General features: G+C 40.0%; 2 protein-coding genes across 2 annotated transcripts; both read left to right on the top strand.

Moving 5' to 3' along the window:
- The first annotated feature begins 8,632 nt into the window (after positions 1–8,632).
- Positions 8,633–31,511, top strand: LOC124279239 (ankyrin repeat domain-containing protein 50-like). The gene is made up of 7 exons (XM_046715051.1): positions 8,633–8,771; positions 20,436–20,617; positions 20,725–21,446; positions 21,549–22,050; positions 29,352–29,436; positions 30,270–30,745; positions 31,410–31,511. The coding sequence occupies exons 1-7, from the start codon at positions 8,633–8,635 to the stop codon at positions 31,509–31,511; spliced, it is 2,208 nt and encodes a 735-aa protein (XP_046571007.1).
- Positions 31,512–52,899: 21,388 nt separating this feature from the next.
- Positions 52,900–56,639, top strand: LOC124279238 (ankyrin repeat domain-containing protein 17-like). The gene is made up of 5 exons (XM_046715050.1): positions 52,900–53,049; positions 53,138–53,263; positions 53,411–53,465; positions 53,950–54,069; positions 55,492–56,639. Exons 1-5 carry the CDS (start codon positions 52,900–52,902, stop codon positions 56,637–56,639), a joined length of 1,599 nt encoding a protein of 532 aa, XP_046571006.1.
- Positions 56,640–64,518: the final 7,879 nt, after the last annotated feature.

Raw genomic sequence — 64,518 nt, 5'->3', positions numbered from 1 at the left:
TTGTTGTACTTCGTTCAGTTGCATGTACTTTATATGTAGGTTAGATCTAAATTCATCGCACACTCGTCCACACGCATGCACGTCCACACATGTACATGCATATATAAGTATTTTAGAGAGTTATGTATCTGCTTTCCAGAAGCAGGCCACACACACAACAGTAGCAGGAAAAATGCTATATCATTCGAGATCGATTCGTGAGTGTGGCAAATGTTAAATATCAATACAACAAACATCGCACAGTTAATAATAATTCGTTAATCTTAATGCAAAATCAGAGAAATGTGTTTCTTTGCTATTTTTTGGCTATCTTATGGTGCATTTGTGGGTGGGAAATCGTCGAAATCGTCCGAACAAGAGATAGGAACTGAACGTCTGATAAGAAGCTGCATATTTAATTCTTGTCTTTACGACGTTTTAGTGTTTCGGACGGGATGGAAGGGATAAATCGAGTGGTATTTAGTCAATCAGGAGAGAACACAGACGGATTTAAAGATACTTAAGTTTATTTATCTGCAACATTTTATTACACCTATTCACCACGGGAACACGTTTCCAGTTGACCCTTCAGCATAGCTGTTAGAAACAACGCGACGCGGTGGATCTGACCTATCTTGTCAGTCGATGATCGATGTCAATAACTATCTGCTTGACGCGGGTGATAGATAACAAAGTATCCGGATCTGATACCGTACCTGACAATTGCAAATCATCGGTATTTGTCTGTTTGATCTTTCAACTGGACAAATTAAAAACTGTTTTATTAATGGTCCGAGCTAAGATGAGCTGGAATATTGGCTAGATAAATAAACGATTGGATGACATAATCAGATCAAGATATATATCCTACTTGCTCATGTTTAGGTCGAGCTGGCTCCTGTCAGTTGATGACTTGCACCCGAAACATGAGGCGTCTATTGACTCGAACTGGCAAAACTGAATGTGAAAGGTAGCTTTCGCACCATGCTTTCTTTGAGAGCAAGGTATCCTGATTTATGAATCGTACGCCTGCATTCACACCTTTCCATTCCTGGAATTTTGATCCAGCTACACTATGATATAACTATAACTATACAATAATAAGATGCAGAGAGGTGGTAATGTAATTCATTTTTAATTCAAACTTTTCTTGGATATTATTGGTTTTAGCATTATGATGGTTTTATCTCTTACTTTCAAGAGAGCGGGGTCGACACCAAGCGTATACTGAATTGAACGCGCTATATAGGTGCACCATGTAGTTTGGAGATGTAGCACATCAAATTCGTTTGTCCTGATGGCCAGGCAGAGGAAGACGAAAATGACACCGTTGATGCAGAAGCTAAGGGGGACATGAAAAGTGTTTGACCTTCTTGTCAGGGAAGGTGCAAAACTATCCTTATTTAATAGTAAAGCATTCTTCATTTAGCTTGTATTGGAGGTACTGGAAATAGTCAAGTATGTCCTCACGAGTCATTTAAAGGGAATCAGCAGTAGAGATAATGATGGGTTGACACCAGGAATAGAAAACAGCTCTTTGCAAAGAAAAGACGTGTTGTTTACTTGTGGAAACAGGAGCAAGATCTGTTACTAGTCAGTGAAGTTCGAAAACCATCCTTCATGTGGCCTGTGAAGGGGCAATGTTGACCTGATCAAAATTACTCTCTTACCCAACAAAACATTGTGGACATTGAAAGTCGAGGAGACATGGACGGTTGGACACCACTGATCACGAAAAGCAGCTAGTGAAGGGGCATAATGTTTGTAATTTTAACACGTTCTTTGCTTGGGGGCAAAGAGCAAATCTATCACAAGTGAGTAATAATTAAGAAACAATGCTTCATGTGTCTTGTAAAAGGAGAAAATGTTTTGATAATCAAGTATCCTGAGCGCCAAATTGTCGGCGATCGACAGTCGAGATGTCGACAGTTTGGACCTCAATGTCACAGCAACCAAGGGACATGAGACCGTGATTTGACGTTCTTGTGGAGTCAAGGAGCAGATTTTACACAAGTAAGAAGGAACAGAGAAACCATCCTTCATTTGGCTCTGGAGCTGATAATGTTGAGACAATTAGAGCACTCCTTTGCATGTCAGCGTGAATATCGACAGTCGCGATGTGGACGGGTGGGCGGGTGGACACCAGTAATGCATGCGGTCCATGCTGGACACTATGGATGTATTTAACTTTCTTGGTAGAAAAGGGCAGATCTATGAAGAGTGGACATTTGAATGAAACATCCTTCGTGGCTGTGCAGGGAGAAAATGTTAAGGATAATCAAGGGACAAAATACAACGTGACATTGTGGATATTGACAGTCGAGATAAAGGACTGGTTTGACCCCAGTAATGTATACAGGAATGGACGGAAGTAAGATCCTTCATTTGGCCTGTGAGGAGACGTTGAGATAGTACAGGATCTCCTCACTGGCATTATGGATATCAACAGTCGGGATGAGAATGTACGCCTGCAATGACTGCAGCATGTCAGGACAAGGGGCTGTCTTCTTCTTACTTGTTTACGATCATGGCTGATCTACTTAACTATAAATGATGTTGGTAACATCTTAGATATAGCTTGTAAAGGAGGAAATGTACGCCCATGGTAGTATGTTTCCACGATACATGGCTGAGGAGGCCGAACAGGAGGACGATCCATGTTGAATTCAGTCTGCTTAAATCTAGCAAAGAAATGTTTTTTAGAAAAGGTATGCTGTTTTGCGATTAAATCAGGGCTGGCATTCGGTGCTGAGTAACGTTCAGGCGAAATAGAATTATTAATGAATAATGTCATTGAATAGGGCGCATCGGCTGGGCTCCAACTTCAGCGTTCCCCACAATGTAATAGCACGTACACTTAACTGGAATTTCTGGTTGGATTTCAAATTCATAACACATAGGCTTTAACTTCAATATTGGGTTGGTGATCATCTGATATATTTAAAGTATTGATCGGTACCGCATTTTAGTATGAGCTTATTTAAAACTTCTCAGAGATAGGGTGTATTTATCCATCACTTATTCCCACAACGGTTTGCGAAGGAAATTTCTGGTTTCGTAATTGAAGGTGTGAACAATGGTTTTACTGAAGAGTGCAGAAATGAGATTTGTATATACATAAATTTCATAAAGGCATCTCTCAGGAATTCTTGTATTTCCCAAAGCAAGTTAAATGCTTACAAGTTTAACACAATCAGTACATTACAAGTGTAATAATATGTCTTTATAACCCCTTTTATTAGATGTACCGAACTTCCTTTTGAAAAGTACGAACACGATGCAACTGTCGAGATCATCTTGACGATAACTTCATCTCCTATGTCATCTACTCTGGCTATGTCACAATATGATATTTCAATATGATGTTCCTTTGTGTGTGTAATAAATGAATGATTAAGCTTGCGACTCCTGGCATGTTCAAGGGCCGGAATTTATCTCCAAGAAAAAGCAATTTGTAGTGATAACATATACGATGTGACTCCGCTGACTTGTAATTGGCTTAATTTGCCAAGTTACAGGTTATCCCCGTTTCCAAACGTGCCTGCTTAACACGCATCGTCGGCCGTCCAACTATAGCAGCGTGGGGGCCAGTGCAGCGAATGCTGAAACTTATTTATTCATTTAAAACGAGTATCAAACTGGATTATTCTTAGTAATGCTAATATAGGTAGATTCATGTCTTTACGGAACTGGGTGAAACCGTCCTTAGTATCATAACTCTCCCTCATGACTAACTTGATATAACACCCAGATGAAGACCATATGTGACCCAGGGTTATCCGTCATATTTTAAAAGTTAAAACATCAGAAGATCTTTTACACCCTCTTAACCTTTTAATGCATCAGTTTGCTTAAACTTTTTTAGGCCTGATATTCTGGTAGGTTTCAACACTTCCCTACGTCAAACGGGTTGTTCGTTAAATATTGTGTGTCAATGTATCTCACAACGACTGTTCATAATGCTAGATCCACAAGGGGGTATACATATTTTAAGTTCAACCTTAAAAGTATCAGTTCTGATCTATTTATTGTTTTTTAAATAAGAAACTGACTTGATTGATAGAATTTCGATGTGTTTTTAGGATTTTTATAGATACAGGGAGATTGATTTTCCTTGATTTTCCTTGATCTAGATTGGATAGCCAGTAATCCGTGAATTTTACTTTACTCTTTGTTCACAAGGTTATACAAATGTATTTATCATGAGTTGCAGACTAGTTTAGTCACGATATGGTACAGAGTAATTGCCGATGTGACTTAAAATCTTTACTCACTCACTCTTATTTGGTATACATTAATTCTTCATATAGTGGATGCTGAATCCTTTTGTTGAAATGGATGGCACTCGTTGTGGATTCATAAGGACACTCCTGGTGATGTGAATTGACTCTGCTTTATCTAGATCTTTATCTATGATGTTGTCAGTATGTAAAATGTGTTTCGGCCAAAAGATTTAAATGTCAATTTTGTCACGAGCGAAGTATCAAATTTCTACATGAAGGTTATACGTGGAGATTTTCATGAAACCTATTCTTTTTGAGCTAATGGTAAATAGCAGCGCCAGTGTTTTTCATCAGAACTAAAATAGATGCAATGTTTACTTTACAACTTTAGACACAGGCTTTAGTGACTTTTTGATTTTGAAGCGTCTTTTCAAATAAGGCTCCAAGAAGTTGTAAAAGAGATGTTTTTGTGAATTCAAGAGGTGTTTGATGAAATTAATTTACTAAAACAAATATTGTCAAATAGCCTGCCATCATTTTTAATTCTGCACTTACAGCATTTATATGTGCCACATATGCTGCAAATGTTCTAATAAGGCATGTTTGCAAATACTGACTGACTGGACTCCGAAGCTTTTGACATTAGACTGGTTTAGATCGATCATAATCTGTGGTGTCATAATACCCATAGGCAGTATGTTTGACAAATCATAGTGTCAGATCCAATATTAATGTCATTAGCATGAAGAAGGAGCAATGAATATATAAAGTATGTGTAGCTTCCTGCATTGTTTGGTGTGCTTATACTTTCTTCCTGGTTAGTGATCGGTAAAATCAGGAGTTAGTCACCTAATGGAATAATGTCACCTCCCCAAACACACTGGCAGCTAGTTATCTATATTGACTCACCTAAGCATTATATTGTAAGTACGCAGACAGTTTATAGGACAATATATACCTTCATATATGAATGTCGTGACCATTACCATGCAGAGGCGTAACATACAGCCCACAATGTCACATATACTCAATACCAATAATGGTTTGTGTCCCCCTCCCATAATACACATCCCACACACCCACCCCTCTCAATAAAAGGTGAAGGGGTGACCGATATTAACGGTATATTACGTTGTGTTTGTTGGAGTTGGTTGTGGTTTAACGCCATACACTAAACAGTATTCGGCTAAATGGTGTCTGTATAAAAGTGAAATAGTGAGGATGAACAATCAAAGTGAGAACTATCGATCTACGCAATCAATATACAAATTAGTAGATTTTGTTGACATGTGTCAACCAAAGACAACTGCCTGAACACCCGATCCCATTAGTCGCCTGTAAGACCTTGGGTTTGAGTGAGATCATTTCTAACCCGGATCTTCACCAGTGTATTATAGTAAGGCTTCATCTTTTTGTGTGTGTATGTTTTGAAGAGGTGAAAATTATTATGTATTTCAGAAGTAAATAATTTTGGATTGACGTTCTGCAGCTAAGAGACGATCAGGAATTTGAGATTCCATGCCCAGTACTATACCATTTGATGCAAAGTGAACAGAGCGTTGGACGTACCATATATGTTTAGTATCAATGTTCAGAGTTGAACGCCACGCTTACAAAAAAGCAGGCCAGGCAAAATAGCCATTACAAGTGCATGATGATTTGTTGAAGATCCAAAGAGAACGACTGTTACATCTGTTATTAATATTTTGCTTATCCTCTGATTAAGACAATGAATCATTTATCTTCGTGCAAAATCAGGTATTTTGTATATCTTTACTATATTTGCTATGTAGGCTTGTTTGTGCTCCAAGTACCCGCAGAGATCAAGCTGACTCTCTGATACGAAGAAGTTTACTCTTTGAGTGGGCACTTATCAGTGCCAGTTGGAAATCCTGAGACTTACTTAATTGCATTTTCGTTTCCTTTTGGATTGCCCACTGCAGGTATATATAAATAGACGGTGTGGCGAAGAAGTGGAATGGTTCATTGTAATAACATTAATACGTCAGATGTTAAAGCACATTATATCTATGGCGCTTACGTCTTTGGTACGAAAACAATGACGTTTTCGGTGGGTTGTTTGAACGAGATCGTTTAAAACTATATAGAGAATAGTATTTGATACATATATGCATAGAGAAAAGGTTAGGCACCCAAAGTGCTTTTTAGGATATTCAGGGGCTGTGATGATAAATCAGTAATCATGATATAGTGGACCTGTGCAAAATGGGACACATATCAAAAGGAACAAATGTTGTTAAAGCACCAGAATTAACGAATTCACGGCTTTATTGCAATGAAATGCCGAGCCCAATTGAGTTAATTTATGAAAATGAATACTGCATGAAACTATGACGTTGATAAGGTTTTATCGCTAACATTAGATGATGGCGTTTGTCGCGAGGGTAATATAGGGTGTTCACAAGAGTTTGGAGTCAGTAATGCTTAACGCCCATTTACGGATGACGACACAACCGCTTCGATTTCATACCCACCACAAGACGTTTATGGAACAACCATGAGTACTTCCGTGCCATTTCCTTCTGTAATGCTTGTTTGATCTCCTCAAGTTCTGTACAAGGGTCTCTCCTTACTGCACGCGATGAACTATGAAATTCGAAATATTTGTAAATGGTTCGATGCAGGACTATCTGTTTGATTGGTTTAGAAGTTGGTGACCTAATAAGAAAGTAAGAATATTTATGGATAACAGCTTTGCTTTATTATATACCTCTTGCTTGACAACGGTGTTATAGAATCCCTTTTAGAAACGTCGCATCATATATAATAAAAGTTGTTTGTCATACATCAACCATAGAGACTCATGGCTGGCGGTTTCGATTACTCCACAGCAGTGTTTTGGATAAAGAGTTGTTCTTTAGGATGAACAGGTGAAGTCCTGGCGTTACATCATCCATGTACTCTCTGAGTCTAGAGTGTGATTGTCAACATGAGGAACGACAATAGGATCCAACCTCCCCGGATCAAAGTTCACTTGGGGAATTGCCCACCATTAGCATTAAGCAGATCCTTAACATGTCACAATCATGTGAGAAACATCCCAAACTATGACTGAACTTCCTCAGAAAGACGAGGAAGGATATTCTGGAGTAGAATCCTGTGTGCCTTGTTCATTAATGATAAAACCATTTGGAGAACAGCGCATTAAAGTGATATAAGTACATGATCATACTGCATTTGGGACAAAATCATGGTTGTTGGAGGATTGCGCGTGCATGTTTGGATTTATTGTTGGCGTTAAAGGTTTTCATTTGTTGTTGTGTTGTTTCATGAGTTGTGGCCACACATTGACAGAACAATAATAGATATATTTATACTAATGGACCTGTCAACGTTTGTCACTACCTAAATGTTCACCCGGAATTTTTAACATGGGAGGGTCATGAGTTGTCTCTACTGTATATATGGCATGCATATTATCTATGTCTAAATAGCACAGTGACTTTTAGAAAATAAAAAGAACTTGGCACTTAAGATCTATTACAGTTTTTCAAAATATGATTCGAACCCCACATAAATATTTATCTGATGTATTTTGTTTACGGTTGGTACGAGAATTTTTTCAAGAAATGCAGCATTTCCCTAAGCCGATATCTGATTAATTTCAAGTCATTAGGGAATAACGTAGATTCTTCAATATATTTAAAAAATCGGCCTCACATCTCACCTATATACAAATACTACCAAGGCACATTAACCTTGACCAGGTAAAGAGTTAAAGTCCGTATGGGACATATAGGAAAGCAGGCCATTCCTTTTTACACACACAATTACTTTCTAGGATATTGAAATCCGTTGAATTTCTCTAAGCTGATGTTACATGTGTTCCCTTCAGACAAGGTGGGAGTCAGACTCAAAATTGTATACTAGATTGAACACTCCCATCTTTAGAGGCCTGCATCATGGTAGATTGGGTGGCGAGGAGTCAGAGACATTTTGTCTGATGAAACTTAGGAAAATTTCAACTCAATAGGGAAGGACAACACTTATAGAAGCCTGTGGTGCATGCACAGCAAAGGAGGGACATAGAGAAGTGTTTTGACCTGCCCCATCCAGGGAAGGTGCCAACCTGTATCTTTATTGGATGATGACTGATAAGGTGTTATCATTTATTGTAAACTGAGCGGGAGGAAATGTAGAAGTGAGCAAGCGGTCCTCCGCGCACAGATAATTAAGGGACATCGACAATCAGGATATATACGGCGAGAAGCACTAGTAATGCATGCAGCTAATAATGGTCATGGGATTGTGTTTGACATGCATCCTTGGGTACAGGCATGGAGCAGATCTGTACAAATTATGTTATAACGAAGAACTATCCTTCACATTTGTCTTTGTGAAGGGGAGAAAATGTTGAGATAATCCAGTATCATTACCCAGCACATAATGGACTTCGACGGTAGTCGAGGATGGGGCGAGGCGGGCGCGGTATTACAGAAGCAGCCATAGATGAATGTGATGATGTGTTTGACACGACTTGTGAAATGGGAGCTGATCTGTCGCTACTGGATGAAGATAATAACCCGGCATCCTTCATTTTGGCCTGTGGTTGGAAGCGAAGGTGTGGAAGCTGTAAATTACCTCCTCACACGCAACATTATGGATAATCCAACAGGTCAGGATGGAAAATTCACATCAATGATTGCAGCACGTATTAGGGGACATTTGAGGCTATCTTCTAACTCTTACTTGTTTGATCATAGAGGCTGATCTAACAACGCATGAATGATGCTTTAGGCAGCATCCTAGATATGGCGTGTAATGGGGAAAATGTACATGCTTCGTTGGAGTATGTTTCCACACGACACATTGTTGAAGTCCGGACAGGGAGGACGATCCAATGTTGAATGCAGATCCACGTCATATGGCAGAAAACGTTTTAAGAAACATATCTTTCGTCATTTTCTGATAAATCGTTACCAGATTTTCCGCAGTGATAATGAACTCCATTGAGACAGGAACGTGCCCGTTATGGAGCATGGGCGCGGTATCTCCGCTATGGCGAAATTTGACGCTCTCGATTCTTGTTTTATATAAACTGGATTTCTGGGACAGGATTTTGCGAAGTCACAATACATGACGCTTAGCTTCAGGATTAGATTGTATTGATGCACCGTTTCATCATATGTGAATATTCTGATTTTGAAAATATTTCTTTAGTCGTCTTGTACTGATGGAATCATTACTAGATTTTCTTATTGACAATATTCAATGAAATAGGGAATTTAACGTTTGTAGACGACTTAGTCAGGCCTATCCGAGAGAACATTTCCTGACACAGAAAAAACGCTGGAAACGTTCATATTAATTGAAATACATGGCAGCATAAACATAATGCCTTGCTACTGACTCAGTAAAAGCAGTGGCACGAAATCGGTAACACTTGATCTACAAACGAAGAGCCTGCAACTTCGAGTTGTATTGTCCCGACATTTATCATCATGATACTTGTGTGCACGCTTGTAGAGTTTACTTGGGAGATAAATGTACTGTGTTTGGAGAATTAGATGAATGTTAGACCGAATTGATAGTCTCTTAATTTCATTGAAGCCTAACGCGTAGCTCTAGTTGAAGAGAAACAAAATTATACAAAAATATGTTCAAACCTCAAAGAATGTTCCTAAAGTAGCTTTAGCACTAGAAACGATGTTACTCAAACAGGGCACCCCAAGTTTTAGAAACTGTTGAATTGACGGGGGTAATGCGTTTGTGGTGATTTTAGCTTCAGGAACTGAAACCTGCCCATATTTAATACTGTAGTTAAAGGTATTTGTATATGTCACAAATGTTAAAAGAGATTTAAAAAATGTCATCATTGCAAAAATACGATTGAAAGGAAAACGAAGGTTTGTCTTTTGAGGATGGATTAGACTGACCCTGTAACACATGCATGTAATATTTGGGATTATACTCTCAGTGAAGATCAGATTCTATTAGTTTGATTCAACCAACACCTAATAATAATAATAATATGTGTATTTATACCGAGCTGGATTCCATACAAAAATGTATGCTCAGAGGCGCTTTACATATATAGATGATTGGAGTGCTACAAGACATTAAGAACATTTGTACATAAAATAGTTGAATCTTTTTGAGGATATGTTAGTCAGTGTAGTATTTTCTAAAGAGAAGTATTTTTTAAAGGCACACATTTGAAGGAATCACGGGATGCTGTTTGTCTGAGTTCGTGTGGCGAAGCTGGTTCCATAGTGTTGGAGCTCCATAACTAAAGGAGCGTTAACCGAGAATCTTTTAGTTAATCGTCCTTGGGATGACCAATAGATGTTGATCAGCTGGATCGTAAGGCTCTCGATGGAACATGTTTGGTCACCAACTCATTGAGGGTAGTGTAGGGATCAGTTTCATGATAGAACTGGTAGCCTAAACTCAGGATTTTATACTCCACTCTGGCTCTTATGGGCAGCCAGTGTAAGGCTCCTTGTAAAACTGGGGGATATATGTTCTCCTAATGGACACTTTTTGACAATGCGAGGCTGCTGAGTTTTGTACTCTTTGTAATTTTGAGATGAGTCAGGCACCTACTCCGGCAGCACACAACGTCAGCGTTCTAACCGCTCAGCCATTAGAGCTTCCTTTTAGGTGATTTACTCTGAGAAGAGTCTATGTTTGAAGCCCGGTATTCAACTTAATAAAACTACCAGAATATGTACTCTACCGACAGAGTGTAATTGGAAATATGCCATATCACATATAATTATAACCACTTTCTGGATGGCATTGTGTATTCATAGATTAATCAGGATCCGTGATGCCTTAGTGTCCATCAGGACTATATTTGGGAGCATCAGGTGTGGGTCAATATGAATGTCAAGCGTGTAATGAAAGAAGGAAAAACGAGCGCAAATATCGTTTGGCTTCTACAGTCGTTGATTGCACCCTATCAAGTTATGGCATATATTACTATTAAACATAAGAACGGATGAAGTGCATCAATGATTGTCAGAAGAATTGCTTGTTCTCGTTCCTGTCATGTTACATTCAAGTACTGGCTTCTTCAGGAAACAGAACTTTTTACTACCTAACACAATTATAAGATTGTTTTCTAATTTTCTTTAACAGCTTTAACAGTTGTGTTCATCCGTCTCATCATCATTTGCCATTCTTATAGATAGATATCTGACGATGTAAATGCAGTTTGAAACCCTGCTTCTATTTGTTTTACGGAAATGGTCTTTAGACCATAAACATGTAGTTCAGATATAGGTCCAGCACCGTACACGCATCGTGTATATGGAGTATGATGTGTTTGAGTTCTATATCTGCTCTTACATAAAACAGGTCAAACTACAGTAGCTGAAGGATTATTATTCTGAAAAATCAAGGAGTGACTGTTGTTTATCAACATCTAACATCACAAACATTTGACAATAATTCGTTTATCTTAATGCAAAATCAGTGATTGTTTTGCTTTCCTTTATGTTGAAATAGTTGAAATCTTCACAAGAGTAGAAAGATAAGGGATTAAAAGCACTGTATCCCTTTCATTGCTACTTAACGGAGCAACATATAACTCTAAAACACTCTAATAGCTATTTAATTTCCTTTCGAATTGTTATGCTACTCTCATTAGACAAAATGTGAAAACACAAAGATTATAGTCGCGAAAGGGTTGCATATTTAATTCTAGTCAGCGACATTTCTTTTAATTCCAAATACATCGACTTGAGATTTTCAGTTGTAAGCTTTTGTAGCACTGTGAACAGCAAGATGACAAGGTGGCATTCAGTCATTGATGAGATCATGTTCTTAACTTTAATAACGTGCCTCACATTTGATGTGGCTATTTGTCAACTGTCAAATACGCCAACCTATAGATCGTTAGTTTTCAAGAACATAGGCATCAAGTTATGCCAACTCAAATGTGTTGAGAATGGCTTCTGTCGATCTATTGAATACGGTATTTCGACACTCACTTGTCACCTATCAGAAATGGATCATGATACGATTACAGATGAGGCACAGCACTTAGTTGGATCTAAGGACTTGGCAGATGTAAGTTTGTGCAGTTGTTTGTCATCAATGTTGTATATCCTCGTGTGGTATTTTGGCTATGATGATCTCTACGTGTTAACAAGATATGAACATTGTGTGTACAAACATTTCTAGCCAAAATTTCCTATTCCTTTGCATGAAGTGTGGGTCATTAGATAATGCATACCATCCATCTAGTAGAAATAAACGCAGCTGACATTATCGGATGTGGATGCTAATGTTGTATACACAGATGTAATCACATCCATGTAACAAAAAATGAAGAGATTTTCAGTCTTTTAAAAGTCCAAAATATGAATGCATTGTATATGGTTCTGTCATTCGAAATCGCCACCACAGACATAGATACAAGAACAGAAAGAACTCCAGATGACTTGGTTGCTTTGATTGTTTGTGGGTCGCCATTCCATGGCAGGGGTGTTTACTGTGTGGCGTCAGGCTGTGAATCATTCGTGACCAACTCGGGGAAGGCGAATACCAACTCATTTCCCCTTCTGGAAGGATTTGATATTATTGGCGTATGAACATCAGAACTACTTCAAACAAGAACGACAACTCTATTTCTGTTATATTCCAACAATACTAAACATTACTGGAAGCACTCGAAGGTAACTGCTTTTAAAATATTTGAACCTTTTTAAATAATCACAGTGATGATGACTGTTGAAACCATATTCTAACGTAATTATTTCCACCTGTTCATTTTACAATTCCAAGTGTATATTTCTAAATACGGTTTTAACAATCGCAAATGGGATTTCTTTCATAAATAGGCAGTTAAAATAGCATTTTATTTCAGCTGTTATATTTCCCAAAATAATACACAAAATACGTTTGAAATAACCTCAAACTGACGAAATCGTCGAGTCCAAACATGATTTAATTTACAGGATGTCTACTAGTTGCCTAAACTTGCATGTTTAACATTGTTGCCATACAACTGGTGAAATTGAAATGAATACGCCGAGTAAAAGCACCCCAGTGACTTGAAATGTAAACATCAAATTAGACAACACAATTCTGTTAGCTATGCTCTATATAAGGTCAACATAACGACGTATGTTTTTTTAACGATCATTTAAGCAATCACAAAATGCCATAACCGATTTAAATTACTTTGGATCATGTTTATGAAATTACCTCAATCCTTAAGCACATTCTGACTGGTTTGTCGTATTTACATGCATCGAGGAGGGAGCAAGTCTTCTTGGAGGCTACGGAAAGAGCAAGTGGTGACGAATGGCTGTAAATACTATTTTAGTTCAAGTGTGCGAATGGCGGCTGCTGTCGGTAGGGCAGGACATGCTTTAACCTTTGATGAACGTCTGGTGTGATCGATGCTTTTCAGTGGTCCATTTATTCAGTTTCAACAATTGTTTTGCCCATTACGCCAATAATAACTTGCTTCTGAAAATAGTCAAGACTTGCTATTCTTTATTCTTTTGTTCTGACGTTTTTACATGACTTTAGAAGATTTATTTACCACTACTTCGTGGACCGTGGTATTGCACTGGGACAAGGTTAAACAAGTTGAAAGAAGTCACACTACCTGATAAACCTTTGCTAATGGAAGGATCTACACCAGAAAGAGCCCATTGAATCTATCATATCTTTTGATAGTGATTTGAAATGCGTTCCACAACCAAATCAGAAAAAAAAAGACTTTGCATGTTTTTTCAGGATATTGCTGCCTTATATATAACATTACGGACAAAGTTTGTTAATAAATAAGCAACTATATTTCAAATTCAACATTGTTCAGTTATAGGAACGTGTTGCCGAAAGTGGACTTGATAGATCATGGTGTAAAATTCCATTACTTGCTGCTGCCAAACTCTATCATACCACTATACGTACCAACCTTTTGGTCGAATAATCACAGATGACTGTCACATACTAGAGTAAACACAAAACCAGATTTAAAAGTTAATATAATTTATTAACTAAATTTACCCTATTTACAATAGTTAATATAGGCTTGCATCACAACTTCATTCCCGCATTACCAAACACCCTCACACTCTTTCCCCTACACACCCAAACAAGCACATCATACCTCACCATTCATATATACTCACATACACTCACATCAATACTCAAAATATCACAACACCACAATTGTCTTTTTAAAGAAACACACAACAATTCATATCATTATGTCATGAACATGGAAGATGGAATCAGTAAACAATTCATTAAAAGCACAAATCAGTTGCATGCTGTATAAATCACTGACGATGTTATTGTCACCACATGTGGGGTTTCCAGACAGTTCAGGTCTTTGGTGGTAGGTTAAGGTCCTTCCCTGCATGTAAGTCTCTACACACTTTGGCGGCATGTCCATATGATTCCTGTTGATCAGTTGGTCCAGCCTACTGACGGGGCACGTCACTCTCCCCAGATACACAGATGTTACTTCACATCCAAGGGCGGCATGTCAGGGTCGATCCCTAACGATCGGCGGGACAGCCTTACGGGGTGTAACACCTACCCCGGACACTGGATACAAAAAGCACACCATGTACTTACTAGGTGACTTTACATGTACACTATCTATATTTCTATATATATACATATATATAGATCACATACAAAGGATATGTTTACAGGGCTGTTTTACAGTCACTTAATACATAACACTACCACTATACATTACACGTGACCTGCTGAATGAATATCATCATTACGCCAGTATACTAACTTAGAGACATTCTCAAAATGTCACATACTGATCACAATTCACTCATATTACTAACCACAGCAATAATATTACCTATATTTCACCTAAGTTATAGTTACATGCTTTAAGGTGAAATACCAATAATTTTACTATATATATATACACAATTCATAGTCATATTCTGACTGAAACATAACATAACATTATCATACTCACACCAGTTGAATCAAGCTACTTGATTACCCCCAAGCTTACTACCCAGATACATACAATGGCTCTCATACTGCACACCCCAACACTCGCTCAACGCTTACATCACTGCTCCAGCTAGCCTCTTTTCACTCCCAATTTCTCACACCTCAGACATAGAATAAAACATATTACACTAATTGTGATCTTGACAATGACTTCTTACTTGTTGACAATTTATCGTGAACAGCCTGCAACCAACTGTTGAAGAATATTCCAAAGAGTCCAAGTTAATGGACTATTAAGTTGAATGCCTTTTCAAATTCAGTAAGTGGAGGCTCCTTTTGTAGAATTCAAACATCGTTAACTGATAATAATTTGAATAATTGCATTTTATCAAAGCCTTATGCCATCCAAAGTCTGGCTATCCTACATGAAACTAAAGTGATATGCCACAATCAGTTCTTCTATCACATAGCTCACTATGTCGTGTCAAATAACGCCACGTACAAGGCCAAGATGTCAGCTGAGGAATGAGGAGCTTTGAGCATACTTGTGATGCTCAGTCTATGTGTTTCGTCTGACACCATACACCACGACAAGCTTTTGGTACTCTTGTGCTGTTCAGCGTGAGTATGGCTAATGAAACCTTCGTCCATAAGATGCTTTGAGTTCTCTTGTTCTTCTCAGTCTGAGTATTTCATCTCACGCCATCGACCACGATAAGCTTTGTGTATTCGTGTGTTGCTAAGTTTGTTTTGAGATTAATCGAGGGAAGCTTCTCCTGATCTTCAAGCTGCAAGTAGGAACTGAAAGAAGTAACTGCACGTCGTTCACCCTTTTCTACTGGCCGATCACAACCATAGACGCAGTGGATCCAACTTACGTTGTCTCTCACATCCAGACCACTGTCTCCTTCCCATGGTTTCTCCACATAACAAGTATTCCTTTGTAAATGGCATACACATTGCTGACAATTAATTACTAATCTTTCTATCTGTCTGATCATTTAACCGGACAAAAACCTGTACAAAGAACATCAACTGATGGATGACGGAGCAGATGCTGAAATTTGATTGACAAGAAAAGGTTAATGCTTTTTTGGAATGGTCACCGGATGAAAACAGAGACTGGTGGTGAAATGAATTTCGGGAGTGCCATCATTAAGTTATCATAGTCTCTCAAGAGGGAGTGTATTTAGGTAGTGTATTGATGACCTCTGCAACTTTCATCTCGTTCCATTTGCACTATCCGCAATTTTATCATATTAGCCACAACCTACACACGTATTTGGACTCTTTTTCTCAAAGAATACACACACTTAGTTGATGTTTTTCTAAAAGGCTTTAAAGTCTTACCGAAGAAGATCCAGAGACTGCAAACATTTCAGAACACTTTGTCCCATATATATATCTTTTAAACGCTTGAACATAAACACGAAACCCCCAGTTCTGAAAGCCTTATAACGACTGCCTGTCACAGCCAATGTAGAAATCTGTTTGACTTTCATTGCCTGATTAGAATTCATCCCCACTACTTTAATGAGCTCATCAACCCATACATTCAACCCAAAGCCTTTGAAACGTAAATAACATTCACTTCTGTAGCAGCTACATTTAGGAATTCTTTCCTGCTAACATCATTACACCAATGTCTCCCTTCCCGATATCTTATTTTTGTTTTCCATTAATAAATGATATATTTTGATACCTTCACATTGTGAATATGTCGTCCAAGTGTTTCCGATCTAGTAGCTGTTTTGATGTTACATTTTGCAGACGATGCCATTGTAGTGTCAGGTAATTATTGTTAGACGACAAACAACGCTGAGAGAAGTATGATTATTTGATGGTTAGTTAAATTTGGTTTGCACACGAAATGAACTTGAAATCCTGTGCCAAAGATGCATCAATGCGTGCAACGAAAGTTTTTATAAGTGTCAATATCCATGCAGTTGGAACACTGTTACCTACTATAGTCTTTGGGCTCTGTGATACTCAGATACAATCATTGGCTATATGACTGTGGGCAGTGGGGATATCCACATTAGGAGATGGTTCACTTATTAGCATGTAAAATATTCCTGTATGTATTGTTAATGGTGATGTTAATTATCAGATTAGATGTTTAAGATATTGGTTTGAAATCCTTCATATGCATCACCAACGTCGTCCTAACTTAGCCTACATCATGCTTTTACATTTAGGTAGCAAACGAAACAAACCACAATACTTCACAAGGATGAACAACGTCTCATCAAATTAGCCTTCACAATAGTTTTACATTTAGATGACATGGGAAAGAACAAAAGGCCATTGTATAATATAAACGGTCTTTTTTCACATGGTATGCTCATGACAGTAAGTTGGATGGAAATGTAGAGATGTTTTCTGACAATAATTTAGAAATCGACATATACATATGTACTACTAAGAATGGCATTCTACTTCAAAAGATAGTTCACGGTGTAAATATACTATTCCAAAAAGAAACGCATAACCCAGAAATATACTCAGCACGAATTCAAAATTAGATAGGCACTGTAATCAAATCATTACAGAAATGGACATAATAAGCGGATCAAGAACATTTTTTTTGTGTACAATATCTTGACACATCAATGCATAAGTCAGCACAATTTCAAGACATCACGTGAACGTTTGCAATCCATTCAGACTCTTGACTTCTGTATCTAGTGTGACCACCACGAGCGGCAATAACTGCAGCACAGCTTCTATGCATGGAGTGCACCAATCGATTGATGAAGGCCATTGGCACGTGGAACCACACTCTGAGAAAGGCCTGTTCCACCCCATACCATGATGCTTGCACATCCCCATGAGTCTCTTTCCATAACACATTGGTCTGAGTAACGCTGGCCACGTCGTAGCCATATTCTTGTTCTGCCATCTGCAGCTGATACGCAGTCGCGGCATCCTGCTGACGTTGTAATGTGAATGTTTCAACCAGATTTGGGGTCGCATTTTATAGTGCTGGTCCTTGTGAACAGCACGTGCAGCATGAGTTGCATGGAAAACATGGAGAACACCGTACCATCTATGGGATCAGATTGCATTTGTGTGAAAATTTCCTGTGTTCCATTCTGAGTTTGGGAAGAAATGTCTTTGCTCAGGTAAAGTTGGAGATGTGGTAAAAAATATACAATCAAAACATTACAGTTATCCGTTTCTGCGAAGGAAAATTCCAAACTGACGTTTCTTTTGCTGCTTAGTATATGTTGCGAAAATGTTGTATTTTTAAACATGTATAACTCGTCCACAAATAGAGTTTAGTACATGAATTTTTCCATCAGGTTAGAAGAAGGTAATGACTATACAAACAAGTGGAAATGTAATACCCGGATGTACCGATATGGGCTGCACTGGTCACTCGAGGTGTGCTTGTACGGGGCGGTCATTTGTTATACCTGCTTGGTTGTAACGAGCTGCAGGCAGTGATATCGTGCTCAGACTAACATTCAGACGGCTGGCAACAAATGATTCATAATCTCCAGCGTGCATTCGTTCAATTGTGTAAATTCATGTTATCAACACTTTCATTACATACATGTAGTTTGACGATTGTGTGAACACAATAGGTAATTAATAGATTTTCGAAAAAACAAAATGCCTATGCTTTTCTTTTTGGGATAGTATATTACAAAACGTTCAAGACCCTACTCCAACCAGAAATTTAATTATCAGTACTCAAGACGGAAACCTTATGGAACCTTATAGTTCAATATCAGGTTGGTCTATTTGTTTTTAAATGAAGACGAAGGCTGTCCGTTGAAAAATCGAAATATATTTGCCAATTATGCAATATGAAAACAAAACGAAAGTGTAAGTCACTTTGTTTTTGTCTGTCAGTTTACAGTAACCTACAGAAAAAAGAAATATTTCAAACCATGTGTCCTGCCTGCTCCTGTTTTAGGTCCGATCTGGCTCCTGTCAGTTGAAGACTTGTCCAAACATGAGGTGTCTGGAGACTCGAACTGGCCAAACTGAATGTGTGAAAGGTAAATGTGCTCATGTAAAAGTTGAATCACTATCGACATTAATCCTCTTCCATTTACATACCTTTAATAAGCCACTCAATGATTATTTAGTCTATGCTGCTGCGTTGTTCAGTTGAACACTTGACTTTCCTTTGCATGTGTTTGTGACAGATAAGTTCACATGGTATCGCAACAGTCCACTATTTAATAGTGGTTCATAAATAATGGACACAAATTTGTTGGAATAGCACATTGCAACAGGGCAAGTAGTCATCCTACAGATGGCATCCTTAACTTGTCTGCTGGGATAAACCTCATGTGTACAACGAGCTCGGTATCGGATCAGGTGGTCCGTGTCTCAATTGCAGTTAAGGGAAGAGGAAATTTGTAGTCCGTTACACAATGTTATAGAAAAGGTTTACCTGCATTAACATTATAATGCAACTACAAGTGAGTTTGAGATCGAAAAACTAAAGCATACCATCGTTTTTATCTTTTATGTGCTGAAGGACAGTCATGAGAGTCGATGTTAGAGTCTGTGTTGGACATACTTTTTTACAGCATGGCATGGCTGAAGGATCGCCTTGGGATGTCTGTACAATCTCTTTTGCATGACTTGGCTAACAATACAATTCACGTGGTACTCGGAATATCTGTACTCGATCTTTTTTTCAGCTATCTATGTCTGTACACTTTTTATTATTTTCTGTTTTAAGAAGTCTCTAGTTCTGGTGTTTTTATTGTTTCGTTGGTTCATTCATTCCTCGTTTGTAAGTTTGATTTGAAAAATAAATACATTATGTTTATGTAAATTTATTTATGTTTATTGCGAATAATGAAGATAATTCTTCAATGTGTTTAGAATTAGCCTCATATATCTTCACCCTGATTACAAATAGCACCTTATCAACAGAAATTGTAAGGATGATGCTTACACAAACAGCTTCAATGTCATTCCTGTTGTTTTTCCTTGAAAATAGAAAGTAATTGTAAAATTATTAAATGGAGTTACTCTTGCTGGAGTAACTCCTGTTAGCCAGTATATGATCTTTAATGTAAGCGATCCCACCCAATGCTGGGCTAATAAGTGACTTCCATTGGAATCACGCAGATATTGCGTTTGTCCAACTGTTTTAAGTAGCAGCGTCAACAAATTTAAATCTTAAATCCTTTTCACTTCTAGTGGGGTTTTTTACGTTTTCTTTTGTTGAAGAAAAATATAATTAAGGTGTTGGAGATGGTAATACATGCTTTTTACATATACGCTATTATTTTTCTAGGATATGACGTTTTTGTGGTATTAAAAGAATGATTTTATGTCTTACTTCAGAAAACTGGAATGACACTGAATTTAACACAACTCTCCTCGATGCCTGCATTGGTGGAGATTTGGCCCGAGTCAAGTTCATTTTGTCTGATGGCCGTGCAGATATCAACTCAGTGGGGAAGGACAACATGACACCAGTGATGCATGCAGCAAAGGAGGGACATAGAGAAGTGTTTGACCTACTTGTGAGGGGAAGGTGCCAACCTGTCTTTATTGGATGATGGAGACAAGAACATTGCTCATTTAGCTTGTATTGGGAAGTGTTGAAATCGTCAAATATGTCTTAACCCAGAATGTTGTGGGCGTCAGCAGTCGAGATCACGACGGATTGACACCAGCAATGACTGCAGCTTTATACAAAAGAAAAGATGTGTTTGATTTACTTGTGGAAGCAGGAGCAGATCTGTTATTGGTGAATGAGTTCGGAGGAACCATACTTCATGTGGCCTGTGAAGGGGGTAATGTGCAGATAGTCAAGTATCTCATGAAACATAACATTGTGGACATTGAAAGTCGAGACATGAACGGTTGGACACCAGTAATGCAAGCAGCCATTGATGGACATAAGGATGTGTTTGACGTTCTTGTGAAGGCAGGAGCAGATCTGTCACAAGTGAGTAATAACAAAGAAACCACCCTTCATTTGGCCTGTGTTGGGGGAAATATTGAAATAATCATGTACTTCATGAAATATGGCATTGTGGACATTGACAGTCGAGACATCAACGGCTGGACACCAGTAATGAATGCATCCAGTGCTGGACATAAGGACGTGTTTGACGTTCTTGTGGAGGCAGGAGCAGATCTGTCACAAGTGAGTAATGAAAAAGAAACCATCCTTCATATAGCCTGTCGAGGGGAAAATGTTGAGATATTCAAGTACCTCATGAAACATGACATTGTGGACATTGACAGTCGGGATATGGACGGTTGGACACCAGTAATGAGTGCAGTCAGTGATGGACAAAAGGATATGTTCAAGGTCCTCGTTCAAAAAGGGCAGATCTATCACAAGTTAGAGATGATAAACAAACCATCCTTCATATGGCCTGTGGAGGGGAAATATTGAAATAATCAAGCATACCTCCTGAAGCATACAACTGTGGACATTGACAGTCGAGACACCAACGGCTGGACACCAGTAATGCAAGCAATCAGTGCTGGACATATGGATGTGTTTGACGTTCTTGTGGAGGCAGGAGCAGATCTGTCACAAGTGAGTAACAAGAAAGAAACAATCCTCCATATAGCCTGTGGAGGGGAAAATGTTGACATAGTCAAGTACCTCATGAAACATGACATTGTGGACATTGACAGTCGGGATATGGACGGTTGGACACCAGTAATGAATGCAGTCAGGGATGGGCAAAAGGATATGTTCAACCTCCTCGTTTCAAAAGGGGCAGATCTATCACAAGTTAGAGATGATAAACAAACCATCCTTCATATGGCCTGTGGAGGGGGAAATACTGAGATAATCAAGTACCTCCTGAAGCATACAACTGTGGACATTGACAGTCGAGACACCAACGGCTGGACACCAGTAATGCAAGCAGCCATTGATGGACATAAGGATGTGTTTGACGTTCTTGTGAAGGCAGGAGCAGATCTGTCACAAGTGAGTAATAACAGAGAAACCATCCTTCATTTGGCCTGTGAAGGGGAAATACTGAGATAATCAAGTATCTCCTGAAGCATACAACTGTGGACATTGACAGTCGAGACGCCAACGGCTGGACACCAGTAATGGAAGCAGCCAATGCTGGATATAAATATGTGTTTGACTTACTTGTGAAATGGAGCGCCGATCTGTCACTACTTGATGATGATAATGCCAACATCCTTCATTTGGCCTGTGAGGGAGACGTTGAGATAGTAAAGTACCTCACACTTCTTAATATGTTTGATATAAACAGTCGGGATGGGGACGACTGCACGTCAGTAATGATTGCAGCACGGTGGGGACACATGAGGCCATCTTCTTCTTACTTGTTGAGAATGAGGCTGATCTAGCAATTATGAATGATATTGGTGATAACATCCTAAATATGGCTTGTAAAGGAGAAAATGTACGTATAGTGAAGTATGTTTCCACACGACACATTGTTGAAGGGCCGTACAGGGAGGACGATCCATGTTGAATGCAGTGTCTAACATATGTAAAGAAATGTTTTAGAAAAGATATCTTTCGTCGTTTTTCCTGATTAATCAATACTGGACTTCGGTGTTGACATTCAAATGGGTATTAATCATCAATGCCGTGAATAGGCACATCAATGGGCACCAACTGTGCTTCTCACTTGGATGATTTACTTCTTTGCGCACATAACTGGTTGGATTTCAAAATCATTTCACATGACTTCAATATTGGCTATAGTGATGAGCTGATATATTTAAATGATTTGTCACATTTATATTTGAGCAGGAACATTCAAAACTTCTCAGAATGATATGTATTTACCAATCACTAATTCCCCGCAACGGTTTGTAAAAGGAAAGTTCACGTTTGGTAATTGGGTATGACAAAATAATGGCTTACTGACTAGTGTTGTAAGAATTACAGATTTGTATCATATCCATTTCAGAAACATGTCTCTCAATTCTTGTATTTCCCAAACAAGGATACATGCTAACAGGAGGTTAATATAATAAGTATGACATACATGCAAGTGTAATATTGTCTATATAACACATTTTATCTGAAAAGCTCCTTTGAGCTTCCTTTCAGAAAAATGCACCGATCACGATCAAATCTGTCTAAGGATGTTGACGATCCTCAGCTCTTACGCCATCACTCTGACCATGTCGCAATAAGATTTTATGAACTTGCTTATTTCCATCTAGTGTTTAATAAATGATTTTGCAAGCACGACATCTTTCAAGAACAGGTTTATGGCAACGAAAAGGAAATGCATTGATATTTATATAGAAGGTGTCAATGGTACTCTTCATCAGTTGTGTTTTATGTGAAAAACTGTTTCATGTTTGAAAGTTTCCAAGGTATGTCTCCATGACTTGTAAAATAAACAATTATCCAGCCCATGTACCTTTGGTCCATCATCGGCCCGACATCGGCCCGACGTCGTGCAGCATTATGGGCAACATGCATGTGCATACACAAGCCAATACACTGTTATTAACATTAACTTTCCTTTTACGCAATGGTGTTTTGTCGTTTTGTAATATCAGTCATTTCGACTTAGTATGGTTTCTTTTGCCCGTTAGTTTAGTTGCTCACTTCATTTCTCCACGGTGAATACATATTTGATAGCATGTACCACAATTTATAAATGAATACTAGTTTATATGTGTATCAAAAAATATATAAATGTGAAAATACATCTCCTAAACATTTCATGTTTTTAAAACGTTTTATTTAATGAATTTGTATGGTTCCAGAAACAGTGTGTTCTATGAACGTTTAGTTCTAAAATTCAGTAACCACCAAAAAGCTTCTGAATGTTTATGTGAATGTTTATGGTTCAGGAAACATTGTAATAAAATTTTCTGTCAAGATGTGGTTTTAACTGTTCAGTAAAAATACTAACCGTTAATAATAAGGTTACATGTCTATGGAAAATAGACATTGTTACTCTTTAACAAGGAAACATAAAAAAAAGGATGACAGGGCATCTAATCAACACTTATTATTAATTTTTTTCTCAGAGATTACTTCAGAATCTTCTTCTTTGGCTTCGCCTTTACCCATTTTTCTGAAATAAAGAAAAATATATAGTAAGTGTATTATGTCAAACCAAGAGACAATAATCAGTTAATGAAGTCTTCCAGCACCTATGTATATGCAAGTGTTTGATGGACACCAGCACCCAATGGAAAATAATGGAAATCCTTGAATACCTAATTTGGTAATAGTATCAAATCACACTGAATAGCAACGACAACCCTATCTCTCTTGTTGGTCGGAGGCTGGGTGCAGGTACAAATCCAATTTTGCAATAAAAATCCAAAACGCCATCAACAAGTATATAGACAATGGCACTTAACAGATGCATTAATGTTTACAGATTCACAACTTCTGGATTTTTATGTAATCCTCAACAAATCCATCACTTCTGTTTGTATCTGCCTGAATTCTTGTGTCTCATTTTCGCCCTTGCTGCAACGAAAATAACAATGTTCCACATTATAACAAGTTACAAATTGAACTAGATTCCCCAAGCATATATAAGTCTTGTTAGTCCGATGCTTAAATATATTGTGTAATTGCTGGATTGCCTAACGTTTTGAGTTGGGTCTACGTGTGTAGATTTAACACCAACGTGTTAAAGTTGGATTAGAAAACTCTGCCCCTATTACAAGAAACATGGATTACTGGAGAGCGTTTCTATTATACTAACCTGGAATCCAAACTTGAATTGATTTAAATAGCTATTGTAACCAGCTACATGATTCACGTCTTAATCGCGGAGTGGGATTTCGTTGCGAGAATTGTAACCAGATTCGTTCAGTTTTTGATCACCATATTGTTTCTCATTGGCAAAATGTTTCGATGAACCAAGTGAACCATAAGAAATTTATTTGGTCCTACATTTCCTGAACAAAGACTAAGTAAACTGGAATAAATAATACAGTATCATGAAAAAAAAACATGGTGATCGAAGATGGAATGAACATTACCGAGGACCAGTCTTCGCTAACGCCCCGTTATAGCGCAGGAAAATTTATGGCACTCGTTTAGAAGGGAAATATACATATCCGAAAATGCTAATTGATTCGTTTTGGAAAAATTGAAGAATACACAATGTAAACACTTTACTTCAATGATAGAGATCTAGCCTTTTACTGAAAAAAAACGTGGGAATTTTAGACCAGCAAAACCACAACAACCGTGCAGATGATCAACATTTAGTTTAGTCAGGCTGAAGGGTCATTGTCGGCACAGGTACTACAGATACATACCCCTGGTTTCGTTTCCGTATAAAGAAATGTACCCTAAACAAAGTCAAAATAGTCATTTCCCGCGGTAACATTTCTTTCTTCGTGAATAACTTTAAAACCAACATTTTGATGCTTTAAATAGATGAGGGACATTGTTCAAACATTGGGACTATGTTTTAACAAAAATAGTTTTGATAAACCAATTTGAAACCTAATGAACATGTTTGGAAAATGTTATCTGTTAGCTGGGTTATATTGGCCCACTGTCGGCCCAGCGCTGTTCAACGATGCCGATATTAGCCGACGGTGCCGACTATCAGCCGACGTCGGGCCGATGATGGCATGCTACCTGGGAGGTTACAGGTTATCCTGTTTCAAACGTGCCTGAGTTCCACCGTCCGGTACGTCCAGCAATCAGATCGCCATAATGCTCCTCATGACTATCAATATAACACCCAGATGAAGACATGTGTGACCAAGCTTATCCGTCATCACTCAGTTCAACAACTAAGAATGCTGTGATATTTTAGAAGTTAAAACATATGAAGATTACAACTGTTACACCCTCTATACCTTTTAATGGATCAGTTTACTTAAACTCTTGAGCCTGATATTCACAAGGGTCATTTCAACTCTGAGTCAAGCAGGTTGTTGGAGTGAATATTGTGTCAATGTAGAGCGCTATATCCCAGACACCTCACAACGACCTGTTCATAATGCACGATGCTCATGCTGTTGATCACTGGGTTATTTACAGACCGCCGCCATACAGCTGGACTATTTGTGCGTGCGGAGTAAAACTAACTCACTCACTGCTCATAATGCAGCGCCATCCAAAACTTGTGTTGATGGTATGATAATCTGTAGCATTAGATCACATTCCACGCACACCCAACACGATCCTCAAGGTTCCAATTGTTCCAACCATGGGTAAATAGGTACCTATGTCACCCTTGAATTCCCCAAATTGAAAATATGTGGTAGTGTAATTATAATGAACCATGGACACAGCTGTACCGACGCAACATGTTACAACAAATCATGACATCCTATGAGATCATATATATTCAAGAGATAGGCATCATTGCAGATACGACTGAATGGACTAGGAAGCTTTGACTTTTGGAATACGCAATTATTAACTTAATGATACGCCTATCATCATTAAAGTGGTGTGCTACAAAGTGTATTCCCGATCAATAAAGGAGGGACACCGAACAGCTTTATGTCTACTTGCCTGGAAGGTGGAAATCGTCATTATCAGATGGTGACGATAAAGGAATTCGATAAACAATAACAGGAACCAGGCAGAAATGACTGACTTTCAGATTCGTTTGACACAATCTAAAAGGGAAGCTGATTTTCACTATGACAATATAAACATTCTCCATATGACATGTGAAGGAGGAAACAATGAGATAGACAAGGCATTTCTTCACAAAAGAAATGGTTGACATCCAAAGTGAGGATGTGGGCATGAGAATGCCGGGATTGCAAGGAATGCCAGTTGCTAGTTCCAAAAAGGGCCAATCAGATAGTATCCAGAAGATGCCGGCAATATCTTCCTATGTGCTGGAGGAGCTGTTGCGATTGTAAAATGTGTTCCCAAACAGAACCTCCCAGAGACCAATATATGAGAAAATTAAATGATGCAATTAAACAACATTGCTCACTGTCATGCTCTGATGATAATAATGCATTTCAAAACCTGTTTTTATTAGTTTCACTGGGCGATACATATTTTGAGAGTATAAATATGTAGGTTAGATCTACATTCATCGCACACTCGTCCACACGCATGCAAACGTCCACACATGTACATGCATATATAAAGTATTTTGAGAGTTACGTATCTGCTTTCCAGAAGCAGGCCACACACAGCAGTAGCAGGGAAAATGTATCATTCCGAGAGATCGATTCGTGAGTGTGGCAAATATTAATATCAATATTAAACATCACCTACAGTTAACAATAATTCGTTAATCTTAATGCAAAATCAGAGAATGTGTTTCTTTGCTATTTTGGGCTATCTTATGGTGCTTTTATGTTGAAATCGTCGAAATCGTCAAACAAGATAAAGTTGAATGTCTCATAAGAAGCTGCGTTCATTGAACTGCCACTTTACAAAGTCAGTTGAAAGTCTTTGATGTCCTTTCGAACTGCTACAAGCATAATAACAATAATAATAACAATCTCGTTACACACACTGTTAATAAATAAAAGACCAACGATGTCATGAAAGGGGTGCATATTTAATTCTTGTCTTTGACGTTTTAGTGTTTCCAGTTCTACCACATGGAAGATAAGTTTTAGTTAGCAAATGTTATGTGAACAGCAAGACGACAAAGTGGTATTTAGTCAATCAGGAGAACACAGACGGTTAGAAGATATTTCAATTTTGTTGTCTGCAACATTTCATTTTTCCTGTTCTACCACATGGAACACGTTTTCTGTTGTTAGCTAATATAGCTGTAAAACAACACGACACAGTGGCGTTTTGTCAATCTTGGGAATATGTTCCTAACTTTAATATCGAGCCTCACGTTTGATGTGGTTATTTGTCAACTGCCAGCTACGTCTACCTATAGTTCGGTAGTCTTCAAGAACATAGGCATCAAGTTATGTCAATACAAATGTATACAAAGTGTCTTCTGTCGAGCTCTTGAATACACTATTCAAACCCTCACTTGTCAACTATCAGAAATGGATCATGATACTACTGCAAATGAGACACAGTCATTCATTGGAGCAAAGGACCTAGTAGATGTAAGTTTTTCCGTGTTGTTTGTGATGAACGTTGTCGTTCCTCATTGAAGCTATCATTATCTATATGTGTGCGAAATAATGAGGCAACTATATGTCAAATCTAACATTCGATTACATCAATTGGAAGAATCCCATCCTGTCCAAGCCAGTTGTTTGCTGTGTTCCACGTGACAAGACCTAAAAATTAAATTTCTAAGCTTCCTTTAATTTTGTTGGTCCTAGACGCCATCAGGAGAAAACTTGGCTACATGATGTGTCTGCATTATCAAATTTACACGTGATTTTCCAAACATGAGAACGTGTATAATATTATTTCCATTTATCGACGTACCTCTCACACTCCGTCACACCTAATAGTCAGCTTATTGCCCTCGTAAAACTGCAATGTTGAGCATGCAATATATAAAATGAGACCGGTAATTTGAGGACACTAGTACTGTTAAATATCAACACTTCTTTTGACCTCGACCACGGAAAGCTTCTGATCATCTGCAAGTAGGAACTGAAGGAAGTGACCGGAAGTTGTTCATTTACCACTTCTCCGGCCACCACAATCGGTTAACACCAAAATATCAAACAGAATGGATCTGACCTATTTTGTCAGTCAGTCAGTCAGTCATCCAGCCCTTTATCTCCTTGACATGGGTCGTCCAGATAACAAGTATCCGGATGCAAATGCCATACACATTGCTGGCAATTACAAATCGTGTTGTCTGTTTGATCTTTCAACTGGACAAATTAACTGTTTTTATTGGTCCGAACTAAGATGACGCACAAACGAAAATCCCCAAACAGCGTAAATATTTTGAAAAGGGTTACCACTGAGACTTAAAATCATAAACAATGAGCACATATTGCCCATGCATCACAGATATCCTTTACATTGCTGTGTAAAATAAAATGAAAATCAGGATTTTGCTGAGTCGCACATGCATGTTGTGTGGCAACAATGAAAACCACAGTCCAACTGAGACTGTTAGTGATAAACATGTTAAAGGCACACTTGAAATGCCAAGATTATCAGCAGCAGAGTAAGCACGAGCCTATGCAGATAGATGTTTCAACATGCCACATTGACCATGGACTCGTGGGTGGAAATGGCACAGTGGAATAGTCTATTGTTAATACCGTCAGGATCAGCAAAATAATGTACCGAACATCATTAGTAGGAGATGAACCAATATTGGCTAGATAAATAAACGAATGGATGACATAATAAGATCAAGATATATATCCTACTTGCTCATGTTTTAGGTCCGAGCTGGCTCCTGTCAGTTGACGACTTGCCCAAACATGAGGTGTCTGAAGATTCGAACTGGCAAAACTGAATGTGTGAAAGGTAACTTTCGCACCATGTAAAACTTTCTTGAAACAAAATAAACTGATCTGCAAAAATCGTACGTCGGCATTCACACTTTTCCATTCACAAATTTACATCCAGCTACACTATGATATAACTATAACTATACAATAAGATGCAGAAGGTGGTAATATATTGATTTTTTAATTCAAACTTTTCTTGGATATTTGTTTTTCTGTGCTGTCTGATAATTTCATATCTTCCTTTTAGAGAAACGGAATCCGACGCAACCGTATACTGAATTGAACACTTCTCTCCTCGATGACTGCATGGTTGGAGATGTGGCTCGAGTCAAATTCATTTTGTCTGATGGCCAGGCAAATATTAACTCAAGATGGAAGACCAAAATGACACCGGTGATGCATGCAGCTGAGGGGAACATAAAGAAGTGTTTGACTTACTTGTCAGGGAAGGTGCAAAACTGTCCTTATTTAATAATGCAGGGGAGAACATTCTTCATTTAGCTTGTATTGGGGAAGTATTGAAATCGTCAAGTATGTCCTCACACAGAACATTGTGGGCATCAACAGTCGAGATTCGCCGGTTGGACACCAGTAATGCAAGCAGCCAAAGATGGACATAAGGATGTGTTTGACGTTCTTGTGGAGGCAGGAGCAGATCTTACACAAGTAAGAAGGAACAAAGAAACCATCCTTCATTTGGCTTCTGGAGGCGGTAATGTTGAGATAATCAAACACCTCCTTTCACATGTCAGCGTGGATATCGACAGTCGAGATGTGGACTTTTGGACACCAGTAATGCATGCGGTCCATGCTGGACATATGGATGTGTTTAACTTTCTTGTTGAAAAGGGGCAGATCTATCAAAAGTGGACACTGAGAAAAAAAAGAAAAACATCCTTCACGTGGCCTGTGCAAGAGAAAATGTTGAAATAATCAAGAACCTCCTGAAACATGACATTGTGGACATCGACAGTCGAGATAAGGACGGATTGACGCCAGTAATGTATACAGCAAAGGACGGGTGTAAAGATGTGTTTGGCGTACTTGTGAAATGGGGAGCTGATCTGTCACTATTGGATGATGCTAATGACAACATCCTCCATTTGGCCTGTAATGGAAACAGTGTTGAGATTGTTAAGTACCTCCTCTCACACAACATTGTTGATATCGACAGTCGGGATAGGGAAGAATATACGCCTGCAATGATTGCAGCATGTCAGGGACATGAGGCTATCTTCTTCTTACTTGTTGAGCATGAGGCTGATCTAACAATTATTAATGATGTTGGTGATAACATCCTAGATATGGCTTGTGAAGGAGGAAATGTACATATAGTGAAGTATGTTTCTACACGGTACATTTTGAGGGGCCGTACAGGGAGGGCGATCCATGTTGAATTGAGTCTCCATAATCTGTACAGAAATGTTTTAGAAAAGGTATCTTTCGTTTTTCTGATTAATCAAGGCTGGCATTCGTGCTGATAACATTCAAACGAAATAGGGTATTAATGAATAATGCCGTGAATAGACACATCAATGGGCACCAACTGTGATCCCCACAATATAATTCTTTGTGCACATAACTGGAATTTCTGGTTGGATTTCAAAATCATAACACATGACTTTAACTTCAATATTGGGTTAAGTGATGATCTGATCTATTTCAATGATGGTCCTTTTCATATTTGAGTATGAACATTCAAAACTTCTCAGAATGAGGTGTATTTATCCATCACTTATTCCCACAACGGTTAGTAAAAGGAAATTTCTGGTTTGATAATTGAGTGTGAAAAATAATGGTTTACTGAAGAGTCTGTAAGAAATAGAGATTTGTATCATACTCATTTCATAAAACATCTCTCTCAATTCTTGTATTTCCCAATCAAGATAAATGCTTACAGAAGTTAAACACAATCAGTATGAAATACATGCAAGTGTAATAATGTCTTTATAACCCCTTTGTCTGAATCCTTTTTGAACTTCATTTTAGAAAAATGCACCGAACACGATCACAACTGTCGAGATCATGTTGACGATCTTCATCTCCTACGTCATCACTCTGGCTATGTCACAATATGATTTTTCAATATGATTTTTCCTTTGTGTGTGTAATAAATGAATCTGCAAGCACACGACTCCTGACATGTTTCAAATACAAATGTATCTCAAGAAAAAGCAATTGTATTGATATTTATATACGAGATGACTCCGTGACTTGTAATTGAACAAATAGCCAAGTTACAGGTCATCCCTGTTTTCAAACGTGCCTGCTTGACATCGTCCCGTACGTCCAGCTATAGCAGCGTATGGCCGATTCAACAGATACTTGCAATTGAGACTTATTCATTAAACAGTATCCAAACTGGATTAATGCTAATATATAGGTAGATTCCTGTCTTTACGGAATTGGGTGAAAGCGTCCTTAATGTCATAACTCTCCTCATGACTAACGATATAACACCCAGATGAAGATCATATGTGACCAAGGTTATCTGTCCTATTTTAAAAGTTAAAACATTAGAAGATCACAACTTTTACACCCTCTTAACCTTTTAATGCATCAGTTTAATTAAACTTTTGTGCCTGATATTCACACAAGTGATATCAACACTTCGTCAAGCAGGTTGTTGGAGTAAATATTGTGTCAATGTACCTCACAACGACCTGTTCATAATGCTCGATCACAAGGGGTATATATATTTCTAAGTTTCAACCTTAAAAGTATCAGTTCTCATTTATTTATTTTTTTTTTTTTTAATAAGAAATTGACTTGATTGATAAATTTCGATGTGTTTGGGGATATTTTATAGATACAGGGAGATTGATTTTCCTTGATTTTCCTTGATCTAGATTGAATAAGTATGTGATAATCTAATAATTTCACTGTCCTTTGTTCACAAGGTTATATAAACCACGTGTATTTATCATGAGTTTAAAGACTAGCTTTAGTCACGATATGGCTGAAGTATTGCCGATGTGACTTAAAATCTTTACTCACTCACACTTATTTAATTATAAATTAATTCTTCATATAGTGGATGCTGAATCACTTTAATGAAATAGATAACACTCTGATGTAGATTCTCTACATTCCTACTCATTCCTGGTGGTATGTGAATTGACACTTTATCTACATCTTTATCTATGATGTTGTCCAGTATCTGTTATCATGTTCAATAAAGATTTAAATGTCAATTTTGTTACGAGCGAAAGTATCAGAAAAATCTACATGAAAGGTTATACGTGGAAGATTTTCATAAAAAACTCTATTCTTATATTCAACACATTAACTCAACAGCCTCCAGGTTTTCATCAGAACTAAAAAGAGATGAAATGTTTTACTTTTACACACAACTTTAGACACAGGTTTCAAAGTAACTTTGATTTTGAAGCGTCTTTTTCAAATGAGCACTCCCAAGTTGTAAAACTGTTTTGTGAATTCAAGATGTGTTTTGATGAAATTGGTACCAAAACAAATATTGTCAAGCCTGCCCTCATTTAATTCTGCGCTAACAATATTTATATGTGCCACATATGCTGCAAATGTTCAATAAAGGGCATCATTGCAAATACGACTGACTGGACTCCAAAGCTTTGACTTTAGACTGGTTTATATTGATCATAATCTGAGGTGTCATAATACCCATGAGCAGTATGTTTGACAAAATCATACTGTGGTCAATATTAATGTCGTGCTTGTTATGAAAGAAGGAGTAATGAACGTGTAAATATAACTAATTCAAAATACAGGTTGTTAAATAGTCTAGTTGAAATGTTAATTAATCAACTTGATTAATGTGTTATGCATTGCAACGAATAACTCCTCTTCAACTGGTTTTAGACGATGTTGATTTAAAATATGGAAGTTTATAAATCTCGAGGTCAAGTGAATGACTTTTTATGCTGGCGTCCCACTTCAGTACTAAGTTATTTGTAGCATTTAGAATGGCCTATATTGCTATTGATTCTTGTATTTTGTTGCATTTAGATAGAAATGTTTAATGACTTCAGTTGTCCATTACTGTATGTATTTCTCATGCCTTGTTCTACCTTTCACATATTAGGACACAACAATCCGGACATGTCTATGTTTCATATTAATTCTTTATTTTATTTTAATAATACAAGAAAATAACGGCAACTCAAATATGGATTAACATAGCAATAGCATTTCAATTGAGTGTGAAGTTACAAGGGGCGATAAAGTACGACACAGTCAATAATTATGCCCAACAATATAACACGAACACTTACTCAGAATATGAGTCAATAGAAATCGATTTTTTGAGATACAGAAAGGCCAAATTCAGGGATAAAGGCTTCGCTCATGCTGAAGAATGATGACAATTGTTATGGATATACAACTTCTTAGTTCTGTGAAGGGCGACGTTTCGACATAGATACATGACTTGTTATTACAGTAGATTGGGATGAGTTGTTTATTGCAATGAACAAGGTTGATGTACAACGCTTGTATAGGAGATTGAGGAAGTGATTGGAAGCCAGTTAGGTGACATACAAGGATTTAATTAAATCTTACACAAATGATGGAAAGACAGGTAAATGTTTATACAATGGATGGGGTTGATGTACATAGCGTGCATGATAGCTCATGCTCACAAGAAAACTCACCGGATTAGAAGAAGTGTCATAGTGTCATATCAGAATTTATAGAAGTAGTGTATGGAACTTGGTGATATGTGAAACATCACAGTAGAACACTTCCAGTACACAGGGACACCGAACAGCTTTATGTCTACCTGCCAGGAAGGGTGGAGATCGTCACTATCAGATGATGCCGAAAAGGGCATTGATACACAATTACAAAACAAGCCAGAAAAACCTTTGAGTTTATTTAACGCTCTTAAAAGGGAGGCTTGATATACCACTATGACAATATCAACATTCTTCATATGATGGAGGGAATATTGAGATAGTTAGAGGTTAACCTCACATGAGAAATTGTTGACATCAAAGTAAAGATTTTGGCAGGGAAAATGTCAGTAGCACCAGGTCTGGTTTGACATGTTACTTTTAAAATTATCAACACGACAACATTGACTGATGCCTGCAATATCGTCGAACACATGTGTTGTAAAATGTGTTCTGGTACAAAACCTTCCATAGACCAGTAAAATAGGCAGTGCTGCAATTAAACAACCGATGAGCGCAAGCCCTTGGTGACTTGGGGACTGTTTGAGTTTCTTGAAAGTTGCCCATCTGTGTTTACGAATAAACACAGCATCTATCGTTTGGCTTCTACAGCTGTTGATAAATCCTTTGAAGTGATACGGTAGATATTCCACTATCAAGAATAAGTACGAATGATGTGCATCAAAATTGTCCGAGAATATGGTAAATGTTCTCTTTTCTATCATGCACATTCCTGTGAAGTTACATTCTGTATTGTACTGATATACCGTTTTAGGCCGCTTGTTTGTACAGTAGGAACGGAAACACATCTTGTTCTTATTGCGTATTTGTTTTATCCATGCTTTTCATCGATGTATTGAATGAATGATAATGATATTCTTAACCTTCTTAAGTGTGTAATTATATCAAAATATCTTTTATTTCGTTTCAATGCATTTCGGCTATGACTATTCTCTGAGTATTGTAACAGGATATTGTGTTGATAGCATTTGCACACTTTTCTGATCACACTGTTTACAACTATGCACTGGACAACCCACTCAACCTAGCTCGGATTAGATATTTACTTTATATTTTTTTACCTGAAGAGAATTCTAACCTATCGATTGAATATGCTATAAATGAATATAAAATATTGTAATTATTAATATTTTATATCAAGTAGCCCATATGGCTTTTAATATATCTGTATGAATTTCATCTGTATGTATGTGTGAGAACATGATTTGATTGGTAGGTTTGAATGTAATGCTGAGTAAGAAGTTTCTATAATGTAATGTCGCCATAATAAGATATTGTCAGTATTATTTGTTTTAGAAATGTGACACTCCCGTACTTAGTGTGAGTATATACCCCAGTGTCACCCACAGGATCTGTAAACATTGTTTGCTATTTAATTATCTACTTGTGATTTAAGTATCACACCTATGATCATTAGGTTGATTATTTATATGATAAATTACAACAACTATGTAGTGTTTATGTATTAGTAATAATAATAACTATAAGGTTTGTGTAACTGTACGTGTTGCATGTTTAGGATAATGTATATTATACTTTCCTCCTGGATGACTGACTGATCAAGTCATCGATGGATACTGTGGAATAAATGTCACCATCCATGCCGTAACATACAAGTCACACTGGCAGCTAGTCATCTTTATTGACTCACACACTGCAACAGTATTGTCGTACCATGAACGGTTATGGGTTTTAATTTATACCTTCATGTCAGTATGAATATCCGTGACCATTACCCTGCAGAGGCGTATCATACAGCCCACAATGTCACATATTGCGTTGTGTTTGTTTGGGTTGGTTGTGGTTTAACGCCGCACTCAATCAATATTGCGTCAAAATGGTGTCTGTCTGTAAATGAAATAGTGAGGACCAGACAATCCAGTGAACATCGATCTACGCAAATCAATATACGTAAATGGAATAGGTTGACATGTGTCACCAAGTGCTACTGCCTGACAGACCCGATCCCATTAGTCGCCTCTTACAAATGATAATGTATTTAGAAATATATATTTTAGTTGACGGCATTCTGCAGCTAAGAGACGTTTAGGAATTTGAGAGATTTCATCCTCAATGCTATTCTCTGATGATGAAAATGCATTTCAAACGCTGGAGATGCATGTGTTTAGTATCAATGTTCAGAGTTGTTTATACGCTTACAAAAGCAGGCTACGCAAAACAATAGCCGTACAAGTGCATGATGATTATTCTGAAAGATCGAAGAACGACTGATGCTTTTTTTATTCATATTTAACATCACTCACAGTGAACAATGATTCCTTTATCTTAGTGCCAAAATCAGTGTTGGTATATCTTTGGTATATTTGCTATCATATGGCAATTTTGTGCTCGAAATACCCGCAAGAGATAAAGCTGACTCTCTGATACGAAAAAGTTTATTCTTTGAGTGGGCACTTATCAGTGCCAGTTTGAAATCTGAGACACTTAATTGCGTTTTGGTTTTCTTTTGAATTGCCCCGCTGCAGGTATCAAACACAATTACGTCAACACAGACAGTTAAGATAAAATAAGTAGACGATGTCTTGAAAAGGCTGCATAGTTTATTGTTGTTTTTGCTATTTCACTTTTTCCTGTTCTACAACATGGAACATGTTTTCAGTCGTTAGCTTATATAGCTGTAAAAACAACAACATGACTGAGTGGTGGTTGTCACTCTTGGGAATATGTTCCTACTTTTAATTGCGTGCCTTACATTCTATGTGGCTATTTGCCAACTGTCAGATACGTCTACCTATAGTTCGGTAGTCTTCAAGAACATAGGCATCAAGTTATGTCATTACAAATGTATACACAGTGTCTTCTGTCGCGCTCTTGAATACACTATACCGACCCTCACTTGTCAACTACCAGAAATGGATCATGATACGTTTACGAATGAGGCCCAACACTTCGTTGGAGCTAAGGACTTAGCCAATGTAAGTTTTTACTGTTTTGGTGTGTTTTGTTTGCTTGTTTGTTTTTGTTTTCAGTGTGTGTGTGTGTGTGTGTGTGTGCGCGCACGTGTGTGTGTTTGTGTGTGAGATAGTGTGTGTGTGGATGTGCGTGTGTGCACGTATGTGTGGAGGGGGTGTCTTTTCTCGTTTGGAGCTATCGTTATCTCTGCGAATGCACAACATTGAGGCAACTAGTATGTCAAATTACAATAATTTATATCAGTTGGAATAACCCCAAGATGTTATTCAAAGTTTTGCTGTCCTGCGTAAAACCTTTCGTAGTTGTTCCAAATGAGAAGGCTTTATGCGTGAGTCTCCAAACCTGAGAGCATGTGTATAGTCAAACTTCTAATAAAGATTCTGGAAAAGATAGCATTAAAGTATAGTGTACAGAAGACCTGCCCATACCATCACAGAGTAAACATCAACATGCCAACCCACGTCTGAAAGCTTTGTATCGTTGCCTGTTAAAGCAGAAACAGAATAGTTTCCCTGTGCGACTTCCCTGTGTCCGATGATAATAATGCATTTCAAAACCTGTTTATATTGGTTTCACTGGACTATATTTTTTTGAGATTATAAATATCCTGAACAGCAAAAGAAACGCAAGTTTCGAAAAAATGAAAACTCATAAAAGTAAGTTTTCATGTTGATAGAACGTCAATAGTAAAGTGACAAAAAGCCAGACTTGCGTTTCTTTTGCTGTTCAGTATATGTAGGTTACATCTAAATTCATTGCACACTCATCAATATATTAAGTGTTTCTTATCTGCTTTCCAAAAGAAGGCCACACACAGCAGTAGCAGAACAATGTTATCATTCCGAGAGATCTATTCGTGAGTGTGGCAAACTATTATTAATATTTAACATCACTCACATTTGATACTAATTAGTTTATCTTAATGCAAAATCAGAGAATGTGTTTCTTTGCTATTTTTGGCTTACTTATGGCTCTTTTATGGTGAAATCGTCATAACCTTGAAAAAGATAAAGTTGAAAGTTTGATAAGAAGATGCGTCATTGAGCTGCCTATTTACAAAGCCAGTTGAAAGTCTTTGATTTCCTTTCAAACTGTTGGAAGCATGAGAGACAATCTCGTTACAAAGACTGTTAATATAAAACAAAACGATATCATGAACAGGTTGCAACTTTAATTCTTGTCTTTGACGTTTCAATATTTCCAGTTCTACCACATGGAACATGAGCTAAGTTGCTAGCTAATACAGCTTTGTGAACAGCAACATGACAAAGTGGCGTTTTGTTAGTCTTTGGAATATGTTCTTAACTTTAATAACGTGCCTCACATTCGATGTAGCTATTTGTCAACTGCCAAATATGCCCACCTATCGCTCGATATTCTTCAAGAACATTGGCATCAAGTTATGCCAAAACAAATGTATACAAAGTGGCTTCTGTCGAGCTCTTGTATACACTGTTCCAACACTCACTTGTCAACTATCAGAAATGGACCTTGATACTATTATGCATGAGACCCAGTACTTTATTGGAGCAAAGGACTTAGCACATGTAAGTTTCTCTGTGTTGTTTGTGATGAATATTGCCGTTCCTCATTGAGGCTATCATAATCCTTACGTATGTGCAAACTGAAGGGAACTTCTATGTCCAAACTAACATTCGTTTACTTCAATTGGTAGAATCCCATTCTGGTATCAGCCAGTTGTTTGACTGTGTTGAAAGTGACAAGACCTAAAAACTAAATTTCTGTGCTACATTCATTTAGTTGTTCAACTACAGTATAAGATACATATCAAATCATGGCGAAAACAAGGCCAAGACGTCAACAGGAGAAAGAGTGTGCCGTCATAATGCATCTGAAATATCAATATTACAAACATGAAAAGATCTATAATATGATTTTTTATGGGTTCGAACTAAGATGACTCAAAAAAAGATAATCCCCCAAACAGCGTAAACATTTTGAAGAGTGTTCTAACTGTGACTTAAAGTCACTAACAATGTGTACATATTGCCCAAACATCACATATATCCTTTACACTGCAGTGAGTGAAATATCATGCATATTGTGGGGCAACCATGTAAACTGCAGTTCGACTGATACTGTTAGTGATTAACATGTTAAAGGCACACATTGAATGCCAAGAGTATCAGCAGCTGAGCGAAAACGAGCCTGTGCAGATAGGTGCTTCAACATGCCTCATTGATGATACACTCGTGCGTAAAAAATGGCGAAGTGGAATAATCTATTGTTAATATCGTCAGGATCAGGAAAATAATATACAGAACATCTATAGTAGAAGATGAACAAATATTGACTGCATAAATAAACAGATGGATGGCATAACAAGATCAAAACATGAATCCTACTTGCTTCTGTTTTAGGTCCGGGCAGGCTCCTGTCATTTGACGACTTGCCCAAACATGAGGTGTCTGGAGACTCGAACTGGCAAAACTGAATGTGTGAAAGGTAACTATCACACCATTTAAAACTTTCTAGTAAACAAATGAATGTGATTTGCTAAACTCGTACGTCGGCATTCACACTTTTCCATTCACAAACGTACATCCAGCCAAGCAATGATAACTGTAATTATACTCAATGTTCCATGCTAGTTGGTGCGAATATTTAACGAAGTTCTTCTTTGGAGGAACAGCTAATGAGTAGTATATACACTGGGGGTACGAGATCACTTTTGCCAAAGGCCTCTGTAAAGCTTTATTTCATAGATAAAGCCTTTATCAGGCCCCGATCTCCTCCCCCAGTGTATATACCACTTTTGAATCCCCCAACCAACTAGTCACTATGACCGCGAGCCAACACTTTCCTGTCCAACCTACATCATGTTGACCTCGATGAAACAGTTTAATGTGAATCGCCTATGATCTCTTTGGTCTTCGTAATGAAGGCTTGCCAGGCTTGTTGCACCTCTTGTTCTATGTACTTGTTTTTCTCGTCTTCGCTGATGACAGTGCTCTTACGAAACTTGGAACGGATCTCTTGCTTCATCCCGTGGTACTTGGTGAGTTCAGAGAGGACCAAACGAAACTCCTCCTAGGAGACTTTACTGTCAGTGAGTGCGGTGGAGTTGTGGTCGCTTACCGTGTTCAGTTTTGCTTCGGACAGAACCCTGATCTCGTCATGCTTCAACGCATTACGATGCAATCTGCGGGATGCAAACTTAAACTCCAACCCCACCAACCCTGACACCCCAGCTGTTATTTCGATGCCTAGTACTATGGGTGCGGCTATGATGGTGGCCAACAACCCGACACCTACCACTCCTAATCCTATGCTGGTTGTCATAAGGGCGGTATCAACCCCATCCACAACATTGAAAGCTCTATGGTACTTCTTGCCTAATGCTGTCCGTCTGTCGCGGTCTTGTTTTAGTTGGCCTTTTATGTTGCAAAACTGTCTCAAGCGGAAGCCGTCTGCAGTTTCCAGTGTCTTTGATACTTCTTCTACGACTGGGTACAGCCCCATCCTGTGTATTATATATTATAAGATAAGATTTAATTGTGTGATACTTAATTCTTGCCCAGTGTATCTGAGGCTTATAAGGCTTAGATCATCGTACAGGGAAATAGGTGAGAGGCTAAGAGGCGACTCTGTAGATACACAAATATCCCCGATGCATAAGGGGGTAGTAGACCCCGAGTGTCCAAGGTGTACTACGATACGGCAACGTTGGTCACTGGGGCCTCTCCAGCGTAGTGTCAACCCGGGTAGAAGTTGTCATTCTGCCTCCCTAAAAGTGGCACAGAGATAGACTTCTATGAAGAGTGTGGAGCGTGGTTTCATAGTCATAAGACCCAATTGGGAATCGTGTGTATGCCGAACCTTAACTCTGACTGCACGTCTGAACCTAACATGTTACCCAAGTGATCCGGTATTAGTCGAGCATTTATACTAGGGTCCGGAATGAAAGCCCCGAGCAAGATACCGTTGTTCTTAATCTCGGAGACAGAACCAATTCCATTGAAAGAGATGTAAGGTGAGGTGAGGGTCCTGTTGATCAACCACTTAGGCTCCTTAGAGTCTGCCAGCGACACCTGCTCGTACATATCGCCTTTAAAATACAGGCCATACAAGACGCCGTTCCCGTCGGCCAATCGAACCCCTCTGTGTCTCCTAGGTCGCTAAGCATGACGTTGGGACGATGACTGGTCATTGCTATACTACTATCACAAGATAGTTTCCAACTGTTTTTCTAATAATAGTGCACTTCAACCCCATGAGGTGTATGTTGTCGGGTAGGAATATCTTGGTGATTGATATCATGTCTTCCACGGTAACGGTGACCCCCGTGCACACTGGTGTGGGAGTCGACACCCACACGCACGTAAACAGTGCAAACGTGATACTGATGTTGTTTGGCCCACCGAAGTCTGATCCCCTTCACGACTTCGCACTGCGATGGCTCACCTAGGTAGACTTGGATGACCAGCGTGGAGTTCCAGGATGTTGACCACACCTTCGAATTCAGACACCACCTGCAGCCCCACGTTTTGCACCCAGGGCTTACTCGATAGCATGTGGACTGGCATACTGGAGAATGAGCTGATGCCTACACTACGCCTCTGCGCCGGGACGTAAGCCACGAGCAGGGTTCCTTTGTTCACGCCTTTGTTTAGGTAGTTGTCCTTGTTCTCCATGAACACGTAGGCGGAGCCGAGTATGATGTTGAGAAACCAGTCGACTTGAGAGGGTAACAACACCCACTTGTCGTCGTCGGTGAAGACAAGGGCTTACTGCTTGTTTCGAGCAACGGCCGTGCTCTTGACATCTTCTTAGTCGAACAGTTTGCTGCCGAACGATGGGTATACCGACCATCTATCATCACCGATGCCGACTAGATCGAACCGAGTGTTGAGGGCCGCTCCTGACGTATCGACTATATCACCCAGGGTACTACTGCTGGAGGGGACTTCAACGCAGCGTTATGCTGAGGTATCCTATATTCACAGGGTTATGCTTTATATCTAACACGGATATTACCAACTCCAGGATGGTGCCCCGAGTCGACCTCTTGTATTGCCGTGATGAAAACGACTCGGTTCTGCTGTCGTTGTACTTCTCCGTCTTCACCAGTACAGCTCTCAGCAGCGTCGAAGTGCGTTCGACCTGACTGTTGTTCATCGTGCTCAGCCGGTGGAGATGAATGCACAGCTCGCGGTACGGGACTAGGCAGGGTAACTTTGTACCCATGGCGGTGGTTGTGGGTTTTATCTCGTCCGGCGGCAGCCCAAGTGTCCTCGCCAATGGTCAGCCGAGCCTTAAGGGGTTTATTCCATTGTTGGTTAACACCACTGTGCCGTTTGAGTCGTTCATCTTGAGTTTGGCTCCCATGGGCTTGAAGACTTCATCGCTTAGCGAGCACACGCTGTAGTAGCCGTCAGTTATGTGGTTGTGGACGCCACTGACGAACAGCTTGTTGTTGCTGTCGTTGATATCGGTCCGCTGCGGCAGGTAGATGATATCGCAGAGTGTGGCTTTGAGGTGACCCTACGTGTTATCGATCGCGTGCAGCAGCTGAACGGCTTCACCGCTCGTTTTCCCTTGAAGTGTCATATACACATGTCAGTATATATACCACTATATAATACTTCTAAAATGTACACCCCGGCAGCGTTTTACCCTAAGGTGGACATAGACTTCACGAACATAAAGAGGATGGTCGACGTGGCTGGGTTGTACTTCGGAGCCCAGTTCATTGATGTGTTCAACCGGTATAGGCTTTGGTGACTAACGTCAAGGCAGTCCACGCTTGGTTCAACAACCCTATGCAGTTCTGGCAGAACCAACTCAACTTCGCCGTGTGGTGCGGCACAACGGAGTGCGGCTTGACGCTGAGCAACACTTGGCGGGGACGGCTGGGTCGGTCTGTGTTCACGTTTCATCTGTACTACCAGGTCAGGAGTATCCTCAAAGAGATCAGCGCTCCGCTCCGGAAGGACAAGGCATGGGACGCGGTAAACAACCCGTACGACTGACAGGCCTACGAATGCGTTTGCAACGAATTCGAACTAGACCCGAAGACGGATTGGCGTTTACCGGGACCGAACCACAGGTTGCGTATCCCCATCTGTCACAACATGCTCCTTGTGGAAGCCAGTGAAAGGATGAAAGAATGGGGGTACAAGTCGTATCATCACATCACGACGAACGAGTGGGATGACCGTTACATGGCTTTCGACGACAGCAAGCATTACCGAGTCTGGAGGTTCGAGCAGGGGCCCGCGGATGACTGGAAAACGTCGAGAGGGTTCACTCGTACCAGCACCGAACGCTTGAGCGACTCCATTCGAACGTACGTGTGGGTGCTGGTGGGTGCGCAGGCACAAACACGTTCCAGCATCGTCGGCACCGGGACTGCTTACGATGCGCAGAAACAGTTCGTGGTCAACATTGAGGATGCTATTGCTAGACCGGTTGATCTGCCGAGTGCCATTCGACGCTACCAAGACGTGTTGGCAGTCGATGAGGAGATGCTGTTGGGCAGTGGTGAATGTGTGGGGCGGCCATACACGATATTGAACTGAGAAATTTCGCATTTTTATTCTTGTGACTTGACATTCTGTATACCCATGTTTAAGGTTCAGCCTAATGGAACTAATTATGGCACTGTCAGTGTATCGAGTACATCACACAGATCTCAGCAATGAAATAATAACAATTTAACCATCTTACCATCTATTGTTCTTTTATAGTGCCCTGAAGAAAGAATGTGAAGTTTCTTTTTTGACTCAGTATATATTTTGTATATATAACAATGTCATACGGTAGGAAGCTAGACCCTTTCCGGGAATTCAAGGGAGCCTCTAGACGTCAGAGCCGTGCGCCAGTCAGTGACCATCACCAACAATTCTAGCAAGATAGACCAGAATCAACTGCTGTTGGTTCGATTCCCCAACCTGGGTGAGAATGACCTCATCGTGCCCGGCACAGTTCGAGTGACATTCAACCTCACATTGACTTCAGACAATGACAAACACGAGCTGGCGCGGAACGTCGGCCGTGCTATCTTCAAGAAGACCACCATCAAGACCAGCTAGACAAGAACCCGGCGGGTGAAAAGGCCATTGCTGAAGTGTACGGGAATAGGTTCTGTGTGCCGCTCGACTTTGAGTTGCTCACTTGACATGCACCATTTTACCAGGGAATAGGCTTGAATACGAGCTCACATTCAACGATTACAGCAAAATCGTGCGTACGCCAAACAGTGATGCGGCCAGTTACACCATCTACAACATCTCTCTGGAATTCGACATGGTCACTAGCCCAGAGCTGGCCAGGCAGGTTCAAAACCCGTACTTGGGGAAGGTGGCCATCCTGTCAACCAGGTCCTGCGGCATAGAACGATCATACGAGACAAGAGTGACACGTTGTGGAACATCAACCTGAACGTGCCGGCGCGATCGATGAAAGGAATCTTGATCGTTCCTGTAGAGGATTATGAGCCGTTCCGAAGGGACAGTGAAAAGTTTTTCAACCCCGAGATCACGAAGGTGGAAGTGACCATCGAGGGCGTGCCAAACCAACTGTTCAGCGCTGGTATGAGGGCATACCAGCAGTGGGATGAGATAACGAAGCTACCGACCCGGCACCCACACGTCCTCAAGGACCTGGATCTATCCTCCGTGCAGATAGGGGAATACCTGACCACCAAATACACACTGTGGTTGGACATGCGATCCACGAACGACGATCAGTTGCATGGCAGCAAGGGGATAACCGTCCAGATCACCAAGAAGGCTCAACCCGTGGGCAAGTTGAAGTTATATCTGTACATGATTATGGATGCACAGCTTAATATAGACAATGGGAGATTTGTGTAAGCCATCTATTGATATAAACCCGCAACCCACACTGCGCCATAGTGTGCGGGCAGACGGGCTGTGGGAAGACCATTTTCGGAGGGGTACTACTGGGGCACCTTCGAAAACATCGTTATCATGTGCCCTACTCTGCATATGAACAGCACGCACACGGAAAGACCTTCGGAGTCGACCCGGGAACACGCCTGCAGGACTGGCTAAAGGCTTACCATAAGAAATTCAAGGGGAGTCGACGCTGTTCATCCTGGACAACTGCAGGGCTAACAAGGAGATAACGAAGAAGAGAGACATGCTATCGTACCTAGCCTTCTCCGGCCGGCATGCAAAGCACAGCATCTGGCTGCTGATGCAGACGTTCAACTCGGTGTTGAAAGACCTCAGGGAACACATGCGATGGGTAGCCTTATTCCACTGCAAGGACAGGGATTCGTTCGAGGAGTGCTTGAGGGAGAACGATGTGATGAGCAAACTAGAATGGGAACTGGTGAAGAGACAGCTAGCCGAGACGATGCATGCTAAGCTCATGCTCAAGACCGACCAACCGGTGGCTTACCAAGTGCTAGGCATTGCCAAGCAACACTGTGTAATGCTTAGCAATGGTTTAGCAATGGCTTAGCAATTAAAGGTTACGGTTCTATATGTTAGCTTGTGAAGTGCTCATTGTGTGCAACCTAACCTTCATCTCGCTATGCCTCATGTGCATCGGCTATTATATCATTGGAGTAAAGAATCGCTTTTTACATTATACGATGGAGTGCAACGACCTTCTCGAACAACTGTTGGTGCCGGAACAAGAGGGGGATGATGACAAGCGGGAGAAGCTGGTAGTGCTAGCGGTCGGCGGCAAAACCAAACAATACTTTGGGGACTATGCTCCTGATAAGATTAAGAAACTACCCGCCAATGTGGTCGATAAGCTGTACACGAGATGCGAAACCCGGCTCGGCCCGAGATGACGAAGACTATAGGGTCGACCATGACGCAGATCTACACCGGTTTGGCATCGTACCTCCTCCCAATTCCCCCGGAACGCCGGCTTTACCTGTGGAATGACCTCAAGAAGGACCCGTTCATCGAACACGCTTTGAGCGCCATCAACTGCATGCTGTACCACAAATACGGCATGTTCTTAGCCCCGATGACGGCGGCGATCATCACGGTGAAGCATTGTCAATTTTAAGAGGGGAACAATAATAGTAATAGTATACAATAAGGATGCTGCCCAGCAGGAAGTGACTCTGACCCCAACACAGGAGCAGGGGGAGGAAACCCCTGACACCGACACAAGTCACTAAGCAGAAGAACCCTAAGAGAGTCGCCGCCGGTAGAAAAGGGGGCCTAGCCAAGCACCATAAGAGTAACTATACTCTGTGGATAGGCGCAGCTGCTGCAGCTCCCGCGGCTCTCTTCATGTTATATAATAGGTCACAACCAGCACCAACCCTGCAACCCCAATTAGAGGTCAACCCCCATATTATGTTATGATTAAATATATATCTTATATACATCATGTCTGAGGGTAAAACGTTCGTTTTAGAGATAGAAGCAGAATGAAAAGGGCTCAACATTGCCGTGGAGCAACTGCAAGCCGCGCAAGCTGAGTATGCGAAGAAACCTTTGCAGAGACTCGATTACATTAACGAACGACTCAAGCGTGAGAACCATGCCCTTCGAACGTTCAAGGACGTCGACGTCGCCGCGAAAGAATACTGCCTGCTTACCGGCAAACAGCTCGAACCACTTGATGAGCCCATACTCTCCCAGTACTACACACCCTCCCGGGGCAAAAGGACAGAGAACTGGCCTTTGTTGTGATAGCCCTATCAGCGACTATATTGATCGCAAAGCAATTAAACCTGGTACCCATATGAGTATACAATGAGACCTGTGCCATATCGATGCCAGCATGTGTTCATGGGGAAGACCGAGACCTGTGGTAGGAGATGCAGGACCGAGGTGTACTGATGTTTCCACAGGAGGTGTTTCATCGGCATTGGAGTTAAATGCCACTACTGCCTATGTAAAGCCCACGGGGCAAACCTAGTCCGGCACCAGCTTATCTACTAGAGGAAAAAGGACTACATAAACGAAAGGTAGGCGCCTCCTCAGGATGGAAGTGTAAGGCCGGACTGTTTACACTTAGGTATAATGATGCCTGCGTTCGTGCATACCATAACCCCGAAAGGTTACCTGAGAAGCTGGTGGATGAATGCCGAGAGCTAGACAAGTACTTCAACACCTCATTGCGAAGTATACAGGAATACCTGTACCGCTTCCCCAAGTGGGTTGAGTGCAGAACGTTCTACCTAAGCAAAGCTGATTAGGACGCTGAAGTGGACCTACTGGCACCAGCCCTCCACCTGCTCACGGCAAAGTTCCACTAGCGAGCTTTATTTTTTTCATTAAGGTTGGAGGAGTTACCTCCCTTTCTGGTAACCTAATTGGAGATTGTATGCACCTGAGTATAACAATGTCTACTGTCCGAGAGTTCAGGCAGATTGCGAGAGAACTAGGTGTAGTGGGGTACTCTCGATTGAGGAAACCCAAGCTGTTTAGCTTACTCAACATACAACACCCTCAAACGGTGAAACAACTCAAACTCCAAGCTAAGCAGCTGGGGCTGCCGAGTTATTCCCGCCTTGGGAAACCCGGGCTAGTCGCACTGTTGCATCAGAACAGAGTCGTCGATCTACAGTTCGTGCGCACTGAACGCGCTGTAGGTAACTACCTGAGAGGCTGGCAGATGAATGTAGACAACAACATAGACATTGGCGACGTCAAGCCTCTGATCGCTGACAAAGTCAACGAGGAACTGAACGACCTGGGAACGGTGCCTGCACGGCTTCTCCCAGGCAGACCTGCTGGAATCACACCGGGAGGATTGCCTAGGCGTGGGGCAGACGGCCATACGAATCGACATGCCCAAGGAAGGCGACAACACCCTAAAATTCGACAACCACAAGTGTTAATTCATCTCCATGATAACCAACACTGTATTCATTCACATACGTTCTTTATCTGTCATGTCACCTTGTATACACGCTCACTCGCTTATACCCGGGAATTACCCATAAGCCCCATAGCTACGCTGTAACATGCGCCGAGCAGAGTTCATAGCGGACGACATCAACATTAATTATAATGTCCTTTTTTTGTGTGTGTTGTGAAAATATTAAAACTATCACAAATTGACTTTACGTTTAAAACTTGAAGCTCTTTTTTTTTTATTATTAAAATGAGTTAAAAGTCAATCCAAAAGTGAACATATACATCAGAGTTGAAGCACACCAGTTTGTAGCACATTCAAGAGTTGGAGACCAGACGCTCCTCTCTTAGTCATGCTGTTAGCTAACTGTTCATGTCCAGGAACCCACTTCACAACGCTGACTTCTCTGGTCTGAAGAGACTGTTGAACAGCAGCTATATCCAGCCTCAGACGCCTGTCATCAACAAGCTTAGTGGAGTGGATGGCCTCCACTACACTTTTGTTATCTACATATGCACACACAGGTATCACATCACTAATGCCAGACACCTCTTCCAGCATTTTTCGCATATACACTGCTTCCTCTAAACCCTCCTGAAGACTGAGAGTTTCAGCTGCAATCGTGGATCTCACTACTCTCTTGATCTTCCCAGAGTGCCAAGCTAAGGGACAACAGCAATTGTTTTCACCAAGAAGAAACACAATGTAGGCACCTACACTACCTACTCCATCACACACATTAGCATGTGCCGCGTCAGTGAACACAACTATCTTCCAGCTGGAAGCATTGCCGATATTCCGGAAAACAAGCTTTGCTTCATTTTCTTTCAGCTTTCTGATCACCTTGATTGCTCTCAACAAGTCTTCTACTGTACCCTTCTTGAACTTGGTGCTGAGATCAATCATTTCAAAAGCAATGTCAGGACGACAACCTTGCATAACCCAGTTGATTCTGCCAACCATCTGTCTCAATACCGTATGTTCTTTCACAGTTAGATTTTCAGCTTTTTGTGATTTTCTTTGAGGTGACACATTGTCAAACTCTAAATCTTGCACATATTCATTCTGATCTAGCACGATAGCACCAGGATTCTGTGTGATCTGAAAACTAACATATTTGAATTGTCCACTCTCCCTCTTCCCAGCTTTGAAATACTGAACTAACTGTGCTATGATGTTGTCAAAATGAGGTTGTCCACAGTGTAAGAAATCGTCAACAAGACAAGCAAGCATTCCTATGAGACATCCACCATATTTCATGTAAAACAATGCTGGGTCATACACTGACTGAATACATCCCAGCTGCAGAAGGCGATCTCTCACACTCTGGTAAAACTGTCTTGCAGCATCATTCAGTCCATACAGACAGTGCTTTAGCTTCCACAGTTTGTCCTCAGCTACACTAGCGTCCTTTGGGGGGATAATATACACATCTCTGTCTAAAGCTTTTCCTTGAAGAAATGCAGACTTAATGTCTGTGGTCTTGATGTCCCAGTTTTGCCATACTGCAAGAGTTAGAAACATTCGTAATGCACTCTTACTGACAGTTGGCGAGTCTCTATCTAAGACACCATCTTCCTCAAATCCCCTAGCCACTAGCCTTGTTTTAACTTTATCACCCTTCTGACATATTACCCAGCGAGTGGAAATACAAGGCTGTCCACAATTTTGAACTTCTTCATATGTATCAAACTCTCGTAAACGTCCAAGCTCTTCACATTTCGCCTTCACACAATCAATATCATCATGTCTTGATCTTGGAATAGTCACCACGTTAACATCATGGACTATCACTTTCACCCAGTCATGCACTTTGTCAAGGTTCACACTTGTCACAGTTTCTCCATCACCTGCACATATGTTGAACACATTCTTGTTTCGCCCAGACACTTTGCCTCCTCTACTCACAACTGTAGCAACCACCCAATCATCTTCTGATGTGTCTTTGAACTGTATCTTGTCATCCTTCTTCAAACTGATTTTACTTCCCTTGGCTTCATCCATGTTTGTTGTTTCATCCGTCATGTTATCCGCTGCCTGTACCTTAGTCTCATCATTTTGAGAGTTTTCATTCGACATGGCATTGTGTCCTGCAATCATTTCTGAAAGCGGCATGTCAAGTCTGTCCACTTCAAATCCATGACCTTTTACACTGTTGCGCTGCAGCTGGTTCTCTCTCTCTTCAGTGTTCCAATCACACTTAAATTCCAGTCCTGATTTTATCAGTCTATTTGGTGACACTCTAACAAACACCCCCGCCGTGTCGAACAAACACAACTTTTCCATCTTGGAACACAACCTTGCCTGGACCTAACCACTTTTCACTGCCATCACGTTTGTAATACACCAAATCACCATGATTGTATATTTCCTCCGAGGCTCTAATTTTGCAACGCAGAGCTCTTCGGATCCTTTCATTTGCTTCTGAGGCGATAAATGCTTTCCTTGCTGCATGCAAAGCGTTCAGATGTTCAGCAAATGACTCACTTCTTGTTACACCTTCAAGTGCTGGGACCGTTTCACTCATGATGTTTGGCAAGTTTGGATTCTTCCCAAACACTAACTGGTAGCTACTGAAACCATGCCACATTTGCAAAGCACTGCGAGCCATATTCGCCCAACACAGGAGTATATCAAGAGGTGTTTCTGGGCACTGTTCCTCCATTCTAGCAAGCATCATATCAGTCACTGAGTGGATTCTCTCACATAGTCCGTTCTGAAATGGGCTTTCCGCAGCAGTTGTGTGAACTCGGATGTTCAGTATACTAGCCACCTCTCTTATTTCCTCGGCTTTGAACTCCCCTCCATTGTCTGTCAGGATACTCTGCATCACTCCGAATCCAGCTCCTACCCAGTGCGTCATAATCTTGTCAATCACTTCACTTGGTGTTTTCCGAGTAATGAAGGCAGACACAGTTAATCTAGACCACATGTCCACTAAATGTAAAATCCATCCATTTCTCCACTTCTTTAAGTCCATAGCAACTGTCTCGTTGAATTGCGATGCCATTGGTAGTGCAACAGCAGGTCTGGCTGGTGTTCTTGTGTAAATCTTACATAACTGACACCGCTCATAAATTGCATGGACAGTGTCCCTGAACTCTTCTCTCCAGACCCCAGCATCCTTAAGAAGGGCCACAAGCTTTCTCTCTGGAGGATGAGCAAACTGTCTGTGTAACTTCAAGAGAGTCTTGTACCGTTCGTCTTTGTCGAGTTTGTGAAGCAGCACAGCATGAACTTCTTCAATTGGTATTTGCTCATTCTTGTCAATTGGAATGCAGTAGTGACCCGATGATGTATAGTTCAGATTCACTTTCTGTCCAAGAATTTCTGCTGTATCATTCCCAAGATCCAACTTGATTCGTGCCTCCTTCATAGCATGTATTGATAGTAGTAATGGTATATCAGAATCCACAACATCTGTTCTGATACTGATGGCTTTTCCAGCCATCACAGCAGGTATTTCATAATATCCCAGTGACTTCAGCATCTCACCACCTCCAAACTTGAACACTTTTACACCATCGCAAACTGTCACTTTTTCTTTGTCAACTTGATCCAGACACTCTATGTATCCATTAAGCCATGTTCTGCCACACACTGTACTCGAACATGCACTGTCCAAAACTGCACATGATCTAGCATCATTGCCTAACTGAGCCAAACCTTCCTTGATACTTCCAGTGAACAGCACCACTTGTTTTTCTGTCTGTACTGGTTCACCTTCAGTATAGTTGACTCTGGATGACATGTTTTCATAGCTGTGAGGACAATGTGCAATTAGATGTCGGAATGAACCACATGCAAGACAAGTTAAAGTTCTACCATTTGCACCAACAGGGTTCATAGCTCGATCTGACTGTCCACGACCTCTCCAAGTACTTCCTCTTCCTCTGCCATTACTAAATCCTCTTGGTCTGAAATATCTGCCACGAGATCTGCCAGACTGACTAAAATATGTTTCTTCATCTTGAGCCACGAAAGCTGGTTCCAGCTTAATATTCGCAAATGCTGCTGAGCTTGAACCACCACCTGCCTGCTGACCGAGGAATTTCTTCAGTGAAACCTTAGCTTGATCATACAAATCTTCCTTTTTAGTATAGTCCATGCCTGTCATAACCAACATTTTCTCTTCTTTGTTTATCTTTGCACGTTTGAGTAACTTGAAAGCAAGAATCTCTTGTGGAAGACTCATTCCCTTTTTCAAAATCTTGTTGTATCTTTGATCAAGTTTTGAAATAAATTCATTAATTGACTGTCCAGATTCACGTTCATAGTCCTCAAAATCTACAAATTTATCCAAACTATCTGCCAGGTCATCTTTCCCCAATTTTTTTTCCAAAAACGTCAACAAGGTATCGAAACCATCTTCTTTCTTCAAATCAGCAAGATTGATGTTATCAAACACTTTCTCACGTATACCAATCTCGTTTTCAGGCAAAGACAGAGCTAAGACGATACCTTGTTTCTCTTTCTTTAAGTCAGTAACTTCCCGCCATGCCAGCAGTTCCTGCTTGTAACGCTCGTAACTCTTAGTAAGGTTGAAATCCAGAGGGTTGATTCTCACAGCCATGGTACGAAATGTTCCACTTCTGTACACTGAATATACTTTGTCCCGCTACCGAGTCCAGTTTTCGATCATGTAAACAATGGAATAACTTCGTTCAACTACAGAGTCAATTGTTCAGATTGATAATTGTCGCTTTCACTGAAGATGTCACTATGCAACTGAATTCCATTCATCACATTATTTACTGGCAGAATACAACCGAACGCACATTTCACTTGTCCAACTTGTCCATACTTGGTCAAGGTTCAATCAGTAACTTCAAACTTCATACGGTGTAACTCACAGGATATACAGTCAATACGCTTGCCACAATGATTAGAATATGCAAACCACGCTCTGCTACCACTGTTAATTCATCTCCATGATAACCAACACTGTATTCATTCACATACGCTCTTTATCTGTCATGTCACCTTGTATACACACTCACTTGCTTATACCCGGGAATTACCCATAAGCCCCATAGCTACGCTGTAACATGCGCCGAGCAGAGTTCATAGCAGACGACATCAACAACAAGAACCAGATGTCCATACCTTACATCATCGAGCCGACTTTGAAGCCCTCGTCAAACCAGTTGACATCAGGCTGGCCCCCAACACTCACAAAACACAGGGGCACGAGGCCTGTGGGTTCGGATACGTGGGGAAACGAACGCTCCCGTGGTATACAGGGGTCCCGACGCAGCTGAAAAGTTTCACATGTGCTTGCAACAGGAATTAAAAACCATCAGGAAGAGGTTGCACACCGTTGTTCCCATGCGTATGACCCAAACCGACCGGCGAGCTCACGGCTGCAGTACTGACTGCCACGTGTGCAACGGCCTGCTGAACGGCGATTCGGTGAGAGATCACTGCCACATCACCAGTGAGTACAGAGGCGCCGCTCAGAGCCCGTGCAACGTCAAGCTCAGAATCACCCCCAAAACAATCAACATCCCCGTGGTCTTCCACAACTTGAGAGGGTACGGCTCTCACTTGATCATGCAGGCCATCGTGAGGGTTGACGTCAACCTGACGTGCACCCCCAACAACATGGAGAGATGTATCTCCTTCTCCTTGAACGGCCTGAGGTTCATAGACTCAGTTCAGTTCCTGCTGTCGTCTCTCGACAGTTTGGTCAAGGCCAAGGATACCTTCCCCATCACCGATCAATACACCGACGCCGAGACTCGGCCCCTGCTGATGAAGAAGAGTGTTTACCCCTACGAGTACATGCACAGCTGGGCCAAGTTCGCCGAGAACTGACTACCCCCCTCCCCCTCCACCCCTCCCCTCATCAGCCGGTCTGTACTTGAGAACAGAGGTACTCTTGCTGGCTGACATGTTCGACACGTTCAGAAAGACGTGTTTCAAGCAGTATCAACTCGACCCTGCATGGTATTACACCAGCCCCGGTCTCTCTTGGGATGCCTTGCTGAAAAAGACTGGGGTCAAACTCGAGCTCCTCACCGATTACAACATGCACCTGTTTATCGAGAAAGGGTTGCGAGGTGGGATCTCCATGGCCTCCAAACGCTACGCGAAAGCCAACAACGAGTACGTGAATGGCTACGACTCTAGTAAGCCCACCACCTACATCCTCTACCTCGACGCCAACAACCTGTACGGCTGGGCCATGATCCAGGATCTACCCACGGGGGATTCGAGTGGGTGCCTGAGATAGACGTCATGAGCATACCGCCGGATTCGGGGAAGGGTTACATACGAGTATCCAGTGGCATTACATAAGTCACACAACGGCTACCCCCTGGCTCCAGAACGTTTGATGGTGGACCCGGACTTGATGTCTGACTACCAACAGAACTTGCTGGGGGGTAATAAGCCGGCCAACGTTGAAAAACTCGTACCCAACTTGATGCCCAAACCCAAGTACAACGTTCACTATCGCAACCTGCAGATGTACCTGTCGCTGGGTATGAGGCTGACTAAAATTCATAGGGTGCTCAAGTTCGACCAAAGCCCCTGGATGGAGCCCTACATCAGAATGAACACGGACCTGCGAAAGCTGGCCACCTCTACAAGCTCATGAACAACTCGGTGTTCGGTAAGACGATGGAGAACCTGAGGAAACGCGTGACCATGAAGCTGATCTGGTCAAAAGAGGAAGACAAGCTCAGGTGACTGATAGCCAGCCCCGCATTCAGCCGGAGAAAGATATTCACCGACGATCTGGTGGCCCTGCACATGAGGAAAAGCCCAATAGCGTCCACCAGGCCGACCTCCTGTTCCTACCACACAACAAGAAGTACAAGTATGCCCTAACAGTCGTTGACATGGCCAGCCGTTACAAAGAAGCCGAACACTTAACCGCGAAAGACTCGGCCCAAGTAGCCCGCGGGTTCGAGTGCATATACAAGCGCAGTGAGCTGACATGGCCCACAGAGCTGCAAGTTCATGGGAGTTCATGGGTGCCGTGTCACAACTGCTAGACAAGCACGGCGTCCAAGTCAGGTGTGGCACAGCCGGAGCTCATCGCAGTCAAGCCATTGTCGCGAGATTCAATCCGAGCGCTTATTCGGGCATCAGTATGCAAGAGAAATGGCCAACACGGGGAGACGATCGACGGAATGATTAAGGTTAATTTCAGTTGTGGGAATAACATATCATTTCATATAGATATTCACAATCTGACTCATATCTCTTCACCTGTGCACAAATACCACCGATGCACCAGGTAAAATCCCCGGTCGTTATGTATAGTGAAATCGTTATGTATTGTACAATGATATTGTGAACCCTGACTGGATTGGTCAATGCGATGGGAGGCATTCATGCATTCAAAATTCATTGTCAGATAATGATGATGCTAAGTGTTAACGAAAACCAAAGTACCCATAACAAACACATGCAAAGGCAAGCTACGTCGTCAACAAATGCTTATGTCTTAACGGACTTTCAAGTCTATTCATTCTCCATTTCATTTCAAAGAGGAAAAATTACCAGCTTAAAGAAAACTATACAATTAAGATGCAGCAGGTGGTAATAAATTCATTTTTACACATACGCCAAACATTCCTTGGATATTGCTTTGTATGTACTGTGTCTGATAATTTTATGTCTTCCTTCAGAGAAACAGAATCCGACACAAGCGTATACTGAGTTGAACACTTCTCTCCTCGATGCCTGCATGGTTGGAGATGTGGTTCGAGTCAGGAATATTTTGTCTTATGGCCAGGCAAATATTAACTCAAGAGGGAATACCAGAATGACACCGGTGATGCATGCAGCTTATGGGGGACATGAAGAAGTGTTTGACTTACTTGTCAGGGAAGGTGCAAAACTGTCCTTATTTAATAATGCAGGGGAGAACATTCTTCATCTAGCTTGTATTGGGGGAAGTGTTGAAATCGTCAAGTATGTCCTCACACAGAACATTGTGGGCATCAACAGTCAAGATGTCGACGGATGGACCCCAGTAATGCAAGCAGCCAAAGATGGACATAAGGATGTGTTTGACGTTCTAGTGGAGGCAGGAGCAGATCTTACACAAGTAAGAAGGAACAAAGAAACCATCCTTCATTTGGCTTCTGGAGGCGGTAATGTTGAGATAATCAAACACCTCCTTTCACATGTCAGCGTGGATATCGACAGTCGAGATGTGGACTTTTGGACACCAGTAATGCATGCGGTCCATGCTGGAGATATGGATGTGTTTAACTTTCTTGTTGAAAAAGGGGCAGATCTATCCAAAGTTGGCATTGAGAAAAAAAACATCCTTCACGTAGCCTGTGCAGGAGAAAATGTTGAAATAATCAAGAACCTTCTGAAACATGACATTGTGGACATCGACAGTCGTGATAAGGACGGATTGACGCCAGTAATGTATACAGCAAAGGACGGGTGTAAAGATGTGTTTGACGTACTTGTGAAATGGGGAGCTGATCTGTCACTACTGGATGATGATAACGACAACATCCTCCATTTGGCCTGTGGTGGAAACAGTATTGAGATCGTTAAGTACCTCCTCAAACACAACATTGTGGATATCAACAGTCGGGATAGGAAAGAATATACGCCTGCAATGATTGCAGCATGTGAGGGACATGAGGCTGTATTCTTCTTACTTGTTGATCATGAGGCTGATCTAACAATTATGAATGATGTTGGTGATAACATCCTAGATATAGCTTGTAAAGGAGGAAATGTACATATTGTGAAGTATGTTTCTACTCGGTTCATTTTTGAGGGGCCGTACAGGGAGGACGATCCATGTTGAATTCAGTCTCCATAATCTGTAAAGAAATGTTTTAGAAAAGGTGTCTTTCGTTTTTCTGATTAATCAAGGCTGGCATCCGTGCTGATAACATTCAAACGAAATAGGGTATTAATGAATAATGCCGTGAATAGACACATCAATGGTCACCAACTGTGATCCCCACAACATAATTTTTTGTGCACATTACTGGAATTTCTGGTTGGATTTCAAAATCATAACACATGACTTTAACTTCAATATTGGGTTAAGTGATGATTTGATATATTTCAATGATGGTCCTTTTCATATTTGAGTATGAACATTCAAACATTTTCAGAATGTGGTTTATTTATCCATCACTTATTCCTACAACGGTTTGTAAAAGGAAATTTCTAGTTTGATAATTGAGTGTGAAAATATAATGGCTTACTGAAAAGTGCTGTAAGAAATAGAGATTTGTATCATACTCATTTCATAAAACATGTCTCTCAATTCTTGTATTTCCCAAGCAAGATAAATGCTTACAGAAGCCTAACACAATCAGTATGAAATACATGCAAGTGTAATAATGTCTTTATAACCCCTTTTGTCTGAATCCTTTTGAACTTCCTTTTAGAAAAATGCACCGAACACGATCACAACTGTCGAGATCATGTTGACGATCTTCGTCTCCTATGTCATCACTCTGGCTATGTAACAATATGATTTTTCAAAATGATTTTTCCTTTGTGTGTGTAATAAATGAATCTGCAAGCACACGACTCCTGACATGTTTCAAATACAAATTTATCTCAAGAAAAAGCAATTGTATTGATATTTATATATTGTCAACCTTAAAGTATCAGTTCTCATTTATTTATTGTTGTTTTTTAATAAGAAATTGACTTGATTGATAAATCCAGTTTTTTTATCAGAACTAAAAGAGATCAAATGTTTTACTTTTACACACAACTTTAGACACAGGTTTCATTGTAACTTTGATTTTGAAGCGTCTTTTTCAAATGAGCACTCTGAAGTTGTAAAACTGTTTTTGTGAATTCAAGATGTGTTCTGATGAAATTGGTACTAAAACAAATATTGTCAAGCCTGCCCTCATTTAATTCTGCACTTACAGCATTTATATGTGCCACATATGCTGCAAATGTTCAATAAAAGGGCATTATTGCAAATACGACTGAATGGACTCGAAAGCTTTGACTTTAGACTGGTTTAGGTTGATCATTATCTGAGGTGTCATAATGTCCATCAGCTGTATGTTTGACAAAATCATACTCTGATCAATATTAATGTCGTGCTTGTTATGAAAGAAGGAGCAATGAACGTGTAAATATAACTAATTCAAAATTCAGGTTGTTAAATAGTCCAGTTGAAATATTAATTACTCACCTTGATTAATGTGTTATGCATTGCAACGAATAACTCCTCTTCAACTGGTTTAGACGATGTCCATTTAAAATATGGAAGTTTATAAATCTCGAGGTAAATGAATGATACATTTTTTTATGCTGGCGTCCCACTTCAGTACTAAGTTATTTGTAGCATTTAGAATGGCCTATATTGCTATTGATTATTGTGTTTTGTTGCATTTAGATAAAACTGTTTAATGACTTCAGTTGTCCATTACTGTATGTATTTCTCATGCCTTGTTCTACCTTTCACATATTAGAACACAACAATCAGGACATGTCTATGTTTCATGTTAATTCCTTATTTTATTTTAACAATAAAACAAAACAACGGCAACTCAAAAAGGCATTAACATAGCAAAGAGCACTTCGATTGAGTGTGAAGTGACCAGTGCAATAAAGTACGATACAGTCAATAATTATGCCCAACAATATAACACGAACACTTACTCAGAATAGGAGTCAATAGAATACGATTTTGAGCTACAGAAAGGCCAAATTCAGGGATAAGGCTTCGCTCATGCTGAAGAATGATGACAATTGCTATGGATATACAACTTATTCTGTGAAGGGCGACGTTTCGACATAGATACATGACTTGTTATTACAGTAAATTGGGGATGAGTTGTTTGTGCAATGAACAAGGTTGATGTACAACGCTTGTATAGGAGATTGAGTTAGTGATTGGAAGCCAGTTAGGTGACATACTAGGATTGAATTAAAGCTTATACAAATGATGGAAACATTTGGGGTTGATGTACATAGCGTGCATGGTAGCTCATGCTCACAAGAAGACTCACCGGATTAGAAGAAGTGTCATAGTGTCATATCGGAATTTATAGAAGTAGCGTAAGGAACTTGGTGATATGTGAAACATCACAGTAGAACACTTCCAGTACACAGGGACACCGAACAGCTTTATGTCTACTTGCCAGGAAAGGTGGAGATCGTCACTATCAGATGATGCCGAAAATGGGATTTGATAAACAATTACAAAAACACAGCCTGAAAACCTTTGAGTTTATTTAACGCACTTTAAAGGGAAGTTGATATACCACTATGACAATATCAACATTCTTCATATGATGGAGGGAAAAACAGCCAGAAAAACTTTGAGTATAAGTATAGAATAAGTACGAATGATGTGCATCAAAATTGTCCGAGAATATGGGAAATGTTCTCTTTTCTATCATGCACATTCCTGATAATTCTGTATTGTACTGATATACCGTTTTAGGCCGCTTGTTTGTACAGTAGGAACGGAAACACATCTTGTTCTTATTGTGTATTTGTTGTATCCATGCTTTTTCATCGATGTAGTGACTGCATGATAATGATATTCTTAACCTTCTTAAGTGTGTAATTATATCAAAATATCTTTTATTTCGTTTCAACGCATTTGGCTATGACTATTCTCTGAGTATTGTAACAGGATATTGTGTTGATAGCATTTGCACACTTTTCTAATCACACTGTATACAACTATGCACTGGACAACCCACTCAACCTAGCTCGGATTAGATATTTACTTGATATTTTTTTACCTGAAGAGAATTCTAACCTATGGATTGAATATGCTTTTAATATTATAAAGTATTGTAATTATTAATAGTTTATATGAAGTAGCCAATATTGCTTTTAATTTATCAGTATGAAATGTCAAACTGTATGTATGTGTGAGAGCATGATTTGTTTGGTAGGTTGAATGTAATGCTGAGTAAGAAGTTTCTATAATGTAATGTCGCCATAATACGATATTGTCAGTATGATTTGTTTTAGAAATGTGACACTCCCGTAGTTAGTGTGGGTATATACCCCGGTGTCACCCACAGGATATGTAAACATTGTTTGTTATTTAATTATCTACTTGTGATTTAAGTATCACACCTATGATCATTAGGTTGATTATTTATATGCTAAATTACAACAACTATGTAGTATTTTATGTGTTTGTAATAATAATAACTATAAGGTATGTGTAACTGCACGTGTTGCATGTTTAGGTTAATGTATATTATACTTTCCTCCTGGATGACTGACTGATCAAGTCATCGATTGATACTGTGGAATAAATGTCAACTCCCAAGCACACTGGCAGCTAGTTATTGTTATTGACTCACCCCTGTAACAGTATTATCGTACCATGAACGGTTATGGGTTTCAAAATATACCTTCATGTATGAATATCCGTGACCATTACCATGCAGAGGCGTAACATACAGCCCACAATGTCAGATATACTCATGCCAATAATGGTTGTCACCCCCTCCCCACCCCAACCCCCACATCCCACACCCACGCCCCACAGCCCCTCTCCAATAAAAAAAATTGAAGGGGGTGACAACCATTATTGGTATGAGTATATTACGTTGTGTTTGTTTGGGTTGGTTATTGTTTAACGCCGCACTCAGCAATATTCCGGCTAAATGGTGTCTGTCTGTGAATGAAATAGTGAGGACCAGACAATCCAGTGAACATCGATCTACGCAATCAATATACGTTAATGGAATACGTGCACATGTGTCAACCAAAGCAACTTGCCTGACCACCCGATCCCATTAGTCGCCTCTTACACAACATGGGTTGATGAAGATCATTTTTAACCCGGATCTTCACCAGTGTATTACATAGTGAGCCATCCAGGTTGAAAGCATGTTATCTCTTTTTTTGGTATGTTTTGAAGAGTGAAATGATTATGTATTTCGAAATAAATATTTCAGTTGACGGCATTCTGCAGCTAAGAGACGATCGGGAATTTGAGAGATTTCATCCTCAATGCTATTCTCTGATGATGAAAATGCATTTCAAACGCTGGACATGCATATGCTTAGTATCAATGTTCAGAGTTGTTTATACGCTTACAAAAAGCAGGCCACGCAAAACAATAGCCGTACAAGTGCATGATGATTATTCTGAAAGATCGAAGAACGACTGTTGCATCTTTTATTAATATTTAACATCACTCACAGTGAACAATGATTCATTTATCTTAGTGCAAAAATCAGTGTTTTTATATCTTAACTATATTTGTTATCATATGGCAATTTTGTGCTCGAAATACCCGCAAGAGATAAAGCTGACTCTCTGATACGAAGAAGTTTATTCTTTGAGTGGGCACTTATCAGTGCCAGTTTGAAATCTGAGACACTTACTTTAGTTTTGGTTTTCTTTTGAATTGCTCCGCTGCAGGTATCAAACACAATTACGTCAACACAGACGGTTAAGATAAAACAAATAGACGATGTCTTGGAAAGGCTTCATAGTTTATTGTTGTCTTTGCTATTTCACTTTTTCCTGTTCTACCACAAGGAACATGTTTTCAGTCGTTAGCTAATATAGCTGTAAAAACAACGACATGACTGAGTGGTGGTTCGTCACTCTTGGGAATATGTTCCTACTTATAATTGCGTGCCTTACATTCGATGTGTCTATTTGTCAACTGCCAGATACGTTGACCTATCGTTCGGAAGTCTTCAAGAACATAGGCATCAAGTTATGCCAATACAAATGTATACAAAGTGGCTTCTGTCGCGCTCTTGAATACAATATCCAGACCCTCACTTGTCAACTATCAGAAATGGACCATGATACGTTTACGAATGGGACACAACACTTCGTTGGAGCTAAGGACTTAGCCAATGTAAGTTTTTACTGTGTTGGTGTGTTTTGTTTGCTTCTTTGTTTTGTGTGTGTGTGTGTGTGCGTGTGCATGCACGTGTGTGTGTGCGCGTTTGTGTATGGAGAGGGGATGTTTTTCCTTGTTTGGAGCTATCGTTACCTCTGCGAATGCACAACATTATGTCAAATCACAATCGTTGACATCAGTTGGAATAACCCCAAGATGTTATTCAAAGTTTTGCTGTCCTGCGTAAAACCTTTCGTAGTTGTTCCAAATGAAAAGGCTTTATGCGTGAGTCTCCAAACCTGAGAACATGTGTATAGTCAAATTTCTAATAAAGATTCTGGAAAAGATATCATTAAAGTATAGTGTACAGAAGACCTGCCCATACCATCACAGAGTAAATATCAACATGCCAACCCACGTCTGAAAGCTTTGTATCGTTGCCTGTCAAAGCAGAAACAGAATAGTTTCCCTGTGTGACTTCCCTGTGTCCGATGATAATAAGGTATTTCAAAACCTGTTTATATTGGTTTCACTGGACTATATTTTTTTGAGATTATATATGTCCTAAACAGTAAAAGAAATGCAAGTTTCGAAAAAATGAAAACTAATAAAAGTAAGTTTTCATGTTGATAGAACGTCAATAGTAAAGTGACAAAAAGCCAGACTTGCGTTTCTTTTGCTGTTCAGTATATGTAGGTTACATCAAAATTCATTGCACACTCATCAATATATTAAGTGTTTCTTATCTGCTTTCAAAAAGAAGGCCACACACAGCAGTAGCAGAACAATGTTATCATTCCGAGAGATCTATTCGTGAGTGTGGCAAACTATTATTAATATTTAACATCACTCACATTCGATACTAATTAGTTTATCTTAATGCAAAATCAGAGAATGTGTTTCTTTGCTATTTTTGGCTTACTTATGGCTCTTTTAGGGTGAAATCGTCATAACCGTGAAAAAAGATAAAGTTGAATGTTTGATAAGAAGATGCCTCATTGAACTGCCTATTTACAAAGCCAGTTGAAAGTCTTTGATTTCCTTTCAAACTGTTGGAAGCATAAGAAACAATCTCGTTACACAGACTGTTAATATAAAACAAAACGATATCATGAACAGGTTGCAACTTTAATTCTTGTCTTTGACGTTTCAATATTTCCAGTTCTACCACATGGAACATGAGCTAAGTTGTTAGCTAATACAGCTTTGTGAACAGCAACATGACAAAGTGGCGTTTTGTTAGTCTTTGGAATATGTTCTTAACTTTAATAACGTGCCTCACATTCGATGTAGCTATTTGTCAACTGCCAAATATGCCCACCTATCGCTCGATATTCTTCAAGAACATTGGCATCAAGTTATGCCAAAACAAATGTATACAAAGTGGCTTCTGTCGAGCTCTTGTATACACTATTCCAACACTCACTTGTCAACTATCAGAAATGGACCATGATACTATTACGAATGAGACCCAGTACTTTATTGGAGCAAAGGACTTAGCAGATGTAAGTTTCTCTGTGTTGTTTGTGATGAATATTGCCCTTCCTCATTGAGGCTATCATTATCCTTACGTATGTGCAAACTGAAGGGAACTTCTATGTCCAAACTAACATTCGTTTACTTCAATTGGAAGAACCCCATTCTGGTACCAGCCAGTTGTTTGACTGTGTTGCAAGTGACAAGACCTAAAAACTAAATTTCTGTGCTACATTCATTTAGTTGTTCAACTACAGTATAAGGGACATATCAAATCATGGCGAAAACAAGGCCAAGACATCAACAGGAGAAAAAGTAATATCAACATTACAAACATGAGAAGGTGTATAATATGATTTTTTATGGGTTCGAACTAAGATGACTCAAAAAAAGATAATCCCCCAAACAGCGTAAACATTTTGAAGAGTGTTCTAACTGTGACTTAAAGTCACTAACAATGTGTACATATTGCCCAAACATCACATATATCCTTTACACTGCAGTGAGTGAAATATCATGCATATTGTGGGGCAACCATGTAAACTGCAGTTCGACTGATACTGTTAGTGATTAACATGTTAAAGGCACACATCGAATGCCAAGAGTATCAGCAGCGGAGCGAAAACGAGCCTGTGCAGATAGGTGCTTCAACATGCCTCATTGATGATACACTCGTGCGTAAAAAATGGCGAAGTGGAATAATCTATTGTTAATATCGTCAGCATCAGGAAAATAATATACAGAACATCTATAGTAGAAGATGAACAAATATTGGCTACATAAATAAACAGATGGATGGCATAACAAGATCAAGACATGAATCCTACTTGCTTCTGTTTTAGGTCCGGGCTGGCTCCTGTCATTTGAAGACTTGCCCAAACATGAGGTGTCTGGAGACTCGAACTGGCAAAACTGAATGTGTGAAAGGTAACTATCGCACCATTTAAAACTTTCTAGTAAACAAATGAATGTGATTTGCTAAACTCGTACGTCGGCATTCACACTTTTCCATTCACTAACGTACATCCAGCCAAGCAATGATAACTGTAATTATACTCCATGTTCCATGCTAGTTGGTGCGAATATTTAACGAAATTCTGCTTTGGAGGAACAGCTAATGAGTAGTATATACACTGGGGGTACGAGATCACTTTTGCCAAAGGCCTCTGTAAAGCTTTATTTCATAGATAAAGCCTTTGTCAGGCCCCGATCTCTTCCCCTAGTGTATATACCACTTTTGACTCCCCCAACCAACTAGTCACTATGACCGCGAGCCAACACTTTCCTGTCCAACCTACATCATGTTGACCTCGATGAAACAGTTTAATGTGAATCGCCTATGATCTCTTTGGTCTTCGTAATGAAGGCTTGCCAGGCTTGCCACGCTTGTTGC

This window comes from Haliotis rubra, unplaced genomic scaffold (assembly GCF_003918875.1).
Source record: "Haliotis rubra isolate DU_JTF1 unplaced genomic scaffold, ASM391887v1 Scf248, whole genome shotgun sequence".
In the NCBI taxonomy this organism is placed as follows: domain Eukaryota; kingdom Metazoa; phylum Mollusca; class Gastropoda; order Lepetellida; family Haliotidae; genus Haliotis; species Haliotis rubra.
Note: the sequence above shows the minus strand (reverse complement) of the source record. Positions and strands in the feature narration are given on the sequence as shown.

What these genes read in the sequence shown, in the direction of transcription:
- LOC124279239 (XM_046715051.1), top strand. Translation starts at nt 8,633, where the DNA reads ATGGGGCGAGGCGGGCGCGGTATTACAGAAGCAGCCATAGATGAATGT. An exon ending in AAAGGGCAGATCTATCACAA is followed by an intron (nt 21,447 to 21,548) that starts GTTAGAGATGAT and finishes GGACATTGACAG; the next exon opens with TCGAGACACCAACGGCTGGA. An exon ending in TGGCTTGTGAAGGAGGAAAT is followed by an intron (nt 30,746 to 31,409) that starts GTACATATAGTG and finishes ACTTCATTTTAG; the next exon opens with AAAAATGCACCGAACACGAT.
- LOC124279238 (XM_046715050.1), top strand. Translation starts at nt 52,900, where the DNA reads ATGCGCCGAGCAGAGTTCATAGCAGACGACATCAACAACAAGAACCAG. An exon ending in AACACAGGGGCACGAGGCCT is followed by an intron (nt 53,050 to 53,137) that starts GTGGGTTCGGAT and finishes TGCTTGCAACAG; the next exon opens with GAATTAAAAACCATCAGGAA. An exon ending in TCTACCCACGGGGGATTCGA is followed by an intron (nt 54,070 to 55,491) that starts GTGGGTGCCTGA and finishes GTCTTCCTTCAG; the next exon opens with AGAAACAGAATCCGACACAA.